This window comes from Papio anubis, chromosome 10, assembly GCF_008728515.1.
Source record: "Papio anubis isolate 15944 chromosome 10, Panubis1.0, whole genome shotgun sequence".
In the NCBI taxonomy this organism is placed as follows: Eukaryota; Metazoa; Chordata; class Mammalia; order Primates; family Cercopithecidae; genus Papio; species Papio anubis.
In genome coordinates, this window is record NC_044985.1 from 77,464,987 (window position 1) to 77,537,075 (window position 72,089).

The following is a 72,089-nucleotide window of genomic DNA, read 5'->3' on the forward strand; positions in this document are numbered from 1 at the left end:
ACTTCAGCTTCTAAATATATATCTGCAAAATACACATGTGTGCATGTGCACTTGCTTGTATGCACGCGTGCGCGTGCACACACACACACAAATAAATCAAGTCTGGGACCCACCAAACTCACTAATATGTGAACTTTGAGATAAAATTATAAAAGAAAAGTACATTTTATAAATTCAAGTGAGAAACAGTTTCGTCTTTTTGTTTCTACTCATAAACTACTTCTTGGCAACACCATAAATTAACACAGATCTCAAAGGTCTTCCCTAATGTCTATATTAGTTTCGATACAATGGAAACATTTTACAGAAGATTAAGAAATGCATTTTCAAATAATTTCTTCAATTATTCTATATTATTCCTCCCTGCTTGTCAAGAAACAAACTTAGTGAAGACTGTATTTTCTAGTATGTTAGTAGGTGGTCAGGGAGCATAAAATTCCCATGAAGCCATTCTTATAACCATGGCATTGGCAAACTAGCTTCCAGAAGCCATTAAACTCATATCATAAATTTGGTCATTGCAAATCTATATGGGAATTGATGGGACATAGAGAATGAATTATGTATCACAGAACTGCTGAATGGCAAAGAAAGAATGCTCACTCGGATTCACATTTTTATAGACGAGAAATATATATTTTATAGTACCTATGTATTTTCAACGTTAAGTAACTGAAATTGTCACAGAATATGAATTATTGTATAATATTACCATTCAATCAATGCAAGAGAAGCATTAGAATTCATAATTATAAATTTATCCACAATTTTTGCTTGAAGAAAAAGGATATGGCAGTTTTATAAGTATATATTATTGAAAATACACAAAGTATGATATGATACAATATTTGCATTGACTAGAACTATTTAAGTGTTTATCATTGAAGTATCAGAAATAAAGCTTGGCTTACAATTATAATCAGCTCCGATCTCATCTAGTGAGTTTTAGTTAGAAAAAAATGTATATTTAATTGCAGATGTAAATACATACATTTAGATTAATATTAAAATTTTAATTAATAGTCTCATAATGCAAATGATGCTAATGATTCTGTTTTAAAGGTTTGGAAACCACATATTTCAGAAGAAATCTGTATCTACTTATTATAACAAATATCCTGAATTACAGTGCATATTTTATATTAAATGCTTATAAAGAATTTGAGATCCTGATAAATGAATTAGCCTGGTGAACAAGTTTATAACTTCTAGAATACCTTGAGACTTGTAAAATTAATCCCAATCATTCAATATATTTTAATTGCTTATCATTTATGAACACGCCAGGAGGCCATTTAAAGAGGATTCATTCTGACAAATAGGAATGTTTGCCCCCAATATACTGTTTGAGCACAGTAAGGAATTCCCAAGCCTTCACAAAGAGAACATTTTTATTAATAAATTGATATATCTTTAAAGTGAGAAAGGGGAAAGTCATTATGAGTGAAGTAATTCAGATTCTCAAGGTGCTGATGGGAAAGAAAACAGAGTTATTTGACCATTAGAGCCTGAAAAATGAGAAAATTGTTATTTAAAAGAAAAGTATGATTTAGGGCACATCCACATATCATATAGGAGGTGAATTTTAATTAAATTGAGCCGGTCTCTATTGCTGGGGAGACTAAAGGAGACAACTGGAAAAGTTCTTGTTCTGGAAGTAGAGGTAATTTAGTAATATAATAAAAACCTACACTCATCAGATGCTTAAATTAGAGTTATGGCCAAATAACCAATATGTATAAATTGAGTTTCAAGTATGATATGATTCTGTAACACACATTACTGTGTGTAAAAAATTACTCATTTCTTATATAATCTTTAACCATTTTTTAAAGTAAAACGTTTACATAAAAACATAATCTATGATCTCTTTATTATGCTATAGATTTTCTTCTCTCCAAGAACTCTTTTTACAAATTCAAATAAAAGTAAATGATGAAAGTGCTTATGTAATTCTTTGTCTATACAACGAGCTTTAAAGCATAGACCTTCATGTGCCCCATGGACTTTCTTTGTAAATTTGATCTGGTGGCATGTATTTTTAGCCATTGTGTTATAAAGAGGGAGAAAATTATTTTCTTCTTCTTTTTCTTTTACTGGAAATAGGTAATGTACAAGGTATAAAACAAGAAGCAAATAAAAGGGTAAGAGGTATCTTAAAGGAAATACATTTTAAAAGTATGATCTGATAGAAGTAAATCAGACTGAAAGGAAAAGAGTCTATACGCATTACTCCTGAGGTAGAGGGAAGCTTTGATGTGGAATTTCAGAGACCATGTGGACAGAGTGGTCACAGGATCTCACAGCAAACATTTTAGCACCTTTGCTCTGTAGTATCCTTCACCTAGAGTCCTTTCTCTCTTGCCTAGAAAACATTATCTTCCCCTCAAGCAAATGTCAGTTGCTGTAAACTTACCAGTAACTGAAACACATTTTTCTCAGAAACATTTTCCAGAAAAATTCATGCTGTGAATGGTACACAAATTTTCTAAAAGTAAAACTTTCATCATAGGTGATTAAATAACAACCTAATGGCTCTCCATGAATAATATTTTACAAAGCATTTATTTAATCTCCTAACACTACATGAAGGTCTTGGAATAGTGTTGGTTGATGGCATCAAGCTTATAAAATTATCTTCAACAAATATTTAAAATATTATTTTAATTTTGGATTTTAAAGAGTGCTGAAAATAATCTACATATTGGAGTAGGCTGTAGCTTTATAAAAGTTAGCATAAACAGCGAATCAATTATTAGTTTTCACAACTTGGTTCCTGTTAATAAAAAAATGCATGATATCATTCAAGAGTGCAGTGTCTCTCACCGAAGGCTGTGGTGTGTTCTTGTTATTTCCAGAAATGTTTTAAAAATATTTACACACATACATGTATGCACATCACCCCATATATACATGTGTCTATATATTAACATTTATATATGTATTTACACATACACATATGATACACCAATATACACATGTATTACTTAATTTTATGGATTAGGTCATTCATTTTTATTCACACAAAATGAAATATATATTGTTATAATATAAAATCAAGATATGTTATTTTCAGAAAAAACGATTTTCATATTAGCTTTTCTGAAACTTGTAATTAAAATATAATATTGAGAATCTAGCATTTCCTTTTCCATGTAATCCAAAAATTACTCTGGGTTGCTAAATGCTTGTGAAAAGGAAAAGCAGACCAGTGTTTGCAAATTACAGGGATTTTGGCGACGAGGAACTACATTAAAATCATGGTTTACCACTTAATGTCAAGGTAGATATTATCCTCAGTTTCTTCAACTATACAATTGTAATATACAATAGAAATCGTAATATGTAATCACTTGTGTAAGGGAGTCGGAATACCATACACTTTTGTTGTCTTTCCTCAATTACTATTCTCTTATCTTCAGAAAAATTGTAACATTTATACCCAGAAGAAGCTAAAAAGTCCTGAGAATAGTCGGTAACTCTTCTTTATCTGTTTTAGTTCTGTGTGCCTAATCAACTTTGCCCATTTCTGCTTCTCAGGCTGATTGCAGTGTTTCTATGCTTAATACTCTGTCTTGATCTTCAATTGCCCAGGCTTCATGCTCTAGAAAGATATCCAGCACTAACATTCTTTTTCTTTACAATTGTTATGCTCAAATGTCTTCAGATATCCATGAATTCTTTCTATTCTGCACTACTCCCTTGAAGAAAAGTATAATTTTATGTGTCTCTAGAAGAGAAAAAAAATATGTTCAGTTTAAGACTCTATCTTCTCTAATGTTTTTCCTCTACGATTGTTATCTCTCTCACTATTAATACTCCCTCTTCAAAAGAATTATGTGCTAGTAGAGATAGGATTGAGCAAATCTATAATTTTCTGCATGATTCACAAAGGTAATGAAAAGTAGTGACACAAAATTTCCAAATAAATGCTTGCTTTATGCCACTATAAAGGGAGAAAGTATATACACACATATATGCATACATACATATAAATACACATACAATACATACAGTTTGTAACAAATATCTTGTGAAAGCCTAAGTGACAAGATTGATGTAATAAATTTAAATACATAGATGTATGGCAAGGTTCAAGCATCTTTATTTTACATTTTCATTACAATTACTGGAAAAAAGTTATTGGCAAAATGTTGCTAAATGCATCTTTAAATAGAGTATAAGTACATTTTTACTGAAACATTTGTGCTTCCATTAATTTTCATAAGCCTCAAGTGTGAGAGGGACAGGCTGCAAAGCTCTGGTGGCAGGTTCTTTGCCACCTGTCTGACTGTAGTATGTGGCTAGCAATAAAGCTAATGATTTCCTCACTCACTGATCACTATTTTCAGAATGACTGAAGCTTTGGATGTGGTACAACATTTAAAGGATGGTATTTCAGATTCATAAATGCTTATTCTGAGAATCTAACAGTTTTTGAAGTTACCACTTCTCAGTGCTCGTATAACAGAAGGGAGACACATTTCTCTGTGGGCTACAGCAATCATTTAAATATATGTGTTAAAATAATACATCATCTGCATTCATGACACACACACATGTGCATGAACATATACACTATAGTCAGACACTATTCCAGGTGCCTGTAATATATGTGTGATTAATATGGTTAAATCATATATAGTGACTTAATTAGTTTTTATTTTTTAATAGTTGTTATTTTCATACTGTCGCAGGATCCCTGGGGGCTTGCTTCATCAGCCAGACTCCTCAGTGGCCAATGGCACCTTCTGCCTGAGTATTGCTCACACCCACTAGGCTTGATCTGCCCACTAGGCCTGGCAGGCTGCTCTCAGCTCATACTACCAGCCCAGATCCCACACTTGCCAAGGGTGAGCTTGGCACGGAGGGGTGAGGGGTGTGTGGGCAAGTGCTTGTGGGGTCTGGCTACTGTGCATAGCCAGGCACAGAAGCTGCTGTGGCAGGGTGGGCAGCTCCAGGTGCCAGCACAGGTGCTGGCTTCATGTGAGACTGCATCTGAACTAGATGTACCACACATGGCTTCTGCTACAGGCACTCATGTCTGAACAAGGAGAACATGGTGGTGCCTGAAAGCTTGGAGACACCAGGAACCCCAGGGTTCCCAGGAGGGTGCCACAGCCCTGGCTTGGGGAGCCCTTAGGTCTGGGTTCCCAGAGGGGGTGCAGCTCTTCTCTCCTTCTCATTGCCCAGAGAGTGGCAAGCAGGGTTGGGGTCATGTTTCAACCCTGCTCATGTTATAGCTCTTTTAGTCCTGCCATTTGGCAGGTCCCAAGATCTTGTACCATGTCCAGGAAGAATAAGGTATGTGGACAACTGCAGGTGAACAAAGCAGAGAGGAGCTTCATTGGGCAGCAGAGTAGTTCTCAGGAGACCCACAGTAGGTAGCTCCTTTCTGCAGGTGTCTCATCCCAAAGAGTGTCCAACTATAGAGGAGAGGACACTAGAAGTGAGTACCTCCATCCTGCTGCTGGTAGTCCTGACATCTGTGTGAGTCTGGCTGGGTTTGGGGTTTTTATGGGCTCATAAGGGAGGAAGTGCATGCTGATTGGTCCATAGGCAGACATGAGCAGGTCCAGAAAAAGCACCGTAAGTTCTCATTCCAGGCTGCTGCCTTCCCCCGGAACAAACAGTACAGACCCCAGGCTTCAAGTCTTCCCTGGCTTAAATGCGTGGCTTCACTGGTGACCCACCCCTTTCTGCTCAGGAGCCTACCTCCTGTCACCATCAGTCATGTCGTACATGACACCTGGGCTATTCTTGCCAAGAGGTACCTGCAGGCCCACAGTGAGTCACTTTCAGCCCCATCTCAGGCTCTCTCCCATACTTGGTACCCAAAGTCCAGAGGGGCCAAGGTGGAAAGATCCTGGCATGTCAGCACTGCCCAAGCCTGCTCACACCTGGTTGGGTTGAAACAGTGCCTGGCCTCAGCTCCAACTTTGCTCTGAAATTGGAGCAGAAGCCAAATGCAGGGAGAGGCCAGGCAGTGGGAGCAGGCACTTCTGAGCCTTCAGGGGCAGGGGTCTTCACAGACCCCTGAAAATGCAGAGATACCCAGGTTCACAGCAGTATTTGGGTGGCTGTAGTGGCACCAGTAGCGCAGGGCTCCTGCCCCGTTGACTAGGAAAAGGGTGAGGCTCGAGCCTATTCCAAGCTCCTGCAGACTCCATAGAGTGCACAGCCCTGGCCATGCCTCCCCCACTGCAGCTGTCATCTCTGCAGTGGCTGCTCCAGACTGGCTGCCGCTGCCATCAATACTCAATTCAAAAATACTTACTTTATAGTTGAGGACACTAATGCACAAGGACAATAAGGAACTTGAGTCAGTTCAAATGTAAATGACATCTAAGATTCAGACACAGTTACATTTGACTCTAGAACCTAACAATTAACTGCTATATTATATCACGAACTATGTATTTTGATGAATAAAACTAATCATTAATTATTGAACCTTTCCTAAGTTTCCTTATGCATGCATTGAGTAACAAAGTGTATATTGCATAATTGTTTTGAAAAATTGAAATTATATACAAGTAATCTGGCACAATAGACTGTCCAATGCATATAAACTATTAATTTTTCTCTTTGAATTCTAAGCTGCCATCACAGATGGAAAATAGATTTCATCCTGAATGTTAACCCTTGTCATTAACTGGAATAACCAATTGAGTAGTTGCTGGAATAACCAATTGAGCTTTCTTTATTGGAAAGAGTGTCTTGATAAAGAACTGATGCTTTCTATGATTAGAAATAGATAAAGTTGTTTTCTGTTCCTTTGATAAATACTAAATTCCACAAATGTAAGAGTAATTTCTTATTATGTCTTGAATTAACCACTCCCAGCTTTGTGACCTTCAGAAAATTAATGACTTCTCTGTGTCTCCTTTTCATTTCCCTTGTTGAAGGAGAATGAAAAAATTATTTCATCTGATGATTATGAAGTCTAATAAAATCACAGGTTGAACACATATATTTTATTTCAGTATCTCCTAAACCTCAGTAAACTACAGCAAATTAGAAGAAAAAGTAGAAGGCAAAAGAGAATATCAGAAAAGACCACAGCAAGTTTTAGAAATTGAAAGTCCAAAGGGTAAATGTCATTCCTTCAAAATCTATGACCAATGTAGTTGAAAGAGAAAGGAAAAAAAACACATGTACCCAATGAATTCCCTCCCACAAAAGCTTACATATGAGAAGACTTCAAAAAGTTCATGGATAAATGAAATTAAAAGATAAAAGTTTAAAAGAGAAATAAACTTTATTTCTCAAATAAGCATAATCAAGTTCAAGACAATTCTGTGAGCAATGACACAAGACATTTAGGGCATCCATATGGACCTAAGGGTTCTAGGAATTTAATAATGTCAAGGCAGTCTTTTTTACATTATCAATTGAAGAAAAAAATGAAACATTTACAGATTTTTTAGAACTAGAAAACAAACAGAAATCAGAAGGTGATAATTGCACTGTAAGGTGGATAGCTAATGATTTCCCATCAAAACTCTCACAAAATTGCCCTTGGGGAGCCAAGGCATTTGGTGAGCCAAATGAGAAGGAGCATTGTCCATTGTCATGGTGGAGGACTCGCTAATGAAGCTTTCCTCGCCATTTTTCTGCTAATGCTTTAGCTAACGTTCTCTAAACACTATCACAATAAGCAATTGTTTTTTTCCTTTGGCATCCCAGAAACTAAACAAGCAAAATGTATTGAGCATTTCAAAAAACTGTTGCCATTACCTTTGCTCTTGATCAGTCCCCTTTTGTTTTTGACTGGGCCACTTCTATCTCTTGGTAGCCACTGCTTTGATTGTGCCTTGTCTTCAGGATCATACTGGTAAAGCCATGTTTCCTCTCCTGTTACAATTCTTTAAAGAAATGCTTCAAGTTATTGATCCTACTTGTTTAAAATTGTTATTGAAAGCTCTGCTTTTGTCTGCAGCTGATCTGGGTACAATGATTTTGGCACCCACTGAGTGGAAACTTTGCTCAACTTTTTTCAGTCCCAGTTGTGTAAACTGAACAAATTGAGATGTCTATGGTATCGGCTATTGCTTTTTCTGTTAATTGTAGGCCCTCTTCAATTATGGCATGGATAAGACAATGTTTTTCTCACAAATTGATGTGAATTGTCTGCCATTGAGGAATTCATCTTCACCTTTTTCTTATCCCATCTTAAAATGAGGTAATCATTTGTAAACTGTTGATTTATTTGGGGAATTGTACCCATAAACTCGTCATAAAGAAATAATTTTACCCTCCTCTCACCCAGGCTTCACCATAAATTTCACGTTTGTCCATGCTTCAGTTTTAGCAGAATTCGTGTTTCTCTGATAGGAGCTCTTTTTCAAACTGATGTCTTATCCTTCTTAGTGGCTCAAGCTATATTCTCTTCAGATATGTTATAATAGATAAGTATACATTATTTTTGCACAAAATGTAAAAATGCATATATGGTTTTTAAAAAATAATACACACTTTCCATGACCCTTTTGAGGATCCCTCGTGTTTTCAGATAGTGAAGCAAAAAAAATAAAACTAGGGCAAATATATAAAATATTTTATTTACTAGCAAGTTTCAGATCTCTCCTTAATTCAATGCAACTTTAGAAGAGGAGATCACCATGGGAATTAAAACAGGGGATTGCTGAACTGTGGAACATTGAGTTTAGTGGATAGCAGGAAAAATGTATGAAACATAGGGAGACTATGTGAACTGGCATATATTAAATGTTAAGACCTTCAACATTCTTTCCCTACTTGGCTCCCACATCCTGGCAGACAGAAATTTAGTCATCTGACAGGAGACGCCTCTAATGCATCTGATAATGGAATTTTCCCAGCAAAACAATGGAGCCAGTCCATCCTCACTGAAGTGTATGAGAAGTAATCTTACTCATAGTTTCCAATGAGATAATTAATGATGAACTCTGACAAATAAGCAGAAAGCAAAGAATCATATGACATTTGAAGAAAGTGTCTGTCAGGAAAGATACAGAGATACTGTCATGTAGAGGAAAGACACATTTTTGTGGGGAGAAGAAAAAATTAAGAACTATCATTAATGTTATTTAGAAGAAAAGAAAAATGCTACAGATGGAACAAAACTGAGTGTTATAAAAGTGAATTATTCAAATAACAAAATTGCTTCCGAATATTAAAATATTTTTAAAACCATGATGAAGCATATGAAAAGATAGATGTTCCACTTCCTCATATGTAACCAAGGAAATGCAAATTTTTAAAAAATGAGATACCACCACACACCTACTACAATGGCCAAAATACAGAACACTGACAGTAACAAATAATGGAAAGGATTTGGAGCAATAAGAACTCTCATTTATTGCTAGTTTTTTTATTATTTATTAAATAATAAATTATACAGGAATTTTGGAAGACTATTTTGTGGTTTCTTAGAACACAGAACATATTCCTACCATGTTATCCAGTAATTGTGTTCCTTGGTATTTACCCAAAGCAGTTAAAAGCATATCCACACAAGATCCTGCACACTGCTATTCATAGTGGCTTTGTTCATAATTACCAGACTTGGAAGCCTCTAAAATGTCTTTCAGTAGATGAGTGAATAAATAAACTGTGGTACATGCAGACTATGAAATATTATTCAGTGCTAAAAAGAAATGAGCAGCCAAGTCATGAAAAGACCTGAAGATACCTCAAGTGCATATTACTAAGTATAGAAAGTCAATCTCAAAAGGTTAAATATTGTATGAGTCCAACAATGTGACACTCTGAACAATGCAAAACTATAGAGACAGTAAAAAGATTAGGATTAGTGGTTGCCAGGGGGAGGGTGTGAGTGGGACAAATAGAATATGCAGAATTTTTAGGGCAGTGGAAATTCTCTGCATGATACCATAATTTTCTATACATATCATTTTGTATTGTCCAAACCCATAGAATATGCAAGAAGAGTGAACACTAATGTAAATTATAGAGTTTGGGTGGTAAGGATGTGCCAATTATAGGTTCATCAATTGTAACAAGTACAGCATTGGTGGGGGATGTTCATAATGGCAGGGGGTGCTGTGCAAGTGTAGAAGGAAGAAGTATATGGGAAATCTCTGTAGCATCCTCCAATTTTACTTTGAACCTAAAACTGCTCTAAAAAAGTTTTTTTAAAAAACAATCATAGGAAAAAGAAAATAAGACAACAACAAAAACTATAAAGCTTAATAGTTGAGGAAATGTCCTATGAAATAGCACAAACAAAACCCACAAGTTAAAGGAAATAAAATTAGAAGTCTAAGCCAGAAGATATACCTGAATAATATTCCTTGCAAAATCAAAACCAGAAACTGAGTGCTATAAACTATAAAATAATTCAAGAAAATTTCCCAGAATTAAAACTCAGAATATACAGATTTAAATGAGTCACTGAATACAAAATGTAGAATTCCTTGAATATCTTAATGACCGGAGCATATGGGGAAATTTAGACAATTCATGCCAAGTTTTCAATCAGAGTAGTAATGATTTTACAGAAAGGTGAGAAAAAATAAGTAGTTTTATTTCCAGTGAAAATAATCTACATAAATCACCTATAAATAGCATTTAGAAAGTCCTAAAAATATAACTATCTGACATTAATCTTTTAAATGACAATTCAATAGAGTCAGGAATTTGATAGGATGGAAAATATGATTGTTTTGAAAGGATGATAGAATACAGTGGTACTGACTGGGAGCGTTGGCTCACACCTGTAATTCCAGCATTTAGGGAGGCCAAGGTGGGTGGATCACATAAGGTCAGGAGATTGGACAACATGGTAAAACCCCATCTCTACTAAAGCCTGGACAACATGGTGAAACCCCATCTCTACTAAAAATATAAAATTAGCCGGGTGTGGTGGCACATGCCTCTGATCTCAGCTACTTGGGAGGCTCAGATAGGAGAATCACTTGAACCTGGGAGATGGAGGTTGTGGTGAGCCAAGATTGAGTCATTGTACTCCAGCCTGGGCAACAAGAGCAAAACTCCATCTCAGATAGTAATAATAATAATAATAATAATAATAATAATAATACAGTGGTACATTTTCATATCCTAGTGTTAATTTCATAGCTAAAGCTAAATACTGAAAATCAAGAGGTAGTGATATAAATACAAGCATATGACTGTTTAAAACAAAGGTAAGTACTTAGGAGAAGCTAGGGAGTTCAAAGTTGCTGCCCCGGGAATGAGGAAACATGTGAAAAATCAGAAGACCTGCTGGAATTATGTGAAACTTTAAATTTTCTCCACATATATTTTTAATGAAGATAAAATTGAACATGCAACAGCATGAATAAATGAGTACACTGTACTAATTTGAATAAGCCAGTCACAGAAGGACAATACTGCATAATTCTCCTAATATCAGGTACCTGAAATAATCAGTCTTATTTGGTTGGTGCAAAAGTCATTGCGGTTTTTGTAGTTAAAAGTAATGGCAAAAACTGCAATTACATTAGCACCAACTTAATGAAAACAAAACAACAACAAAGAAGGGTGGCTGTCTGGGGCTGCTGCAGGGAAAGGAGAAGTTGCTAATCAATGGGTATAAAATTCTATTTTGCATAATGAAAAATTTCAGAGATTTGCTGTACAACATTGCACTTACAGAGAACAGTACCATATCACACATTTACATTTCTATTAAAAGGGTCGATCTCATGTTAAGCATTCTCGCCACAATAAAATAACATACAATAACCACTCCATAGTTATAACATATATTTGAGACTTACCAACATATAGCTTATGATCAAAGTCTGCGGTTGATTTCCAGTGAAATAACGGATTTGAATGTCTCACAGAAAAAATTATCAGATGATTATACTATCAGCATTAATATTATCACTATCATCAGCCTCTATCCAAAGCATGGGTCAATATTCTTAAATCAATATAGTATAAGATAAAACTAGGGCTGGGTGCAGTGGATCACATCTAGCCTGGGCAACATAGCTAAAATTTTGGTCTAAAATTTTCTCTCTTCAAAAAATTTAAATAATTAGCTGTGTGTTGTGGCATACGCCAGTACTCCCAACTGCTCTATAGGCTAAGGCGGGAGGATTGCCTGAGCCCAGAAGTCTCAGGCTGCAGTAACTATTACATATCACTGAACTCTAGCCTGGATTACAGAGTGAGAACCTGTTTCTAAAATAAAGAAAAGGATAAAACCGTATGGGAAAAATACTGGACACAATTGCGGAGCATATAACTAAAGGTAGGGGGTTAGAATAAAGAAATGAAGGTTGAGAATATAAAGGAGGTATTGCAAGTAGAGGCCGAATTACTTATATAGAAGCTAGGGAGAATATGCTCTACTTATGAAATTTTAAAAAATACAGTATGGCTACATTGCTAGACTCTACCTTCCTCTCTTCTGTTACTTTTTTCATTTCCTCATTTTAGATTTTATAGTCTAGCCATAAAATGCAGAAATGAAAGAAGTAACAGAGGAGAGAAAGACAGCCAAATCTTGCAGAACTCTAAGCCACCTTTAAAAATGTGGACATTACCATCAGACTTTGGGAAACCATTGAACCAAGGTATAAAAGAACAGTGACTTTCTTACATAGCCGTTATGAACATCTGGATGTGGTGTGAATAATAGATTAGAAGAAAGTAGTTGAGACAAATTAGAAGATTTTCTCAAAATTCCTAGTGAGAAATGACTAGTCTTAGCTAGCATAGTGGTAGACAGTGGAGACAGTAATCACTTAATGGAAGAGGTACATAGTATTTTATAGTACATAGTATTTAATAGTACATAGTATTTTATTTGACATGACTGGGCTTCAGAGGTGGAGGAAAGAGGGAGGAGGATGGTTTCAGGGTTGCTGACATAGACACTCAGGTGGATTGTGATGTTATTCACAGAAGGGGAAACACTAAAGAAAAGGAGCATATTGGGGCTGTGGGAGAGAGGAGGTGAAAATTAGGAATGTGATTTAATTGTATTAAGTTTGCAATGCTTCCAGGTAATAAAAGCAGAAATTGAAGCTGTTGAAGTTAACCACTCCATAATTTTAACATATATTTGAAACTTACCAACATATAGCTTATGATCAAAGCCTGTGGTTGATTTCCAGGGAGGATTTTATGGAAGAAGAAAAGAAGAGAAACTTGGACTGAATGCTGTGAAGTAAAGTGTCATAGATATTCTGAAAAGGAGTCTAAAAGAGTTCAGTGGAAACAAGGCGTGAATAATTTCACAGAGGCCAAAGGAAGTGAGTGATCCAAAAAGCGAGATGTTTTTACTTGGTATTTTGAAAGCAATCTTTTTCACTTTCTACTGTTCATCCAATTGATTATACGTTTTCTGATTTTCTGTTCTACTCTTCCTGTGTGATATGACTGAAAGGAAAATAATTTATGTTCTAGTCACCTCTCTGCCCTTAGTGCCTAAAGCAATGCACAGTGACAGAAAGATGGAATTAATAAACTAACTGAAGGTTGCCGGGAGCAATGACTCATGCCTGTAATCCCAGCACTTTGGGAGGCCGAGGCGGGTGGATCACGATGTCAGGAGTTCAAGCCTGGCTGAGATGGTGAAACCCTGTCTCTACTGAAAAGACAAAAATTAGCCTGGCGCAGGGGCAGGTGCCTATAATCCCAGCTACTCAGGAGGCTGAGGCAGGAGAATAGCTTGAACCCAGGAGAAGGAGGTTGCCGTGAACCGAGATCTCACCACTGCACTCCAGCCTGGGTGACAGAGCGAAACTCTGTCTCAAAATAAATAAATAAAATAAAATAAAATAAAATAAAATAAAATAAGTGAAGGTTAATCCTATTTTTAACATACTGGGTCTCCACAAATTTGTTAGAAAAACCTATAATATGCACAATTGGTTTAATTGTTCAATACTATTAATATTATTCATTAAATGTATTTAATATAATTAACTAAGGCTAATGTGGACTCAAGTACTAAGTGCCTTTTGGTTAAAGCATTCTTCAAAATCTCATTCTTAAAAATGTCCTATAGTTCTGCATCAATTCACCAGAGTAATCAGCACTTTTACCTGTTTTCAAAGTACGTTTCTATGATAAAATGGAAAAAGATACATAAAGTATATTTATAAAATATTTAACTTTCAGTTTCGATAAAGGAATCACTACATAAAACTCAAAAGTCCTCAGCTTCCCTGTCCTTTGCAACCATTAATCTATTTTCTATTCCTATAATTTTGTCATGTTAAGAATGTTATAAAAGTGGAATAATATTATCTGTGATTTTTTTAGATTGACTTTTTTACTCAACATAATAGCCTTGAGATCCATCCAAATTTTTATGTGTCAGTATCTCATTACTTTTTATTGCTGAGTAGCATTCCATGGTATAAATGCACCACAGTTTAACCATTAATTAACAAAATTAATTTAACCATTAATTTTGGAAACCAAAATTAAGAGAAATTTTGGTTTCCAGTTTTAGTCTATAATATGTAAAGTTTCTATGAGCAATAAAACAATTGTGTAAAGGTCTCTGTGTGGACAAGGGTCATACTTCTCTGGCCTAAAGGCCTAAGAGTGCGATTACTGGGCCATTATGCAAGTGCATGCTTAATTTACTACGGATTTCCTGGATCCATTCATTTTGATACATTTTCTTTGAGCATTTGAAACACATGCTACTTTATTTACTTTATTCTGTCCCCAAATGTCTCCCATAAAAATTTCACTGTTACTTAAATTGTTTTTTCCCCTACATGAAAGCTATAATTTCTCTCACTAATTTCAGGATTTTTTTTTGTCATTAGTTTCCAGAAGTTTGTCTCTGATGTCTTTTGATTTGGGTTTATAGTCCTACTTTGCTTACCAATGGAGGCGTATTCTGAGAAATGTGTCATTTGGTGATTTCATCATTGTATCAATTCATGGAGTGCACTAACACAAGCCTGGATGGTACAGCCTACCACATATCTGGACTACATGGTATAGTCCATTGCTCCTCAGCTACAAACTTGTACAACATGTTATTGTACTAAATGCTGTAGGCAACTGTAACACAATGGTTTAAGTATTTGTGTATGTAAACATAGAAAAGGTAGAGTAAAAATTGATTTTTTAATTTTATGAGGTCATGGTTGCATACGTGGTTCACTGTTGACCAAAGCATCTTTACGCATGACTGTATTTGAGATTATTCGGCTTGGAATTCATTCAGCTTCTTGAGTCTGTGCTTTTATGTTTCTCTGTCAAATCTCCAAAAAGAGTCGTAAGTAATTACCTTTTACTTGATAGTAAACTCCATGAACTATGTTGACACATAGATAGAGTGTTTTTTTTTCTAGTAACACAGTGATTGAGTTTCTTCTCATTTTTCTAATTTTTCTCTGTTGTGTATATAATCTTATTATATCTTCACATTTGTTAATTTTTGCCTTTGCTCTTTACATTTGTGTTGAGCCCATCCACTGAAGATTTTCTTCTTTTTCTTCTTTCAGTAATTATATTTTTCACTTCTAAAATTTCTATTTGGCTCCTTTTAACATATTTTTTCTCTGCTGATACTCTCTGCTTCTTTGATGTGATTTATCTTCTTTCCCTTTGTTGCAAGCACATTTGTAATTGCTCACTGAAGCATTTTTATAATGGCTGCTTTAAAATCATTGTCAGATAATTCTAATATATGTGTCACCTTAGTGTTGGGAGTTATTGATTGTCTTCCCCATTCAAGGTGAGGTCTTTTTCTTGATATAGCTAGTGATTTTAGAGTGTAACCTGAATTTTTGTGTGAATTATTTTATGATGCTCTAGATATTATTTCTATCTTGTGTTTTAAAATATCTTTCATAACACTACTCTACTTTTAGAAGGAGGTTGTTCTTTCCTTTTTCTCAGGTGAGAGTACAAGTCCAGGTTTTCCATTTGGCCTCCATTGATCCAGGTTCTGCACTTGGCCTCTAATTGACCTCCATTAACCTAGAGGGGCTTCTTCTTAATGCTGGGTGGCATTGGTAATTCACATTTGCCCTGTTAGGCTTCCACTGATATTATTCTTGCTGTGAGTGAGAAGTGCTCCTTTTTCCTGCTTCCATGTGGCCTCCAGTGACACCATATAGGGGTGAGTGAATAGTGTTGAAGATACTGAATCTCCACTAGCCAATCTGACACCATCCCACTAACGAGTAGAAGGTGCATTTTGTTATCATTGGTGAAGATGGGAATGCCATGTACCCACCTGGTCTCCAATGACATAAAGTGAAGGAGGTCTTTGTACAGAGTAACAAAATAGGATGAAAATTCTACTACAAATTTGGCATTCATTGACATTACAGAAATGGCCTCTTAGAAGCCTTGAGAGTAGAAGGCTCCAGGATTTTCACTCATCATTTGCCAGGAAGGGTGGAAGTGTGAAGAGCCACAGCTTTATCTGTGGTATTTGGATGGAAAGAAATAATAATTATTGGAAAGTTTTCTGACTTGCTAGGCAGGCCCATTCCTGGTCCTTGGGCTGAAGAGAGTAAAGTTTTCTTAGAGCCTTGTTTTTGTGTGCTCATTGGTATTTTCAGATGGCCGGCTTCTCCAATCTTTACTTCAGTTGGGATATATAGGGCAAAAAGAAAACTCAGAAACTTTACCACTGAGTTGTTCTTTAGGTCCCAAGGTCTCCAAATATTTGCATTCTTTTCTACAGCTTTCAAAGTCTTATTAAATTTGTTTTACATATAACGCACATAGTTTTAGCTGTATTTAGTAAAAGGAACAGAGAAATATACATCAGTTCTATCTTTCCAGAAGTAGAAGTCTCATAAAGCTTTTGAATATAGCATTTTTTAGATTTTTTTATTATACTTTAAGTTCTATGGTACATGCGCAGCTTGTGCAGGTTTGTTACATATTTATACATGTGTCATGTTGGTTTGCTGCACTCATTAACTCATCATTTACAGTAGCTATATCTCCGAATGCTATCCCTCCCCAATTCCCCCACCCCATGTGTGTGATGTTCCCCTTCTTGTGTCCAAGTGTTCTCATTGTTCAGTTCCCACCTATGAGTGAGAACATGCAGTGTTTGATTACCTGTCCTTGCGATAGTTTGCTCAGAATGATGGTTTCTAGCTTCATCCATGTCCCTACAAAGGACATGTACTCAACCTTTTGTATGGCTGCATTGTATTCCATGGTGTATATGTGCCACATTTTCTTAATCCAGTCTATCATTGATGGACATTTGGGTTGGTTCCAAGTCTTTGCTATTGTGAATAGTGCCACAATAAGCATACATGTGCATGTGTCTTTATAGTAGCATGATTTATAATCCTTTGGGTATATATCCAGTAATGGGACAGCTGGGTCAAATGGTATTTCTAGTTCTAGATCCTTGAGGAATTGCCACATTGTCTTCCACAATGGTTGAACTAGTTTACAGTCCCACCAACAGGGTAAAAGGTGTTGAGGATGGTGACGTTTTGGTATGGATGTCCTTTCTGTTTGTTAGTTTTCTTTCTAACAGTCAGGACTCTCAGCTGCAGGTCTGTTGAAGTTTGCTGGAGGTGCACACAAGATCCTGTTTGCCTGGGTATCACCAGCGGAGGCTGCAGAACAGCAAATATTACAGAAAGGCAAGTGTTTCTGTCAGATTGTTCCTCTGGAAGCTTTGTCTCAGAGTGGCACCCGGCTGCATGAGATGTCATTCGGCCCCTACAGGGAGGTGCCTCCCAGTTAGGCTACTCGGGGGTCAGGGACCCACTTGAGGAGGCACTCTGTCCATTTTCAGATCTCAAACTTCGTGCTGGGAGGACCACTACTCTCTTCAAAGCTGTCAGACAAGGACATTTAAGTCTGCAGAAGTTTCTGCTGCCTTTTGTTCAGCTATGCCCTGCGAGCCAGGTACAGAATATAATCTCCTGGTGTGTCATTTGCTAAGACCTTTGGAAAAGCGCAGTGTTAGGGTGGGAGTGACCCAATTTTCCAGATGCAGTCTGTCATGGCTTCCCTTGACTAGGAAAGGGAATTCCCCGACCCCTTGTACTTCCCGGGTGAGGCAATGCCTCACCCTGCTTCAGCTCATACTCCATGGGTTGTACCCACTGTCCTGCACCCACTATCCAACAAGCCCCAGTGAAATGAACCCAGCAGCTCAGTTGGAAATGCAGAAATCACCCATCTTCTGCATCACTCACACTGGGAGCTATAGACTTGAGCTGTTCCTATTCAGCCATGTTGGCAGCAACTTTGCATTTTTTTTTTTTATTTAAAGAACAAATGCCCAGTAATACATAATCTTAAAAATTGAACCTTTAAATCAGAGGGAGGACCTCAGTAAGTATCAGCATTATACACTTATAAACCTTAAAATGCTATCATGGAAAGCATGGATATATCTGTCTTCATTTTAACAGAAAATTGCACTTAATTCAAGATCATTCATCTAATATAAGTGAAAAAGATTACTTTTTAAAAATATTCACAGTATTTCCCACTTGTCGAAAAGGTTAGTTTAATCCAAAAGGCATTTTTTAAATTAATAAGTAGTGTTCTGTTCACATTTGTTTTTAATCAATAGTAAAGGCTTTGAGTCTAAGAAACTATTCAAATGTATGTTGAATTTAAGCATTTTTAATTGGATCATTCACAACACATTTTCTAAAAATATAACCCAAAAATATACTAATTTATCATAAACATGGAAGCCTTAATCTTCTTGGCATATTGTAAAAGGCAGTCATCTCATGAGACACTGTTGTTTTTTCATCTCAATGTTTTTTCTAGTGATGAAGCAAAACTGTGAATTTTTATCTGGCACTGAACTAACAGTGTGAGTCACAGGAGAGGAAAAATTTTAGGTGTTTATGACAAGAAGAGACATGGAATGAATTTGGTGACAGAAAATGTTGCAAGAACCACTCATTAATAATGATTTTTAAAATTTATTTTTCAATCTTTTTTATCTGATACTTATTCTCACATTTGAGGTCCTTACCAAAGGATACAAACATACAAGCATCAATATAGCTGTGTAATATTAAAAATCTTTATTTTCTAATCAACTACATGATCAGGTGAAGAAAATTCATTTATCTAGCTAAGTCATCCCTAATTGCTTGAGATTATTCATACTAGATAATCAGGGGTAACTTAGTGAGTGCATAAACTATGTGTTTACAATTTCATTTCATGGTTGATGATAAAAATATAAATGAATCAATACTACATATTGAGGACTTATTTTCTGTCTGTAATATTCAAAGAAATTTACAAATATTTTACTTTTCTGAACAATTGTATGGTCTATAACAATCCCATATTACGGATAGAGAAACTGAGATAACAGTAATTGCCTCACCTCTTATCTGGCAAAGAATAATCATTTTAATAGGTGATATAGCCAGAAACTGAACCAAAATAGTCTGACTCAATATCCCAAGTCTTAACCTCTCTTCTCTAAAGCCTCTTTAAGAACAATGTATGGACAACTTTAGTATAGGCTCTAATAATTAAACTTTAAAAATATAAATAAAATAAACTTTTATGCAATATCTAGAGAGTGGGTGACATAGGAAAATGAATGACTTGACTATTTCTTCATCTTGACAAATTATTACAGTATGGGTGATGGCACTCTGTCCTATAATTATTAAAAATTTATTTCACCTCATATTCCTACTGGCTTTCTTTGTTTTGAAGTGTTTGTATTGTAAAGTATGAAAGCTGAAGCAGCTTTAATGATTCAGACCACAGAGAGTAATGTTTTTATTTTAGTCTTTAAAAGGTCACTAAAGCTGAACAGCACTAAATTACATTACTAAAATCACAGTGTCTGTCAACACAACATACTTTCACAGCTGGTTTTCTCAATTGGAGTTAGATTTGCATTTTGGAAATCATATTAAGGTAACGTTAGGGGGTAAATTCGGCTTCTTATTTTGATTGAAAATTTTGGAACACAGGAGTAGTGTTTTTTTTAAGTATACTGTTAAAAAATTCCTGTTATAATTATTATAATCTTCAAAATATTTATTGATTAAAAGCAATATGACAAGTTTCAGGTAGTAAAATCATATTTATATTTTTTATGATTTATAATAAAAATAGTAAATAACAAATAACTTTAAACTTTGATAACAAGTAAACCACAAAAAAAAAATAAAACTATTTGATTCTTTCATGTTCTTTTCTGTAGAGGGAGAAAATATCTTCTGTGTTTCCTTCATTTGCTGATAATCTTTTGCTTAATTCTATACAGAGAGAGTGGCATCCCCATCGTATAACAAATTACAGACAGCCTTATAATTACACAGTGAAAGCTACTGGCATTGGAGAAAACTAATTTGTTGCCAATAGAATGTCATGAAGACTTTACAGTTTTCTTTATTGGAACAACATATTGGCTTTTTTTTTTGCTATTTCAAGTTTAAATACTTTCAATCCAATTCCACACTTTCAAAAAATTCTGTTTGATTAGAGTTAAATGAGGAGTCCAGGAAATCTAAGAACTTATCTAGAACAACACGATGTTGCTCTGCTCCAGGTCACAAACAGAAATCTAACGGAAGGATCCCATAAACAAGTGAATGGAATTTGAAGTGATGTTACTTACATGATATAACATAAAGAGTGTCAGATACTCTAAATGTTTTATTAAGTGCCCGATCTTAGAGTCAACATTTCCACCATTAGACTTGCTACTTGTGGTTAAAACATCTTTAAAAAAAAGGAAAGATCACTATAAGAATGTTAATATCACTAATATCACTGAGGTCAGGTGCGTCTTAATGGTATGATGGAAAGAACATCCTGAAGTGATGCTAATGAACAGAAACTCAGCCTGGGTGGCATTAGGCTCTGAGTGATGCACAGGAACACAATATACGGTAGGGTTAAAGGTGAATTAGCTGGACATTTATTCACTTTTTTGTAGTTGGCCTGAGATTGTTTTATAGAACAAGACATCTTTCTTACACACTGACTTATTGTTTTGATAATCATAACCAATTGCCATATTTCTCAAGAGATAAGTATTAATTTTTAATTGGCCAACAAAGTCATGTATTTATATGTCATTTTTAAAAATGCAGCTCTTTGACTGGCTAGGCCATTGAGGAATGTAGAATGATTCTTTGATGAGTAACCTATTTCAGTTTCAAAAATTTATACATTGGGTTTTAAAATTGGTAAGTTACATCTCCCCACAGATGTTTACCTGCCAATATTATGATGGTAGATAATTTAGAAATAATGTCTAATCCTGTTGTTTTAGGGATTGGGGTGGGGGTACTCAAACCTCTTTATTTTATGATAAATTTAAGTTGACCTATCATGACTATATCGTTCTTGAAACTCTTCTATTAGTATAACTGGCTAATAATGACATTGACATTAAGATTTGAAATGATTAAGTGCATCAATGCATTAATAATTACTATGTCAGGGACACAGTAAATGCTTAATAAATGTCAGTTGTTGTTTTTAGACTCTTCAACATGTAAAGAATTAAAGTTAAAAGTTTATCAAATCATGATAAAAAGTATGAAAATAAAAACATTAGAACTATATTCAAAATCAAAGCTTAATATGAAGCATGAGGTATGAAAACCCTCATAAAGATTATATACTCATTTAAATATTACATTCATTTATTACTAAACAAATATTTGTGGAAAATTTACTTTGGGAAAGGAACAATTTTTTAAAAATCTTCATGCCTGTGGAAAAATAAGTTTTTTTCCCCTAACACAAATAACAAATTAATTAAACTGCTTTTATACAAGCATATTTCTTGCTTATTTATAGCTAATTAATATAACTAAATTCTTTGAGTTGTAAACTACTAGAGAAAACCAGTGATGGAAATACTTATTTTGAAGATGAGAATAAGTACTGAAAATTTATATTCCAGCAACAGTTAATAAAATAAATAAATAAATAAAATAAGATAAATCTTAAAAATTTATATTTTACTGGAAAGTAACATCAGATAGAGAGTAAAACTCCTTTAAAAATGTTTGCACTTACATAAAGTTCTGGCATTGATATTTAACTAAGACTCTGCGTAATAGCTTCTTCACCATCAATGAAAGATAAGAACTTATAGTAATGCATTCATCATGTTTAATTTGATTTCTCTCTCATGGTTATGCAACAAGGGCTATATTAAATATGTAAATATGTAACTTTAAGTCTTTATTTGCTATGAATATTGCATAATGAATGAAATTGACAAAGAGATTAAGTCCATCCGTGCTCAAAATTCTTGAAATAATTATTTTGGTGAGAGAATAATGTCTATACAACAACTTTATATAATTAAACAGCAAATAATTTTGTTTTAAGTGTATTCTTCAACCTCCCAAAATTACAGCCAATAATTAAAAGGAGTTGAAAATTTGAAGTTTATTGGACCTTTCTGTTGTCCCATGAGAATACTACTAGCTATGTTTGAAAGTAAGAAAAGTCAAACCATAACACACACACATAAACACACACACACGAATAGCATTTAGGAAAGTGTTGTGAGAATTAAGATACATAATAAAATAAATGTTTTGTGAGACAGAACAGTAAGTAAAGAGGTAGCAAAAAGCTTCATATTCTAAATATCTGCCTCTACATGCTAACTATTTGAGCACATACACTTAGTTGTATCCTAAGTAACAAAAACAGACAAGAGAAAGAATCAACAAAGAAGCAAGTTATTAAAAGCTATAGAATTTTCTAACTGTGAACATATAGGCTGATTTGATAAAGAAAAAAATGCACCTCTGTTTTTCACTGTAGCTTCCCTTATCTCTTGCCAGAACATTCACTAATGCCTAGCATTTTCTCTACATGTTTGTGAATGCATACTTGTGTGTCCACGTTAGTACGCAGCCCACAATACAATGTTGGCCTGATACATGACTCCAAATCTCAGCAAATCCTGGGACATTCTGAGCTCTTAGTTAAGCTAAAAAGATAACTAACATCACTTTTTGACACACACAGTTGTTAGCATTTAACACATCTTTTTTCTAAGTACGTGGAAGCAAGAAGGATCATGGCTTGTCTTTTTTAATGTTTAGAGCTGCAAATCGTAAGTATAAGGAACATTTGAGGAAAGAAAATGCTCCTGAGGCTTTTTTACATTGTCAAAAAAATGTGTTTATATCTCTGTTTCTAGTCAAGAAAGCTATCAGATATTTCTTTCTGTACTCTAACAAATAGCTCAGCAGCAGTTTAAAAATGCAATGCATTTGCAAGTGGTGAAGCGGTGATTAACGTGTACCCCTTTCCAGGAGGATTAAACAAAATCTCAGAAATGTAGTAGATTCTGTAATATTTGGATATTTCAACATTCCTCAGAATAAAAGGAGATTTTAAACTAAAGTAATGGAAGTTAACCAGAGTTAAAAAAAAAGAAAAGAAAAGAAAAAGAAAGCAAATCCTTAAACATTTACTTGAATTAAGGTCAGACAAAAATAAATAGAATTTTCTTCAAAAACGTTTTATGAAAGCATTTTTTTAAATTTGACATTAAAATACATGTGATTCCATTGTGCAATGTGTTCCAAAGGCTAATTATAATAACACATGAGATTTTGCCAAATATAAATATTTAAAATAATTGTTTAAAATAATAATTGTTCAGTTTACATTTTAATTAATTAATTTTATGCTTTTGAGCCTATAACATTTTAGTTAATTTATTGAAAATACTGATCTATGACTACTGCCATATGTTAGTACATACATAACAGATCCTTACATTGTAAATAACAACTATATTTACATTATATGTGATTTCTCAGAATTACTCCAGTCAAAGTGTATACATTTCATGAGAAGTGACATAACTGTAACTATATGCATAGTACTTTATGTGAAAATATAGGTTTGCGATGGGTAAAATATAAAACTGCAGAGCTGATCCAGAGCCAGACAAAAATAGTTAATATTTTTGCAGAGACTTATTTTTAATGTCCCAATTGTGGATTTGTTCCTTCAGAAAAATCTGGTACAGAATGAAGCCCTCTTCATATCAGAAAGGTGTGTGCCTGTGTCTGTGTTTCCAGCAGTATCCAGTAGAAGAACTAAAGATTCAGGGAAGGAATCAGAGGCAGAGAAACTTCATGGACACAAAGTAGAAACTGCCGAATTATGCGAGTAAGGGAGAAAGCCATTTCTGGTTAATCAGTAAGGAGAAGCAATAACAGTAATTTTCAGAATGTATTTGAGGAAGCAATTTTCATTAGCAATGCATTAGATAAATACATTTCAATAAAGTAGGCTTCAATCAATGGAGGATTTTCTGTGGTCACTAATAAGAACACTGACAAAAGAAATAAATAACCTGGTGCACATAGGCGGTGAACCGGAGTCTGGCCCTCATAGAAGAGGCTCATCAGAAACTAACATTAGAAACAAATACAATGAGTACATATATATATATACACACACACACACACACACACACACATAAAATGAGTATATATATACACACACAAATAAAATGAGTATATATATATGTACTCTCATATAATAAATAAAATGAAAAATATATATATATATATTCATGTAATAATTTATTCAAAAAAATTCAATACAGAGAGGTTTTGGAAATTGTTGCCCAATACTTGTGTGTGGGTTTTTTTTTTTTTAAAGGTTTATAATACTCCATTATGTTACATACTCCAGTACATACCCAAGCTCCAGAATCTGGCTGGCAGATGGCCTAATTCCAACGTGTACCACCAGTAACCAAGTGTCCCTCTCACAGGAAACTCATTTATACTGGAAGATATCTCTGTGGCTCTTGTCTGACAGAGATCCAATATATTCCTACCAAGACAGCCATTCTCTAGGAGAGCTCTGACCAGGAGTAAAGATACATTTGGGTGTTATCCAGGTGACTGGCAGAGGAGACAGAAAGAAAAAAAAATGAAATAACAGAAGCAATTTTTAACTTACAGATCCCAGAGAGAAGGCAGCATTCCCCACAAGGCCAACAGGAAGAGGGCAGCCATCCTGGATATGCATGCTCAACCACCAGGTGGGGAGTGAGAGAGAGAACTTGTGTGGTAAAACCTTTACAGGGGTCCAAGGTGATATACAAGGAGGCTTCCCATGGTGAGTTCTAATTGGTGAGTCTAGAACAAGCAGGTAGGAGTTCTATGAAAGTGCTCTGGGGCTGAGGCATCTGCGCAGTCCTTGATGGGTACAGGGATCAGTAGAGTGAGTGACGCCATTTGCATCTAGCTGACCCAAAGCGAGATGTCACCAGGAGGTGACTATATAAGGTAGGTATCAGAATCAACCACACTGAGGAAGTGGAAGGAGGCAGAGAACTGAGAACTGTGTCAAGACCAACTAAGCTCTGCTTCTGGCATGAGCTTAAAATAGAGCTTATTTCCTTAAAATGGAAAATAGGCTTCCATTTTAAGCCTATATTCAAAATGGAAGCCAAGGCAACATGAAACTACAGATGCTTCTTGATTTACAATGGAATTATGTCCTGGTAAGCCCATCATAACTTGAAAACATTCTAAGTCAAAGATGCACTCATTACACCTAAGCTTCAACATTCACTGTACAGTTTCTACTCAAGGTGTATCACTTTTGCACCACCATACATTTGCAAAAATTGTTAATCACACCATTGTATGCCAGGGACCATATGCATAAGAATTTACTACAGGCTTTTATCAGGCTTTGTTATAATATCCACACATCATCTTTTTTCACCAGTAATATTTCAGTATCAAATTATCTGAGAGCTGATTGATCCCTTAGAGCTGTTTACACCGAAGTCTAGAACTGTTTCTTATTAACTCTTATTACTATGATGCCATCGACTGAGTAGACTAGTGTGATGCTGTGTGTGATGAGCAGCTGATTCAGGTCTCCTTAAATTATGTCATGACAGAAGAGAGAAGAAGTTATGTTATGGGATGAAAGTGTACAAGTATGTTGCTGTCCATTGCAAGTTATTGTGAAGTATTTCTTCTCTGTATTCTGATAAGCATATAAAATAATACATTTGTCAACATCACTGACTGTGTATTATCTACTCGAGGCCCTGTTAATCTGTTATACAAAAGATATCAAATCTCAGATGTCAGATGTAATTGGACCTACAATATAGTTGATTTTGCAGTAGTTATCTATTATCTCCCATGATCCAGCTGAGTTTTACAGACCAAACTGTTGAATTACATAAAAACATGATGAGGACCACCACCCTTTAAGAATTTTTTAAATTAACATTTTAATTGAAATATAACAAACATGTATTGTAGAAAAGTGTGCAGTTATAAGCATATATTTGAATAAATTATCATCAAACATAGCCGTGCACTTCTCTCCTCCCCAAAGGTACCACTATTCTGAATTCCTTTTTTATATATTTATTTTTTTAAATTATACTTTATGTTCTAGGGTACACGTGCACAATGTGAAAGTTTGTTACATACGGATATATAATGGTGGCACTACTTTTTACCATTTTATCAAGGAGGCAATATTGTATTTGATTTGCTATTTTAACTTCAGAGAGGCTGTTTCAGAGGCTTCTATTTCCTGTTTCCACTACTTTAGTTCTAACCCTGGTGACCTGAGTCAGTATCTAAGGAATTGGCCACAGATTCATTTTGATGAAGGACTAGGGAAATTCTCAAATGGACCAAGAATCTCCTTTGGTCAATTTTTTTTCTGAGACCAAAAACTGGTTCAGTCTGGAAACAGAGTAAGTAATCCAAATGTTTTTCCTGGAGGAAATTTCCCTAAGTTTCCTGATCAGCCATCCCTGACTTCATTTTATCGACTGAGTGGTACTACTCTTTTTTTTAGCTGATCATATATTTTGTTCCTATGGGCCATGGGTTCTTATTCATCTTCACAACTCTGTCTCAAGCTTCACTCTTTGTCACTCTGATCTTGCCTCTCATTACAACGATTGTATCTACTTTGACTGTAATGTGTAAATGCCACTATCTGCCTTCTATTATTTCACAATTTTCTCATTCACACTGCTATGAGTGATTCCACTAATAGAACAGCATCTCACACATTCAGCCCTGGAATACTAGAGCAAAGCCTCCACTGAACTTGTGAGTGTTCCTTTCTCACCAGTACATTCTTTGGGATCACTTGTAAAACATAAAACGGGTAGGATTCTGCTTTATGTAGTATATTTACTCTAGAATGTCCAATTCTTTGAGCTTTTTAATCTTCCCTTCCCCTGTCTTTTATTACATTTCTATTCTATCATATGTGCTTTATTTAGTATGTCTTCACTTTTTCCACGCTTCTTCCTAGAATCATGTTCAGACAATTTATTGGGGTCTTTGACAGGACAGTCAATTATTTATTGATGCCAAAATAATTCTCCCAAATTGAGATTGTTTCCCTTAACCAATTCTTACTTCTATATCTCCCTGATCCATCTTCCTCACAATCTACTCCTGCGTATATTTTGCTGACCCATGCTAGCATACATTGTCTAGCTCTGCAGGTGCTTTAGGCTGTGGTGCCTTTTCTCTTCTCAGGCTCTGTATGTCTTTCCAGTTTATTTGCTGAATAAATGAATAAATACTTTTCACTAGTCTGGTTTTGGGCAAAACTTATTCTTTCTAGCTAGAATAAAATACATATCAAAAATTCTCAGTGCAACCTTTGCAATGTGTATGTGTCTGTGTATGTGGTGTATGTGTGTATATGTGTGTGTGTGTGTATCTCCTTTCCTTAATGTTCTGGAATTTTGTATACAAGCTTACATTTGAAATGTCCATACTCCTCAACAAAAGTTCTAGGTACTTATCTTGATCTGACAATCAGACATGTTTGCTCATTCCACTTCCGTTTATAAATGAATGTATTACTTGCTAAAATTAAAGATATTGGAGATATCACAAACACACCTACATGTTTTCTCCTTGCAAAGTAGACAATGTGGTAACACAATGGCCATACTTCTCCATGGCAACAATTGCTAAAGCAAAGTTTTAACCTTTTCCTTTGCAACATTACCAGTCAATCTACTGCATTCATTTATTTCACTTGCCTTGCCTCTATTTTGTTTGTGGCTGTGGTTTCATCATGAAATTCATTTTTATAATATTTCTTTCTTTATATTTGCTATGTCATGAATCCCAGTCACTTTTATTTATCTAAAAGCATTTCTCTCCTTATGTTTTTTTTTTTGCAGTTTGTTTAGAAACTTTCTAAATCAATTTTGTCTTATAATTAAAATGTTCAAAAAATGAATATATATGCTCTTGTATTATCTGTTAACTGCTTTCCAGTATTTAATTCTTCATGTGAAAAATTTATTATTTTTTCCATTACTAGTGTATTTAAAATACAAACTTTTTCAGGGGTGACAGGGAAGTGGGAACATGGGCAGCAAAGTCTTAGAATCACCTTCTGTTTAAATTTGATTTAAAACTGTTAATAATATACATAATTCTGCAAGAAAAATTAATTCATCTAAGATCAGGTAATAGTGGCAATTCTCAACAGTAGGAGAATAATTTTTATTATAGAATAAGTATGATTTTAAACTATTTTTAAAATAATGTTTAAATATACATCATTGCACATATTTCAAAGAACTGATCCTATTTATTGGGCTTTGATCCATACTGGCCCCCAAAATAATATTTACAACTTTTCCAAATTTGAAAGCAACAGTTAAAAATATATTTTATAAATAAATAAAATATCAAAAAGGATAATAACCTCATAATTGGTAACATAGCTATCACGCCCAGCTTAGTTAAAGAATTTAATATAATTGAAGATATATGGAAATGAATGCTAGTTGGTTTGTTCAAATAAGGAAAACAACTGTTTTGGGAATTTCCAAGAAACCCTAGGTTCAGTAATTTGCTAGAATGATCCACAGGACTCAGTATATTGTTGTACTCATGATGATGATTTATTACAGAGAAAGGATATGGAGCCAAATAAACAAAGGAAACGTGGGCAAAGTCAGAAGAAAACCAGGAGCAAGCCTCCAAGTGTCCTCTCCCCATGGAGTCACACAAAATGTGCTTAATTTCATCAAGAATGGAATTGAGGCAGTTCAAGGAGGCTTATTACTCAGTGCCCAAGGATTTTACTGGGGCTGGTCATGTAAATGCAGTCTGCATAGCACTTACCCAAATTCGAGACTCCCAAGAAGGAAAACAAGTGTTCAGCATAAACCAAATTGTTTGCACAAACAGTTTAGGCACAGTGAGACCTTCTTATCAGTTAGGAAATGGTGGGAAACCTACCAAAATCCAACTTCCCAGGCACCAAAGGCAACCTTGCAAGCATGACATTTTAAGAACAGCAGTCTCAAGCCTGCCACATAAATTATTTTATGCACAATAATCTTTTAGAACTGGCTTCTATAATCATTTAAATTGCTGCTTAAAATGTGGAGCTATCTGTGACAACAATTTGAGATTCATTTTCTTAAAAACCTTTACTATACATAAAACATTGATTGTAAGTCACCCATCGGAGAAGCAAGAATGTAAAGAGCATGTTTGTACAGCATTTAAATAATTGTTTAATGTTGATTGCTTGGTATTTAACCTAAGGTTTCAAGAAATTAAATATTTCTTCTTTCTTGCAGCTTTCTTTTAAATTGCTAAACATGAACATTCTCCCTGTGGCATGAATAACGTATTTCTAATCTCATATGTTACAGAAGTCTTTTTAGAGAAAAAATGAGCACATGAAGGATCTCTTATATCTGATAGCACTTAACAGTGCAGGTGTAGGCAATAGACTAGTACATCTCTCATTGTGAGATAGCCTCTCCATTTTCTTACACAGTTGAAAACCTGTTTTTCATCATTCATGTGCATATCTCTGAAGCAAAGGAGTCATTTCTCCTTTTCTGTGGAGATGAATATACTATTACCACCACACGCAGCAGTAATAGCAACTTAGCTGTTTTAATCATTACACGGAAATCAATACCACTGCTCCTCAGGCTGTGGCTATGCTCCTGACAGATTGTACATAAGAGATTTATTAAAAAGACGGTAACGATCAAGAGAATCAAAGAGAATGAAATTATTGCTTCTATTTGGGGAAGTCAGCATCATTGTGGAGCTATCATTAGGATTACTATTATTATTATTTTATTAGGTCACCTATTTTGGCAGATATATTGCATGGCATGTGGATGTGAGTGTAGGTATAGTAAATCTCATTGGGATTCTTAAATTTTTATTGCTCCTTCTGAAGAGCCATTTTAATTGTTCTTTCCTGTATGTTTCCCATATATTTTAATGTAAACATTAAAAATAAATCATTGACAGGTAATATAATTTAAGAGTATTTTATTTATTTTTTATAACTACATATATACTTATAATTTAGTACGTTGGCTTCTACTTGGTGAGTATATTTTTATTTAGTACGTTGGCTTCTACTTGGTGAGTATATTTTTATATCAAATGAGAATGTAGTCCATTCAAATGTGATAATGTAATTATCCAGGAAAGAGCAATTAAAATAGAATCACAGTGTTTGAAATGATCAAGCTTATGCTAAACTAATGCACAGTCTGAAAAGGTTCACATCAGTTGAAGGCTTTTAGGACATAAAGAGAACAATAAATTGTGAAATCTGTTAAAATAATTTGTTTGGAAGAAAAACTAAAATAAAATAATGAAACTTACTCTTTGAAAGTGCTGTCTTTTGTGTGACATGAAAACCATACGTAATAAGAATATTTTACATTACCTTTATTCATATAAGAAAGTGGCAGATGAATTTAAATTTAAGAAAATATTCCATTTAGCAGACATTCAATCAAGTGGAAATCAAACTCTTGCATAATCAAATAGAGATTATGCCTGATGAGTAACTAACAAATATTTACTACATTACCAAAAAATGTTAAATAGGTCTTAATGTGGCCTTTTTTCTTATTTGGTGATTTAATTTGTGAAGGTTTTCATAGTCCAATTTCTTCCCCCCAAAAAATAGTTAAGGTAAAGTAATTAAACTATATTAAAGCCTTTTTTGTCACTGTTATAACATCTCTTACATTTTTATCCGTCTGTCATTTTCTTTTTTTTTTTTTTTTTTTTTAGTCTTGCTCTGGCGTTTTGGCTGGAGTACAGTGGCTGGATCTCAGCTCACTGCAAGCTCCGCCTCCCGGGTTCACGCCATTCTCCTGCCTCAGCCTCCCGAGTAGCTGGGACTACAGGCGCCCGTCACCTCGCCCGGCTAGTTTTTTGTATTTTTTTTAGTAGAGACGGGGTTTCACCGTGTTAGCCAGGATGGTCTTGATCTCCTGACCTCGTGATCCGCCCATCTCGGCCTCCCAAAGTGCTGGGATTACAGGCTTGAGCCACCGCGCCCGGCCTGCGTCTGTCATTTTCAATAGGGCTTTTAAGTCAATTATCTCATTTGATCATCACCACTGGAAGGAACTCCAGGAAGACATTGTTATGCATACTTTCGAGCAAAAAAACCAAAAAACCAAAAAACCAAAAAAACAAAAAACTGAAGAGTTGATAGTCCAGAAGAAGTTTTGATAAGCTAAAAATCACATTTACTATTATAAGGCAAGAGGCAGTAGCAAGAATAGAGGTCAAGTTTTTAGCCCTATAGATAAGAGTTATTTCCTTGAATCATCAGTTTTAAGTGGTGTTGATTTGATCATGTTGTGTGTGTGTGTGTGCGCATGCGTGCATATAAAGCACAGATTCAATCACTGAAATGTTAAAATTAAAAACTGTGTATATTTTAAAAATTCTAATTTTTCTTTGAAAAATTCTACACTGATTCTTTCTTCATGGCTTCTAAATAAAAAAGTCATTTGTGCTCACTGACCTATCAAGTTGGTGATAAAATATTGCTCATGTTTTCTGTACATATAAGTCATATATATGCTAATACATATTTAACTAAATAATTTTTGTGACTTGATATATATTTTTTTTCCTTTGTAAAGCGCTGTATTAGTCTGCAAGGCCTGTCATAACAAAATACTGCAGACTGGGTTGCTTAAAAAATAGGCAATTTTTTCTCACATTTCCGGAGGTTAGAAGTCCAAGACCAAAGTGTTAGGAGATTTGATTTCTCCTAAAGGCAGCTCCCATTGGGTTACAAAAGTCTGCCCTCTTACAGTGTCTTCACATGGTTTTTCTTCTCTATGTGTGCACCCCATGTGTCTCTTCTTTGTCTTATAAGGACAGCAGTCTTATTCGGTTAGGGATTCACCCTTATACCTCTATAAGCTCCATGTCCTAATGCAATCACATTGACAATTAGGACCTCAGCATATGAATTTTTAGGGAGGACACAATTCAGTCCACGAGAGGTGTATAATCTGACAAATGGTTTCATTCCTGGTACTTATTTCATAAAATAAAAGACATTAAAGGTAGGAAATGATTTGACTTTGTTTCCTAGAAATAAATAATTATATTTAGTAAATTAAGGATAATAAACAGAAATTATAGAAATGCATTTTATTAGTCTTCATAAATTTAACTATTTTATAAGGTTATTGATTAACATGCATTTCAAGTCATTATTTCTCACTTCTATAAATACTAGTTCATATAACTGTATGAGGTAAACAAATCTTAGAGTTAGCTTCTGATTATTATTTTTAGTTTTCCTGGGTCATCATTCAAAAATATCTTTTTGCAATATCCTGTCCTTGCTGGACCTATTTCCCATGTATTTCGATGATTCCTAAAGAATGGGCTAACCTGCTTTCTCTGCACATTGATCTCTCTGAGCACTGTATATGAGTAATATCTTATTTTCATGTAGTAATTCTCACAAAATTTGTCTTTGTACTTTGCTACTTCTCATATGACAGAAAAATGAAATTTGTTGCTTCACAAAGTTTCTGTATCCCGTTGTCTCTCAACTTCTTAGAAGATTATACTAATTTATGATCCTCTGGTTTATATCTTCAAAATCTAGTTACAGAATTACTGCTTTCTGTTACCACTGAAACATGCTCAATCTCTCTTGTATTAAAAATCAACAACAAAGTAACCCCTACCACCAACAAAACAAAATAATCACTAAGTATTCTTATGTTAAAAGGAAAAACTGAGGCAGAGAAAGGTAGGTTTCCTGCCCAAGTTACCACAGTTAGTAATAAAAGGGCTGGCATATCAACCAGGTAGACAGACTTCAGAGCTTTTGCTTTTGCTTTAATGACTAGCAATACTAGTTCCCAATCCTTCTGACTTTTCAACTGCATTGTTACTGCTATCCCACCTTCTGCAACCACTCTTGCCTTTTGGTATCTGAAGACACAGTGACACGAGTGACTGTCTTTACTTTCTGTTTAATTCCCCCCATAATTTTCTGGAGGAACCCAACTACGATCCAACATATGTCCACTAGTGTCTTCCTTTTCTATCTGATTCTCAACTGACCATAGCTGCTATCTGGGGTCAGGATTTCTCCCAGCAGTAGGGAGACTTTTTGCATATCAGAGCAAGATATCCTCCTTTGGGCAGTGCCAGGCCTCTGTGCAGACTCCCACACACTGAATTTTGGCCTCCAATACTACACTTGGCTGGTAGTCTCCATATACTGCTCGAAGTATACAACTATATATAGCTTAAAAGTGTAAATAGTAGCATCATCCCAATGTCAATGACTTTTGAGAATTATACTCATGCCAAATTCCTGGTAAAATCATAACATTCCATAATCTCCAGATCCGGATTTGGAGGTATAGAATTGAAAAGGGTTTGATCCAAGAAGGGGAATGGCTTTTATCCTTTATGTTTTATCAGGTGAAATTCAAAGATGGGCACATGCTACAAGTCTAAAATTGCTTGTATTAAGTAATTTTGTTACTTAGGCATGTCTTATATCCAATAATGAGTTTACCCCAGGCCAATGCAATATGGGCAATAAATACAGGTATAAAATTGTTTCTTCTCCACTCTTTCTCAAGCCCTCTCCAGTACCCCAAAATCTTCTTTGCCTCTGTAATATTATCATCAGCTACACCTAGGATGCACTCCTGAAAACAAAAAATTCCGTATTTTATGTTCCTTGTTGTATTTTTGAAATATTAACCCTTGTTGAGAGACATGCTCCAAAAGTATATTCAAGTTTTCTATATGTTTTTGAGTAAAACTCTAGGTTATCTGGTAATATCTGTTCAACAATTCTCTACCAGACCTTATTTTAATTCAAAGACCGTGAATTATTTTTATGATGCCTTTACAACCTGAACATATAAATGTCTACCTATGAGTCATGATAACAAAGGACGTTCTATCCACTCTACTAAGCACAACTAGCTTGGATTAATTCAGATTTACAGGAGAGGACACTGAATTTTTCTTTACTTTCTTTTTAATGTACTGAGCACCAATATTTCTTCAAGCTTCAGTACATGACCATTGAACATTTAGATGCCATTGAGAGAAAAACTTTTAAAAATGAGCTTGATTCAATGGGCATTTTCTTGCAAGTAGTTCTTAAAAGTCTTATCCTGAAGAATAACTTGCCCTCTTAGGTAGAGAGAAAATTCTACATGAGAAACCATCAAATAATTGAGTCAATTATGCTATTCAATTTTATTCTTATGTAACAAGTCTTTCTAGGGGATAAGTAACCTTTATTTGTCCTCACAGATTGAGCTATTAGTTTGAATAATGTACCTCTTCACATTTTCTTTCTTTCTTTCATGGCTCTGTATGGCAGCCTCTTTGTTATTCTCATGAAGCTTTCTTGAAAAGCTTGATTAAAAAAACAACGCAAATATTTGTGATATTAGAGCTACTGGTGGTTTGTCCTTTAGTCTAACATTTCAAAGAATACTTTTTAAAAAGTAAGACATTTTCATAGGTAACTAAATTTTAAAAATCTCTTGATGTTGTGGGATTTTTTTCTGTTTTGCTTTTTGCACAATTTGTTTTGCTCAATGTCATTTTCATATCTAGTACAGGTTCTGAGGGCATAGATCTTAAAACCAGACTATAACTGACCACATAGGAGTTTATACAAGTAAGGTGCCCAGAAGGCTTTGTGGCACATATAAACACTAGTTAAGAATTTTCAGTTACTAGTTGCATAGTAGTATTATTCTACTATGACCAGACCACATTAGTGTTTGAAGTCATAATAATTACACACGCGTGTTTCTGTGAGTGTGTTATATAAGCCATAGGATGTGAGAAATACCAAATAAAGCTCTTCATTAAATACTCAGTCCCTTTATATAAGGCTGATTATTTGCCTATAAGTCACATAATTTTTTATTAAAAATATAATTTTTAGGAATCATTTCAGAAGGAATAGTACCAGCTCCTCTTTTTACCTCTGGTAGAATTCGGCTGTGAATTCATCTGATCCTGGACTTTTTTTGGTTGATAGGCTATTAATAATTGCCTCCTGTTATTGGTCTATTCAGGGATTCAACTTCTTCCTGGTTTAGACTTGGGAGGGTATATGTGTCCAGGAATTTATCCATTTCTTCTAGATTTTCTAGTTTATTTGCATAGAAGTGTTTATAGTATTCTCTGATGGTAGTTTGTATTTCTGGGGGATCGGTGGTGATCTCCCCTTTATCATTTTTTATTGCATCTATTTGATTCTTCTCTCTTTTCTTCTTTATTAGTCGTGCTATCAATTTTGTTGATCTTTTCAAAACATCAGTTCCTGGATTCATTGATTTTTTGAAAGGTTTTTTGTGTGTCTATCTCCTTCAGTTCTGCTCTGATCTTGGTTATTTCTTGCCGCCTTCTAGTTTTGAATGTGTTTGCTCTTGCTTCTCTAGTTCTTTTAATTGTGATGTTAGGGTGTCAATTTTAGATCTTTCCTGCTTTCTCTTGTGGGCATTTAGTGCTATAAATTTTCTTCTACACACTGCTTCAAAAGTGTCCCAGAGATTCTGGTATGTTGTGTCTTTGTACTTATTGGTTTCAAAGAACATCTTTATTTCTGCCTTCATTTCATATTGTACCCAGTAGTAATTCACGAGCAGGTTGGTCAGTTTCCATGTAATTGAGTGGTTTTGGGTGAATTTCTTAATCCTGAATTCTAGTGTGATTGCACTGTGGTCTGAGACAGTTTGTTATAATTTTTGTTCTTTTACATTTGCTGAGGAGTGCTTTACTTCCAACTATGTGGTCAATTTCGGAATAAGTGCAATGTGGTGCTGAGAATAATGTATATCCTGTTGATTTGGGGTGGAGAGCCCTGTAGATGCCTATTAGGTCTGCTTGGTGCAGAGCTGAGCTCAATTCCTGGATATCCTTGTTAACTTTCTGTCTTGTTGATCTGTCTAATATCAACAGTGGGGTGTTAAAGTCTCTCATTATTATTGCATGGGAGTCTAAGTCTCTTTGTAAGTCTCTAAGGACTTGCTTTATGAATGTGAGTGCTCCTGTATCGGGTGCATATATATTTAGGATAATTATCTCTTGTTGTTGAATTGATCCCTTTATCATTATGTAATAGCCTTCTTGTCTCTTTTGAAACTATTCCAATCAATAGAAAAAGAGGGAATCCTCCCTAACTCATTTTATGAGGCCAACATCATCCTGATACCAAAGCCTGGCAGAGACACACAAAAAAAGAGAATTTTAGACAAATGTCCCTGATGAACATCGATACAAAAATCCTCAATAAAATACTGGCAAACCGAATTCAGCAGCACATCAAAAAGCTTATCCACTGTGATCAAGTTGGCTTCATCCCTGGGATGCAAGGCTGGTTCAACATACACAAATCACAAAATGTAATCCATCATATAAACAGTACCAAAGACAAAAACCATACGATTACCTCAATAGATAAAGAAAAGGTCTTTGAAAAAATTCAACAGCCCATCATGCTAAAAACTCTGAATAAACTAGGTACGGATGGGACGTATCTTAAAATAATAAGAGCTATTTATGAAAAACCCACAGCCAAAATCATACTGAATGGGCAAAAACTGGAAGCAATCCCTTTGAAAACTGGCACAAGACATGGATGCCCTCTCTCACCACTCATATTCAACATAGTGTTGGAATTTCTGGCCAGGGCAATCAGGCAGGAGAAAGAAAGAAAGGGTATTCAATTAGGAAAAGTCAAATTGTCTCTGTTTCCAGACGACATGATTGTATATTTAGAAAACCCCATCATCTCAGCCCCAAATCTCCTTAAGCTGGTAAGCAACTTCAGTAAAGTCTCAGGATACAAAATCAATGTGCAAAAATCACAAGCATTCCTATAAACCAATAACAGACAAACAGAGAGTCAAATCATGAATGAACTCCCATTCACAATTGCTTCAAAGAGAATAAAATACCTAGGAATCCAACTTACAAGGGAAGCGAAAGATCTCTTCAAGGAGAACTACAAACCACTGCTCAACGAAATAAAAGAGTACACAAACAAAAGGAAGAACATTCCATGCTCATGGATAGGAAGAATCAATATTGTGAAAATGGCTGTACTGTCCAAGGAAATTTATAGACTCAATGTCATCCCTATCGAGCCACCAATGACTATCTTCACATAATTGGAAAAAAACTACTTTAAACTTCGTATGGAACCAAAAAAGAAACTGCATTGCCAAGACAATCCTAAGCCAAAAGAACAAACCTGGAGGCATCACACTACCTGACTTCAAACTATACTACAAGGCTACAGTAACCAAAACAGCATGGTACTGTTACCAAAACAGATATATAGATCAATGGAACAGAACAGAGCCCTCAGAAATAATACCACACATCTACAACCACCTGATCTTTGACAAACCTGACAAAAATAAGAAATAGGGAAAGGATTCCCTATTTAATAAATGGTGCAGGGACAACTGGCTAGCCATATGTAGAAAGCTGAAACTGGATCCCTTCCTTACACCTGATACAAAAATTAATTCAAGATGGATTAAAGACTTAAATGATAGACCTAAAACAATAAAAACCCTAGAAGAAAACCTAGGCAATACCATTCATGATATAGGCATGGGCAAGGACTTCATGACTAAAACACCAAAAGCAATGGTAACAAAAGCCAAAATAGACAAATGGGATCTAACTAAATTAAAGAACTTCTGCACAGCAAAAGAAACTACCATCAGAGTGAACAGGCAACCTATAGAATGGGAGAAAATTTTTACAATCTATCAATCTGACAAAGGGCTAATAGCCAGAATCTACAAAGAACTTAAAAAAATTTATAAGAAAAAAATCAAACAACTCCATCAACAAGTGGGTGAAGGATACAAACAGACACTTCTCAAAAGAAGACATTTATGCAGCCAACAGAGACATGAAAAAATGCTCATCATCACTGGTCATCAGAGAAATGCAAATCAAAACCACAATGAGATACCATCTCACACCAGTTACAATTGCAATCATTAAAAATTCAGGAAACAACAGGTGCTGGAGAGGATGTGGAGAAATAGGGACACTTTTACACTGTTGGTGGGACTGTAAACTAGTTCAACCATTGTGGAAGACAATGTGGCGATTCCTCAAGGATCTAGAAGTAGAAATACCATTTGACTCAGCCATCCCATTACTGGATATATACCCAAAGGGTTATAAATCATGCTGCTATAAAGACACATGCACATATATGTTTACTGTGGTACTATTAACAATAGCAAAGACTTGGAACCAACCAAAATGTCCATCAGTGATAGACTAGATTAAGATAGACTAGATTAAGATGTGACACATATACATGATGGAATACTATGCAGCCATAAAAAAGGATGAGTTCATGTCCTTTGCTCAGTAGTTGGAAACCATCATTCTGAGCAAACCATCGCAACAACAGATAACCAAACACTGCATGTTCTCACTCATAGGTTAGAATTGAACAATGAGAACACTTGGACACAGGATGGGAAGCAGCACATACCGTGGCCTGTCGTGAGGTGGGGGAACTGGGGAGGGATAGCATTAGGAGATATATCAAATGTAAATGATGAGTTAATGGGTGCAGCACACCAACATGGCACATGTATACATATGTAACAAACCTGCATGTTGTGCACATGTATGCTAGAACTTAAAGTGTAATAAATAAATAAAGTTTTATATATATAAATAAATACATAATTTTTCTGCTTGATAAAGAGTGAAGACTTTTTTAATGTGAGTCAATATATTATTATTTCTGGAAGCTGTGATTTCATCCATTTGCAAATCACTAAAATAAAGGTGAAATTAAAAATTCTCGGCAGCATTTCACTATAAACAGAAATAGTGTTTACTTACCAACTAAGCTCGAGAGGCCAAGAAGGCCCAAGCCAACTCCAATATTAGGTGGCTATGTTTCCCATGATATCTGCCCATCAGTTTCCCATGATATCTTCCCCTGTTTTTCCATATTATTTTAAACACTTCATTTATTAAACTCGCCTCAATTATACTGATTTGTGTCATATTGATACATGTCTTGCCTGCATTCTGAGCAGAAATGGTAATTTATTTTTCTAGGAGTACCCCTCAGAAACACACCTTTGCGGTTATGGGTTTGGGTTGCTCGTAGATTTGAGATTTATTAAAATAATCCCTTTACTAGAGGAAAAGGGGCATGGGAATCTGAGGCTTGTGGTGATATCATTATAAAAATTATCAAATTGTAGCTATGGGAGTAAAGCAGGTGGAGGGAAAGGCAGGATGACAACCACCGGTTTGGGATTTGGTCACTATGGCAAATATAGTGAATATAAGGATTGAAGAGTTCCCTGTTATTCTTTGATATTCTTATGATAGTTTGGAAATTTACAAAAATTTTTCCCTCCCTATATTCTCGTAATTTGACATAGTGTCAGTGTAATTTCACATCAACTGCTATTAAAAGATAGGATTCATTTTTCTTGACTTTGAAGTTGCACTTGCCTAATGAACACATTGAGTGTCCAACTCAAAGTGAGAAAATCAGAGGTTCTCAAAAAATAGTTTGAAGGAGCCAGCCCTTTCTGTAGTTGAGGACAGATATGGCTAAGGATTGACTCAAGGATTTGATCATATGAGCTAAAGAGGTATAGAACCATTGAATTGATACTTCCTACCAGGTGTCTTTTATTAGGATAAGGAAACTGATGCAAAAGCAGTGAGACCCTAACGTTTGGAATGGGAACTCTGGGATGGAACAGACAACAATGATAAACATGCATCCTCTTATCTCTTTCAACTTCGCTTGCCATGCATAGGCAACCTTTCCCATCTACAAAAAAAAATAAGGCTCAGGTTTTGCTGAGTGAAAACAGTTTCAATGATTAAAACAGAAACCATTGCCTCAGAAAACAATATTCCTTGCTTATGAACCCTCATAAGGGTTAGATCCTAACATAAAAACGATAGAGAAATTTAAGGTTAGCAATGGAAGGAGACAGCCTGTGCACTTAAAATAATTGTAGAATTATGTTGAGTTGCATCAGGAGGAGTATGTGAGTAGACTCTACTGGCGTTACACTAAGGAAGAAGTAGAAGATTTGATTGGGCCAAATTCAATGACGACAGTCACTTGTGACTTAATGTGTTGCCTTGTGCGTCTACAGCTGTTTTAGATAGTGTGCTAGATTGGTTAATTGAAGCTTGTACCCAATGGCACCCTAAAGTGAATGAGGATTGGTATGCTGTAAGAAAATTCTTTAACATCCTGAAAAAGAAAGAATCCAAGAAGGATCTTTCAGTAAATTATGAAATAAATATGTTATATGCTCACTACTCATGTGACCCTAACCATAATCAGTAGGGTCACAGAAGGCATTCTCTTCACCAGGAAATTAAAACTTACATTTGTGAGGTGGGTGAGTCTAGCATGTTTGCAAAGCAATGCTTTACTTTACAGTCCAGATGATGATTAAAATGACAAAGTGCAATTTGTTTCTTTGCTCTCTGTTGGAATAATGGATTCCCAGAAAGCTGGAAGACAAGTAAAATTACAACATGCCACAAAAATGGACTAGTAATCGAAGCACTATGACACCTTGGGTAATTGACAGTGATGCTGATTTTGATTTTAAGTCACCAGAATTATACAAATGAGTAGGTTAATCACAATATGCTTCATATATGTAGGTGAAAATTTTCTATCTCTGATGAAAAGAAATGTAAATTCAACGGTTAAAGTGGAAATTCAAAACCTGTTACCAAACTGCTGGGCATTAGCCCTTTCTGATGAGTTGAACCTCTCTATGGAGTAGTAAAGATGCTGCAGTATGTACTTTGAATCTTCCCACAGAGGTATCTGTGGTCACTTACTGGGGAAACAATCAATGGGAAAAGGGAAATACACAGGCTTTCCCGGAATTATTAGATACCTTCAAAAGTGCTGCTATTCTCTGTAGGATGAAAATACCTCATGGACCACAAATCACAGTGAAGCATGTGGTGATCAGATGACAGAAGGAACCTTGGCTTGAATTCATTTTTGCAGTGGGCATTATCTGTGACCAGTGGGCCACAGATAAATTGTATACTTATTTTGAGAATATTAAGTAAATATGGAAAAAATTTAGATGCTGACATAACCCCCACATTGTTTCCATAACACATAGAATTAGAAAAATTATGGTAGGGAAGGCCATATGAAAGTACTTGTAATTGTTTGTATGCCTACCTTCTCATCAGCATTAAAGCCAAAATATTAATGGAAAATGATTAGTTGGAGAACATGTAAAGATCAGAAACTTACAAATATTAGGTACAACAGTCAGGGAATACTGTTAGAATAATTGCAGATATTCAACAATTTAATCATGTAGTATGTCCACGTAAAGTTGAGGTTTTGAAGAAGGAAAGAAGGTGGAGGTTGCAGTGAGCCGAGGTTGTGCCACTGTACTCCAGCCTGGGTGACAGCGTGAGACTCCGTCTCGAAAGAAAAAAAAAATCCTGTAAACACATAAAAGCAGAACTTTTTAAAATATAAATCTCAATGAGTGGATAAAGAAACTATGATATATATATGTATATATCTCACATATATATGATATATATGTGAGAGATATATATGATGGAATACTACTCAGTCATAAAAAGGAATGAATGAATAGCATTTGCAGTGATCTGAATGAGATTGGAGACTATTATTCTAAGTGCAGTAACTCAGGAATGGAAAACCAAACATCATATGTTCTCACTCATAAGTGCAAGCTAAGCTAGGAGGATGCAAAGGCATAAGAATGACACAATGGACTTTGGAGACTCAGGAGGAAAGGGTGGGAAGGGGGTGAGGGATAAAAGACTGCAAATTGGGCGCAGTGTATACTGCTCCAAAATCTCACAAATCACCGCTAAAGAACTAACTCATGTAACCAAACACCACCTGTTCCCCAATAACCTATGGGGGAAAAAGAAAGTTTATGACAAGCCCTGAAAATCGCATGCATACTCTTTCAGTTTTGGATATGTCCAAAACTTTTTTCTTTTTAACAATATTTATGCAATTGAAAACAGCCTTTTTTCATCCTATAGTTTCTGCTTGACTTATGACATATGACCATGAGACACCAAGTAACAGTGTATCCCAAAATATAAGTCATAAACTGAATGTTACCTGATGCTAAATTATAAAGTACGATGTGTTCATCAGTATTTTATTGTAAACGAGAAATGCCAAATGCAAGACTTACCCTGATCGGTTCTGAAAATCATTCATATGTTGAGACTCCTGTGGTAATTGATCTTACTCCTTCACCATCTTTTGTTCTATCCACAATTATATCCTCAAGATAAATTCCCTATAACAATTAATAGAGGAAGAAAATGCATAGTTTTGGTTTACATCTGACAAGTGTTCAACATTTATCTTACCACTTGGTTGTAAGTTTCTTGAAGACAGGAAAATTTTCAAAACTAAAATCTACACAATACCAAAATCATGAATACCTTATTGTTTATATTTATTAAACAAGAGTAGATGAAAAAAAATTTACTCAGATATTACGTGACACTTTTATCTAGTAAATTTAAATTTTCAGTTATTTTTCTTTTTAGCTTTATAATTTCTATTTGGTTCCATTTTATAATCAATATATATTTATTGATATTTGCTAATCGTTTATACATAGTTGTGATTTTCTTTAGTCTTTTGTTCATGGTTTACATCAGCTTATTGAGCAAATAGACAGTTTTAAACTCTGTCTAGAAAATTCAATGTTTGGGCTTCCTCGGGGATGATTTATGTCAATCTCTTGCTTTTTTTTTTTCTTTCTTTTTTTTCCTCTGTGAATAGGCCATAGTTACACACTTCATTTTAGGTGTTTTGTAATTTTTTGTTGAGAACTCGACGTTTTGAATATTTCAATGTGGTAACTCTAGAAATCAGTGCCCCCAAACCAGAGATTGTTGTTGGTAAGGATTGTAGCCATCTATTATTATTGTTATTATCATTATTATTATTCGTTTTGTTTTGAGACAGAGTCTTGCTCTGTTACCTAGGCTGGAGTGCAGTGGCGCTATCTTGGCTCATTGAAGCCTCTGCATCCAGGGTGCAAGCCATTCCCCTGCCTCAGCCTCCCGAGTAGCTGGCATTACAGGTGCCCACCACCACACCCGGCTAATTTGTGTGTTCTTATTTTTTAAATTTATTTTTATTTTTAGTAGAGATGGGGTGTCATCATATTGGACAGGCTGGTTTCAAACCCCTGACCTCAACTGATCCGTCTGTCTCAGCCTCCCAATGTACTAGGATTACAGGCGTGAGCCATCATACCTGGCCTGTAGCCAACTATTATTTTGTGACTTTTCCAAACCATTTTGGCAAAAGCAATATTCCCTGTTTTGTGATTTCATTATCTCCATGGTTAGCAGGTGACCTGACAGAAATGTCCTTAAATACCTGGATCCAATAAGAAAAGAGGTGGGGGGAAAAGTGTTCTGTCTCTTTAAATCATCTTGATGGAGACCACAGGGGAAGCCACTTAAGTCCTTGGGGTTGAAATGAATGATCAGTATCTCTGTTTATGCTTAGTCCTCAGTGAACCACTAGGCAGATCAAAACGCACAATCTCAGTGTTTAGAGGACAAGTCTAAATTGCCTATCCTGGCTCTAGTAAACCAGACCAGAAACACAGGCCAGAATCCCTACAGTTGTCTGCTATGGGGCTGGGGGTGGGTGCAGAATACTCAAATTCACTGAAATTTACCAGCCTCCCTCTCTTTATAGCGCTCTCCCAGAAAGGATGAGTGTTCAACTAGACTACACAGTTCTGAAATACTTGACTCTTAAAGTGCTTGCCAGCTAAATAGTGTTTCCAAGAGGGGACCAATTCCTGGATCTTCCTACTCTACCATGTTCTAAGACATCATTAAAGTATTTTTTATCTTAGATTGTGTTCATAGTACTAAATGCTGAAATTAAAGTTTCTTTTGAACCAATAATCACTAAATTATTCTTTCAATACAAACATGCCACCACTCTTGGCTAATTTTTGTGTTTTTAGTAGATATGGGGTTTCACCATGTTGGACAGGCTGGTCTCAAACTTCTGACCTCAAGTGATCCACCTGCCTCAGCCTCCCAAGGTGCTGGGATTACAGGCACTTACAGGACACCCCATCTGGCCTGTATATTTCAGTTTCTTTACTTGAAAAATAGAGACAAAAATAATACTTGTTTCATAATTTTTTTAACTTTAATTTTTGTGGGTACATAGCAAGTGCATATATTTATGGGATACATTAAATATTTTAATACAGTCATACAATATATAATAACCACTCGAGGGTGAATGGGTCTCCTGCACCTCAAGGTTTTATGCATTTTTCTGTATGTTACAAACAACCTAATTATATTCTTTCAGCTATTTTAAAATTACTGTTGACTGTACTCACACTGTTGTGCTATTACTACTAGATTTTTTTTTTTTTTTTTTTTTTTGAGACGTGATCTTGCTCTGTCGCCCAGGCTGGAGTGCAGTGGCGCAAGCTCAGCTCACTGCAAGCTCCGCCTCCCGGGTTCCCGCCATTCTCACGCCATTCTCAGCCTCCCGAGTAGCTGGGACTACAGGCGCCCACCACCACGCCCAGCTAATTTTTTGTAATTTTAGCAGAGAGGGTTTCACCGTGTTAGCCAGGATGGTCTTGATCTCCTGACCTCGTGATCTGCCCGCCTCGGCCTCCCAAAGTGCTGGGATTACAGGCGTGAGTCACCGAGCCTGACCCTCTACTATATTTTTTAACCATGAACCGTCTGCACTTCCTTCTTCCCACCCCAACTAGCTTCCCAGCCTCTGGTAACCATCATCTACTCGAGGTGACATATTAAAGAAAACAGAAAAAATAGCTGATATAAAGAACATATAATAAGTTTATGTTGAAATATCAGATATGCATCTTTATTTTTAATGTTTTATTCAATAAAAATTTGAAGCACAAAAATACACACAAAAAAAGCATTGTGTAATAACCACTGCTACATTCCTATCTACTGTGAACAGATGTTATCATTTTTTCATACTGTATTTGATATCTGGTTTTGCAAAATAACAAAAGTGTTAAACACAAAGCAAACTCTTGAAGTTTGTGTGTAATGACAATGAGCCTTGTATGCTTTTGAATTTATTTATGTATGTCTAAAATTAATAAAGACTATTGTTTATGATTGTTAAACATTTAAACAAAATATAGAATAAAAATATGTATTCTCACTCTTAATTTAGCTTCTAAAAAAAAAGTTTACTTAAGAAAATAAAAACAGCAGCACTTGCCTGAATTATCATATATTATGAAATAGAAGAAAACAGATTAATGAAGTTTTGTTTTAACTACATATTCTTTTATGTAATTTGTACTTCATAAACCTTATAAATGCACATAAATCACAAGGGAACATTATGAGAGCTTTTATTTTGACTAGTAATGAGAATTACTAAGTAAAGACTACATACTTATATTTAATATTCATTGAATTATGAAGTAAGGCTGTCTCTAAAATCTTAGAGGCACATAAAAACATGTTCAACATCATTAGACATCAGGGAAATGCAAATTAGAATCACAATGAGTTATTACTGTATGCATATTAGAGTTACTAAAATTTAAAAAATAATGATAATGCCAAATGCTGGCAAAAATGCAGAGACACTATTGCTTACATTGCAGGTAGGAATGTAAAATGGCACAGCTGCTGTGGGAAATAGTTTGGCAATTTTTTACAAAATGAAATAAATATTTACCATATGAACAAAGATAACATTTTGGGGCATTTATTTCAGAAAAAATAAAATTTATATTTACATAAAAACTTGACCATAAGGGTTCCTAACGGCTTTGTTTTTAATAGTTCAAAATAAGAAATATCCCAAATGTCCTTCAATGGATGAAAAAGCAAACTCTGATACATCCATATAATGAAATGCTACTCAGCAATAAAAAGCAATCAACTAATGATATACCTGACAACTTGAGTATTTTTCATGAGTATTACACTTAGTTTAAAAAAAAATCCAATCTCAAAGAGTTAATATTATACAATTCCATTTACATGATGTTCTTAAAATTATAAAACTATAGAAATGGAGAACAGATTAGCAATTTCCAAAGGACAAGGAAGGTGGTGGGTCAGGTGGGTACAACTATAAAATTGCAGTACATATAGTTCCTTTGTGGTGATAAAACATTTCTGTATTTTGAGTCTGGTTGTCTCATAAATATATACATGGAATCAAATTAGAACAATGTGCACGCACACATACACACACTCATACACAAATGAAGACGTGTAAAAACTGAGGTAAATAATGCCTGCAGTCTAATAAATGACATTGTATCACTGTCAATTTTCTGGTTTTGATATTGAACTAGAGCTGATACAATGTTACCATTAGGGGGAGCTGGATAAAGTATTCACCAGACTCCACTCTTTTTCAACTTCCAGAGGGTCTATTGCTATTTTTTAAAAGTTTAACAATGTAATAAAAAAATAAAATATTAATTAGATATATCTCTGGAAAACTTAACAATACCTTCCACCAAAGATAATAACACCCTAATCCCCTGAAGCTGTGATATGTAATACGTCACCTTACATCGAAAAAGTGAGATAACAGACTTTGTGACAGGGAGATTATCCTGGAATGTCTGGCTGGGCAAAGTCTAATCATGAGTCATTAAAAGTGGGGAATTTTCTTATGTTATAGTCAGAGAGAGAGAAGGCGGCAAGAGAAGCAGAGAAAGATCAGAAAGATACATGACTGCTGGCTTTGAAGATAAATAAAGGAGGCCATAAGTCAAGGAATAAGGGCAGCCTTTAGAAGCTGAAAAATTAAGGAAATGGATTTTTTTGAGAGCCCCTCCAAAAGGAAAAAAGCCCTGCCAACATCTTGGTTTTAGCCTGGTAAGACCCATATCAAACTTCTCACCCACAGAACCATAATAGTATACTCGTGTTGTTTTAAGCCATATTTCTGGGATTTTATTATAGCTGTCACATTGGAAAATTAAAACATTATATTAGAAAACCATCACATTGTGACCGGGCGCGGTGGCTCACACCTGTAATCCCAGCACTTTGGGATGCCGAGGCGGGTGGATCAGGAGGTCAGGAGATCAAGACCATCCTGGCTAAAACGGTGAAACCCCGTCTCTACTAAAAATACAAAAAATTAGCCGGGCGTGATGGCGGGCGCCTGTGGTCCTAGCTGCTTGGGATCCTGAGGCAGGAGAATGGCGTGAACCCGGGAGGCCGAGCTTGTAGTGAGCTGAGATGGCACCACTGCACTCCAGTCTGGGTGACAGAGCGAGACTCCCTCTCAAAAAAAAAAAAAAAAAAAAAAAAAAGAAAAGAAAACAAAGAAAACCACCACATTGTATAATTGTATTAGAAAATGCATAGTAATGAATATTTTTTTGTTTGGATGCTGATGCAAAGAGGTCAGTGGTAGAAAGGTATTTGGAGTTAATGGAGAAATAGTGGATATGACATGGATATCATGTTATTAAAATTATTATTAATTTTGCAGGTTGAGATAATGGTATTTTAAAAAGAGGATCTATCTATTAGAGAATACTTATATGTGAAAATACATAATATTTGGATTTTATTTCAAACATTCCAGAAAAAGAAAATACAGATGGGGATGAGAAGAGATGGAAAAAGACTGGAACATATTGATAACTGTTAAATCTGAGAATGGATATACGAGGTATTAATTACATTATTATTGTATTTGTATGTTCGAAAATGTCCTGAATATAATTTAAATGCCCACTAATTTATATGGATAAATTTTTGAGAATCTTTAGCTTAATATAATTCTATACTAACAAACATATTGCTTTTTATTAACAATATTTAAAATGTATGAGAATTTCTTATAAAAGTTCTAAGCTTTGGCATATATTGAAGATTTATCCTTAATGATTAACTCTCAAAGTTCTTGTACAAATGTCAGAAGCTGATTGAGATCTTAGCTGTTTTGTCTTGTCAGTATTAAAATAAGAAAAGTTATTTTAAGGTGCTGGAGCTGTATTTTTAAATTGGTCATAAGTGTTCTGACAGTAAGGTTGCAGGGAAATCAAAAGATAATTTTGGAGAGGGGATGTGATGTCATTAAAATATTTATATTTGTGATAATCTACCACTGTAATTTGATTTTTTCCTAATGTGCTAGTCCCCTTTGGACACCTTTCTCCTCAATTCTTCTAACTACATCTCAGTATTAGTCAGAATTGCAACCAACAGAAATCACTTTAGCTATTTAAAGCAGAAAGAAATGTAATGAAGGAAAATAAATATTTACCACGTTGATGGGAGAGATGAAAGAGTAACCTCTAATTTGGATCTGTAAGAAATAAAACTAAGATGACACTACAGAATTTGTCTATATGGGGACCTCCTACTTCTGCCAATATTAGGAAGCTAACAAATCAAGACAAAATGCAGGGACTGTTGACCAAAGGAACATACTTATCTACCTTTTATCTAAAGATTTTGAGTGTGTCACTGCTGCACCTGTTGGCTCTAGAAACATGCTTCATCTGATTGATTTTTATTTCCCAAACCTAAATGACTTGCACCTGCCCCTCAAAACTCAAGTAGGAAATGAAGATTAGACATTGTTATAGAAAAAATCAAGTTCTCTCCATGACTTTCTCCATGACTATAATTTCTATTAGAAACACAGCAGTAGTAAAATTATCATCTTTATTTCCCATTATACAATCCATTACAGTATGGATTGATATTACAGTTATTTCTGAGACTTGTCACAAGAATCACAAAAATATATCTGGGATTTATAAATTTACTGTGTTAATTTATTTTTGCCTCTAACCAGTACCTCAGCTGGTTATGGTTTTTCACCTGCTGTACTGACCTGACACATCATTCTTGAGAAGTCCTTTGTAACTGTGCCTTTTTGGGGTTTCCATAATATTACATTAATTTTTATCACTGCACATGGCACTTTGGTAGGCCATCTTTATTAAAATGCATCCTGAAAGTTTCCCTTCCAGTATTTAGACCCAGTGTAATTTCCTCCTCTGATTGTTGGCTGGATTTAGTGAATCATTTCTAATAAATATAATATAGTAAAAGCTATAGCGTAGTATATCAGAGATCAGGTTACCAAAAAACTGTGATGTCCAACTTGCTGACTCTCTCATTCATTCCTGCACTTGCTCTGTAGGAATTGGGTTGCCATATTGGTGGAGCCCTATGGAGAGGACAACAAGGTAAGGAAATTATGTCTCCAGTCAACATCCAGTGAGGATGTGAGATCAGCTAACAAACACATGAGGGACCTTGGAAGTAGATCTAACCGTAGTGAAGATCGATATAACTGTAGCCCCATATGGAAGCTTGATACAGTTCTGTGAGTGACCCTGAGTCAGATGACTCCTCTAAGCCATGTCTGGATGCCTGACTTATAAAAACTGTGAAATAATAAATGTTTTTCTTTCAAGTCACCAAGTTTGGGGGCAAATTGTTACACAGTAATAAGCATTTAATATGGCACCATTACAGGACCTTTTGGGTTTCATTAGAGTCACATTAACTTCTACAATACTATTTCCTCTTGATAAATAGATCAATCATTGTAGCTATGGTAGTAACTTACTTTTTGATCTGTCATTGAATGGAATAAGCCATAATGCAGTCTTAAATTCCCATTCAATGGAATCATCACTGATCTTTGAAGGAAGCTTTCTCATATTAGACATTAGGATTTAAATCAAAAACTTGAAAAGCTGCCTTAATTTCTAATTCTTTCTTCTTTTTTTCATCAGTTGTTATATTTTTAGTGTTATCAATATAAATCATTCTTCACAATCTCAGGTATATAAGAAACGTAATTTTATTTTCCCATTTTCAAGTGTAATTCTAATAGAATGATGGAAAATTGACACAGTAGTTTGGTACTTCAAATCATTCCCAGAATTTGTCTCCAAGTTTTCTGCATTAATTTGGTGTCAAAGCATTGGACAGTGGGGGCATATGATTCTCTACTAATCTGTTTTGCCTAGGTATTAGTTGAAATATTCTTGGCCATTGGGTCCTAGACATTCGTTTTAACAAGTTGCTGTATCTCTCATTTTTAATCTCCTGACTACATTAGCTATTGAGACTTGGTGCAGTACTACATTTTGTTGCTGGCAGAAACTATCTTGTGTCATTCTGATTTGCTATGACTCCAGATGCTGATCAGATATAGAGCTTGTGTCCCTATTACTCTTTGATGTAAGCCCTCACTTTCTCCATACCTCTCTACTCTACTCCATTTGACTGCACACCTGTTTTCCCAACGTGTTATAGACCAAGAAGTAGCTAGCAAGAGGTAGAAGATCATTCTCTATATAACTGATATCCGTTTTCTTAAAAAAAAAAACAAAAAACCTTCATTGACATATAATCCACTTGCCATATTGTGTGCCCACTTAACATGCATGAATCAATAATTTTAATATACTCAGGTATAACCTGCCATCACAGCAGTCAACTGTACAACATTTTCACAACCTCCAGAAGAAACCCATACCCTTTAGCCATCACTCCCTTTTCCCTATATCCATTCCATCTTATGCAACCATTACTTTTCTCTCTCTAAATAATTGAAAATATTTTCTTAATTCTGTAAGTTACGGTTTCACTTTCTGAGTACTTTCCGTTGAAGCACAAATATGTTTAATTTTGATGAAGTTCAATGTATTTATATTTTGTTACTTATGCCATTTGGTGTCATATCTAAGAATACATTGACAAAACCAAATTCTTGGAGATTTACCCCTACCCCTATATTTTGGTATACAAGTTTTATAATCTTTATTTTACATTTAAGTTTTGTACCATTTTAAGTTAAATTTTTAATACAGTGTGAGGTAATAGTCTCACTTCATTCTTTTGCATGTGACTTTCCTATTATCCCAATGTTACTTCTTAAAAAGACATTTTTTCCTTGTTGAATGCTCTTGGCACCTTTGTCAAAAGTCGGTTGACACATAGTTTTATTTCCAGACTCTCAATTCTGTTTTCTTAATCAATGTGTCTACCTAGCTTTTGTTCTTAATGTTGTTCCTCAGACCTATTCTCTAGCTTATGTTGTTATTCTCTGAAGAATTTAGCATAATTTTCAGAAATTGACATACTTCTGGAAGAAAAGTAAGGGCTCCCTTTTTGCTCTATGATTATTTGAAATAATTAAGAATGCACTACCTGCTCTAGTCAGTCTGTGAACATGTGTGTGTGTGCATCTTTGTGTATCTGTGTCTGTGTGTGTTACATTGAGCAATGAGGAGCTAGACAAAGGAAAGATACCAACTGAAACTATTTCAAAAACAATACCTTGCCACATTATCTGTATATTTTTGTTTCATTTATTTCTTTATTTAGCTTAAGTGTTCTTTTCTTAAATGGCAAGAGAAGCAAAGCAAAGTTTAATACATCCTGATATGTTTTCAGCTCTTTTAGAAAATGTAAAAAAAATACGTTGGCTGTTTGACTGGAAATACACAAAGCTCAAGAGTGACATGCAGAAATATATGATTTTCATCAATTACTTTTAAAGAAATGACTTTCAAATTGAGGTGATGATCCTGGATCTAAGTCATAAATTAAACGCTTAAAAATACTGCCACTTTATATGGTTAAGGTCACATTTTGTGTAGGACATTTGAGGACTCAGAACCTTAAGGAATTAAGATTTGGGTCAAGTCACCTAAAAAAAAAAAAAAAAAAGAAAGAAAGAAAAGAAAAGGTGAGGTTCTGTCTGAAGGACCTTCTTTCTGGGCTGAGGAAGAAAGACGTAACAGATAACAATTATAATCTTAAGACCAATTACAGAAAACAAGGCTCTAGAAACTATATATTTTCTCTTTCTCTTTTCTTCTTACGTGTATATATATATTTGTGCATATCATATTTTCTTCTCTCTGTTTTCTGTATTAGTTCGTTTTCCTGTAAAGAACTATGTGAGACTGAGTAGTTTATAAATCAAAGAGGTTTAATTGACTCAGAGTTGTGCATGGCTGGGAAGCCCTCAGGAAACTTACAATTATGGTAGAAGGCAAAGAGGAAGCAGTAAGGCACATCTTATATGGCAGCAGGAGGCAGGGAGTGCTACACCTTGAAAGCATCAGATCTCGTGAGAACTCACTATTACAAGAACAGCGTGGGGAAAACTGCCGCCATGATTCAATCACCTCCCACCGATGGCAGTGGCAGCCATCTGGAGTGACCTCTGAAGACAACAGTTGCAGGGGACAAGGCACTGCCGTGGCTGCTTGCTCTCTGCATCTGGCGAGAGTCCGGAAGAGATGAGAGCCCGACCCTCTACCAAGTTGACAGGCAGGAGCCCCACGTTTCTTCATGCAGCAGCAGGGACTCAGCTGTGGTCCCGGACCCTGGGCATCCCTGTGCTCTCAGGAACCTGGTAAGTGACCCCTACTCCTACAGGCTTGGAATTGCCTGCTCACACTCCCTAGTCTCTCCCTGTTCCCGGTACCGGCTCTGGTGCAGAACAAAGTTGTGGCCAAGCCCAGGTGTTGACACGACCCAGCCAGGTGTGTGCATGCTCAGGGTGGTGCTGACATGCCAGCCCCCCCTCCATCTCAGCCTTCTCCAAACTTGGGAACCCACGAGCACATGAGGAAGGCTGGTGGGGACCAAGGGTAGATCAACACGGGCCTGTAGGTGCTTCTCTGTATGAACAGCCTGGGTATCATGGATGGCATGTTAATGGCAGGAGGCGGACAGATTCCTGGGCAGAAAGGGGAGGGTCCCTGGTGAAACCCCACCTTCAAGCCAAGGACAGCCTAAAGCCTGAGAGGTGGGCTGCCAGTTCTGGGTGGAGTCTGCGGCCTGAAGTGAGAACGTATGGTGCCTTTTCTAGGCCCACCCATGGCTGCCCATAGACCAATCAGCATGCATTTTCTCCCTTCTGAGCCCATTAACATCCCTGGACTCAGCCAGATTCACCATTTGCAGGAAGGAGCTACCCACTTTGGTCTCCTCAGTTCTTCCAGTTGAGTGTCCTGCAAAAAGGAGCTACCCACTGTGGGTCTCCTCACCGCAGAGACCTGAACACCTAACATGACGACCTGCCTGTGGAAAGGAGTTACCCGCTTTGGGTATCCTGAGAGCTGCTCTGACCCTCACTGAAGCTCCTCTGTGCCTTGTTTACACTCCAGTTGTCTGCGTACCTCATTCCTCCTTGATGTGGAACAATAACTTGGGACAGGATGAATGGTGGGACTGAAAGAGTGGTAAACAAGCAGGGCTGAAACACACCACCCTGCTTGCCATGTTGTGGATGACGAGAAGGAGAGAATAGCTGCAGTCCTTCGGGAAGGCCAGACACAGGGACTCCCCAGGCCAGGGCTGTGACAACCTCTTTGGGCTGTGTGGTTACTTGCGTCTCCAAGCCTTTAGGTGCCACTACATTCCCCTAGTCCTGATGTGAGTGCCCACAGTGAAAGCCACATGCAGTTATCTGGTCCAGCGGCAGCCTTGCACGGAGCTGGCACCTGTTCTGGGCCCTGTAGCTGCCGGCCCCACCACAGCAACCAGTGTGCCTGGCTGTGCAGAGTGGCTGGACGCATGCTTGCTCACGCACACTTCCCTCACTGCTCCGTGCCTGACTCGCTGTTGACATGTGTGGGGTCTGGGCCAATAGTGTGAGCCAAGTGCAGCCTGCTGAGTCGAGGAGGCAGAAAAAGCCCAGTGAGCATGAGCAATATTCAGGCAGAAGGCACTGCCAGCCGCAGAGGTTTCTGGCTGGTGAAATAACACAAGGAGCCCATGGCACCACCAGATCCCTCTCTCAATATGTGGAGATTACAATTTGAGATGAGATTTGGGTGGGGGCACGGAGCCACACCATGTCATTCCTATTATTATTTTATGTTAAACTTTTGAAGCTTATATACTATTTAGGTAGCAATGAATTTAGTGAGACTGTTCAAATCATTTGATGATAATTGATAAAATATCTTTGGAATTGTGTGCCTTCTCATTTTCAGAAAGTACTGGAAGTTTTTACTTGTACCATGGATAGCTGCATCTTGTTACATGGAAACGGAGTGATTTCATTTTTGTTTGGAAGCTTTAATATATAAAAATCTTTATATGAAAGTGGAGTAAGCAAACAGTATATTGGGCTATCAATTTTTTACTCGCAATACCAAATCTACTTTCCTTTGTGCTACTTTGTGAGGCCAGAGCTAAACTCTTAATATTTTTCCTTTGTCACTAGCTACAAGTAGACTTTGTCAGTAGAGGAGGCAGGCAGGACACTGATGCTCAAAGCAATGTGTGCTCCTGGTTGCTTTATTTCCTCCTATGGTATGGGTGCCAGTAAATATGCAAGATGGAAGACCAGTGGTGCTCAGGTTTCAGTGGGTCTACAGAATACCACATCCTGTAAATCAGCTCCAACACACTAGTACGTTCAAGTGATCTTCTTGGTCACACAGTGTACAGTTTCTATATTCAAATATGGCACACCTGAATCTTTTAGCAAGTTTATCAGTCATACAGTGACCACTCTTGCAAACTAGCTCCAATCTGCACCCTGTGAGAAGTTTCTTTACTATACATAAGCCTTTGGCTCAGGTGGCACCCCCCACTGTCTCCAGTAATATCTGTTTCTCAGCCTGGGCAGAGTGTGCTGTTATATATTCTCAGTTTCTTCAATGTTTTGTCTTACTCACCCCTAGAAATAAAAGCAACTAACTACATTTCTATTTCTTTGTTCCTTGGATGTCTCATTTCCCCCTTTTTTAGTAGCTAATTAGCTAATCATCTTTTACTAGTTAGTAATGATTTATAATAAAAACTTTTTTTGATCACTGATATGACTTCTGTCTCTTGACTAGACCCTAACTGATATACCTACACTGAAATAAGTTGTAGATTGCATAAAATTTGTTGAACATTTCTGCTTCAACACAAATTAAGATGAGCACAGTTGAACACTTAATAATTATTATATAAAAGTATTATATCATCATCACAACAATTATAGAGGGACATTAAATATCCTGCAGAATCAAGTACTGACATAACATTTTATTTGTAGCTTTAAAAAGGTAATATGCATGACACTTAGATACTGAATGTGTACTCATGGTTAACTTCTTTCTTGGTTAAAATTAAGGCACTGATTATTATTCTCTACCAAATAATTGTTTCATATAACTGTGATACAGAAAATGAAACATGTTGACTTTTATTTCACATTCTTTGTTTATTATTATTTGCTTTTTTCCCATTTTTGAGTAATAAATACTAAGTAAAGTGAATAAAGAAAAAAATTGACTCCAGATTCAATACATAATATCAATACAAATAGCAAAGATATTTGTCTGTAGGGTCACCCATCACCAAAATGACTCAATCAAAGTTATATATTTACTATGCAGTCTGGTTAAAATTGAAATTAGAAAAGGAGTTATTATTTCTACACAAATACTTATTTTGTGATTTGACAAAAATTACCATATTCTTTGGATAACAGAACAGTAAACAGTGCAAAGGAGTTGTTGTTATTGTTTGGTTGTCATAGCATTGAGATTTTTGATATGAGCATAAAGCTTCTCACACCAACATTATCCTCTTGAGTTATATACATTAGTATACATTTTGCTTGTGAGCAGTGATCATGTTTCTTTAGCCTTATTTATATACTGCTTTGCCATGTATATGTATATGGATAGGCACCATTTGTTATTGGCCCCTTTCAAATAGATTCTGTTTCAAAAGCTTTAACATTGACTACATTAAGTCTGATCAAGGTAGGCTGAGACAAATCTGTAGATTTGTTTCTGTGTTGTATTGACGTTTGTTTTCTATGGCTCTTTATTTTCCAGTCAGTGTTGAAAAATTCCTAAGAGAATATATTCCAGATTGACTGTTTTCCTGGGTCTTTAGTAGAATCTAGAATGCTATTTCAGGAGATCTTGGGATTCATCTGCAGAAACGTATCATCTAATTGAAAAGCCCCACTCCTTCTCCAATCATGGACAACTGCAAGTTTAAGATGATGACCAGAGTTGTGCACAAAATCTTAAGTATGGTCCTAGAAACTCAGAACCTCTAAGCTTGCTAGGCTGTGAACCTAGAAATCTCTATGATCAAGTTAATAGAAGGTGGCACATTCCAGACAAAAATTTTGTGGAATTTTTTTTTTTTTTTTGAGACGGAGTCTTGCTCTGTTGCCGAGGCTGGAGTGCAGTGGTGGGATCTCAGCTCACTGCAAGCTCCGCCTCCCAGGTTCACGCCATTCTCCTGCCTCAGCCTCCCGAGTAGCTGGGACTACAGGCGCCCGTCACCTCGCCCGGCTAGTTTTTTGTATTTTTTTTAGTAGAGACGGCGTTTCACCGTGTTAGCCAGGATGGTCTCGATCTCCTGACCTTGTGATCCACCCATCTCGGCCTCCCAAAGTGCTGGGATTACAGGCGTGAGCCACCGCGCCCGGCGGAATTTTTAATAATATGATCATGCCTGCTAGTAACAAAAGTTAAAAAAAATCAACAATAAAACTCATTGTGTGATTTAAAACTGAAGTTAGAGTAAAGCATACATTAAAATTCAAGCTATATTTCCTTCTCACCTTTATACTGTGGTGAGAATTGTGCAAATATATTTCTACCTGTCCTTTGATATTGCAGAAAATTAAATAATGCCACCCTCCCCCCAAATAAAGCTTTATTTATTTATTTAAATATTTATTTATTTATTTATTTTGACAGAGTCTCACTCTATCGCCTAGGCTGGAGTGCAGTGGCGTGATCTTGGCTCACTGCAACCTCCATCTCCTGGGTTCGTTCAAGCGATTCTCCTACCTTAGCCTCCCAAGTAACTGAGCCTACAGGCACATACCACCACACTGGCTAATTTTTTTGTATTTTTAGTAGAGACGGGGTTTCACCGTGTTAGCCAAGACGGTCTCGATCTCCTGACCTCATGATCCACCTACCCCAGCCTGCCAAAGTGCTGGGATTACAGCTGTGAGCCACCACGCTTGGCCCAAATAAAGCTTTTGAAAGAAAGAAAAGTTATAACATTCACATAAGAGGGTTTTTTTTTAAAATTGTATGCCAAATGTAAGTTTTATTCCATGGTGTAATTTGTAGATAATCTATACAGTACTAACAATATAATTGTACTATTTTTTAACCATATTTCCTCTTTTGTTTTGTAAATTTATTATAAAATGTTTATCAATTATATTGTCATAATTAAAGAATGAGAAAGAAAACTCTCAAGAGCATTTTTAATTATAATGATTTGATTAAACAAGAAGTGCTGTAAAGAAGGTAATGAATCAAGCCTAAACAGTAAAATGGAGTTAACTCCTTCGGGATTTATATAAAAGTACTTATAGATGGCCGGGCGCGGTGGCTCAAGCCTGTAATCCCAGCACTTTGGGAGGCCGAGACGGGCGGATCATGAGGTCAGGAGATCGAGACCATCTTGGCTAACATAGTGAAACCCCGTCTCTACTAAAAAATACAAAAAACTAGCCGGGCGAGGTGGCGGGCGCCTGTAGTCCCAGCTACTCGGGAGGCTGAGGCAGGAGAATGGCGCAAACCTGGGAGGCGGAGCTTGCAGTGAGCTGAGATCCGGCCACTGCACTCCAGCCCGGGCGACAGCGCCTGACTCCATCTCAAAAAAAAAAAAAAAGTACTTATAGATATGTTATTTTATAGGTATGTTATGGTATGCTTTGTAATTTATGGAATTAAATTACAATAACAATTCAATCAATTAATTCATAAAAACATAAAAAACAAAAGTAAAATATGTTTTTTTTTTTTTTTTTTTTTTTTTAAGACTCAGTCTCGCGCTGTCCCCAGGCTGGAGGGCAGGAGCACTATCTTGGCTCACTGCAACCTCCACCTCCCTGGTTCAAGCAATTCCCCTGTCTCAGCCTCTCGAGTAGCTGGGATTACAGGCATGTGCCACCACACCTGGCCAATTTTTTCTTGTATGTTAGTAGAGACGGGGTTTCACCATGTTGACCAGAATAGTTTTGATCTCCTGACCTCGTGATCTGCCCACCTCACCCTCCCAAAGTGCTGGAATTACAGGCGAGAACCACTGTGCCCGGTCATATATTTTTTCTTAATATAGATTCACATTTAATTGTTTTTAAACCTTAATTGCACATTTGTTAGTGAATACATTTCACTTCACAATAGAATGTCACCCAAACGTGTTTCCTTTACTTAATAAGGTTTATGGAGATGTTGAACAGAATGTATGATTTCCACGTACTCCCTAACTCTCCTCACCATTTTCCTAATAATAACATCTTATATTCATTTGGTGAATTTGTTATGATTGATGAGCCAGTATCAATGCATTATTGACTAAAGTCCATAGTTTACAGTAGAGTTCATTCTTTGTGCAGACAAATGAAGAATGACAAGTATCCTCCATTGGAATTTTATTCAGAATAGTTTGATCTAAACAGGCATTGTGCTCCAACTACGTGTCCCTACCCTGGAACTCCTGACAACCAATGAATATTTTACTATCTTCATACTTTTCCTTTTCCAGAATGTCATTCAGTTGGAAACATGCAATATATAGTCTTTTCAGACTGGCTTCTTTCACTAAGAAGTATGCATTTAATATTTCTCAATTTTTTTTGTGGAGTAATAGCTTATTATTTTTATTGAAGAATAATATTCTATTATATGGACATATCACAGTTTGCTTATCCATACATCTATCTTGGTTGTTTCTAAGTTTTGGCAATTATGAATAAAATTGCTATAAATACTTTTGTGCTGGTTAGGCCTATGTTTTCAACCCCCTTGGGTAGATACCAAAGAAAAAAATTGTAATCTCATATGGTGAATGTATGTTTAGTTTTGAAAAAATTGCCAGAATGTCTTCCAATGTGGTTACGTAATTTTGCATTCTGACCAGTAATGAATGATAATTCCTGTTGCTCCACCTCTCTCCAGTATTTGGTTTTGTCGATGTTTTGGATTTTAGGCACTCTCATAGGTGTATAGGTATCTAATTGTCTTAATTTACAATTCCCTGCTGACATTTGATATGGAGTATCTCATATGATTATTTGTTATTTCATGTTTTCTTTGGATAGATGTCTGCTTACATCTACTGCCTATTTTTAAATTGGGTTGTTTTCTTTATGTTGAATTTTAAGACTTATTTGTATATTTCGAATATCATTTATTTGAGAGATACGTGTTTTACAAATATTTTCTCACAGTCTCTGGCTTGTCCTTTTAGTCTCCTAGCAGTGCTTTTTGTAGAGCAGGTTTTTAATTTTAGTAAAGTTCAATTTATTAAATTATTCTATAATAGATTATGCTTTTGAGGTTGTATCTAAAATGTCATCATCAAACCCAAAGTTACCTAGATTTTTTCCTCTGTTATTTTCTAGGATTTTATATTTTTTCCTTTTACATTTAGTTATATGATTGTGATTTAATTTTTGTGGATGGTGTAAAGTCATGTCATGATTCATTTTTTTTTGCCTCTGAATTTCCAGTTGTTTCAGTACACTATTTTTGGAAAGACCATACTTAATTGAATTCCATTTGCTTCTTTTTAAAAAAACCAATTAATTGTATTTGTGGAGGTGTATTTCAGGGAATATACCTGTTTCTTGATATATTTGTCTATTGTCTTGCCAATATTACAGTCTTCATTACTGTAATTCAAAAGTCTTGAAGTTAGGTAGTATCAGTTCTCCATCTTTGTTCTTCCCTGCAATATTACTGTGGTCATTCTAGGTCTTTTGCTTTTCCACATAAATGTTGGAAATATTTTGTCAGTATACAAAAAAATAACTTATTGTCATTTTCATTAAGATTTCAGTAAATCTAAAGATCAAGTTGAGAAGAACTGACATTTGATAATATTGAGTCTTCCTTTCCATGTACTAAAATATTTCCCTATTTATTTAGATCTCTAATTTCTTGTGTCAGACTTTCACAATTTTCCTCATAACAATCTCGTACAAATTTGTTAGATGTATACATAAGTAGTTCACTTTTGGGGGTGAAAATAGTTGTTAAGTGTTAAATAGCTTTCAGTTCTACCGTTTTCTCCATTGTAATAACTCATCTCATTTTCTGTACACAACTAGAGTTACATATTATCTAATGTAAATGGGATTGTGTTTCTAATTTCAAATGCTAAGTGCTCACTGAAGATACATAAAAATATAACTGACTTATGTATATTTATCTTGTATCCTACAACCTATGATACAAGATTTAATTACTTACTAGTTTTGGCAGGGGCTTTCCTTTTATTTAATCTTTTAAAAATTTTTACATATTCAAGCATGTCATCTGCAAATAAAGACAGTATCTTCCTTTCCTATTTGTAGCTTTTATTTTATTTTATCATTGCATTAACTAGAATTTCCAGTACAATGTTGAGTAAGGATGATGAGAACAGACATTCTTGTTTTGTTATTTGTCTTAGCAGGGAAGTATCTAGTTTCTCATTATTAAGTATTACATTAGCTGTGGGTTTTTATAGATTTTCATTATCTAGTTGACTAAAGTTCTGCTCTATTTTTAGTTTTTTGAGAGTTTTTCTTGTGAATTTGTTGGATATTTTTTCAAATGTTTTTTCTTATATTTATTGATATAATATTTTTGTAGAATTTGACCAGTTGATAGGATGTATTCTATTAATTGATTTTGTAATATTAAACAAGCTTTACACACCTGAAATAAATCTTATTTTACTGCAGTGTATAATGCTTTTTATACATTATTATATTTGGTTTGCTAATTTTTTTTGAGGATTTTTACATCTGTGTTCATTAGATGTATTGGTTTTTTGTTTGCTTGTCTAGTAGTGTCTTTATCTGGTTTTGGTATTTGAGTAATGGTTGTCTCATAGTATGAGTTAGAATGTATTGTTCTACTTTTTTTTTTTTTTTTTTCTGGAAAAGACTACAGACAATTGTAATTTTGTCCATAAATGTTTGCTGGAATTCACCAGTGAACTCATCTGAATCTTGTACTTTCTGTTTTAGAAGGCCTTTAATTAGTGTTTCTTTTTTTTAATGGAAAAGGCTTATTTATATCATGTATATTTATAATATCTAGGTTGGTGCAAATCTAATGGGGGTTTTGTACTATGAATTTTAAATCATAACTGGGCTCAAACACATCTTTATTAATTAAAATAGGAACCATTAAAATCAACATTTTTTTTCCAAGGAGAAATAAGTTTGTTTATTTCTGTAGCTTAAAATTCCATTCTTTGGAATTCAACAAACTTTTGGAAAGCATTTTCTGCATCCTGCTGGTTGTGGAAACATTTTCCCTACAAAAAGTTGCTGAGGGCTGAGCATGGTGGCTCCCAGCACTTTGGGAGTCCAAGGCAGGTGGATCACCTGACGTCAGGAGTTCGAGACTAGCCTAGCCAACATGGTGAAACTGCATCTCTACTAATAATACAAAAATTAGCCGGGCATGGTAGTGCACACTTGTCATCCCAGCTACTCAGGAGGCTGAGGTAGGAGAATCTTTTGAACCCAGGAGGTGGAAGTTGCAGTGAGCAGAGAATTGTCAAGTTGTCGAGATGCTCGAAGAAGTGGTAGTCAGTTGGCAAGATGTCAGGTGAATATGGTGGAGGAGGCAAAGGATCAAACTAGCAGCTGACCAACAAGTAGTGTCCATGAACTTTGGTGCAAGTTTGGCTTTGGGAAGTGTTGTGGAGCTTCTTCTAGATCCAGCCACAGGGCTGGTCATCGCCGGTTGTTGTATAAAATCTGCGTTTCATTGCATGTCACAATCTGATGGAGAAATGGTTCATTGTTGTGTAGAATATGAGAAAACACTTCAAAACGACAGTTATTTTTATTTTCACTCAGCTCATGAGACACCCACCTAATGAGCTTTTTCACCTTTCCAATTTGCTTCAAATGCTGAATGACAATAGAATGGTCCACGTTGAATACTTTGGCAACTTCTCTTGTAGTTAGTTGTAAGAGGTTAAGCGTTGATGATTGCTCTCAATTGGTCACTGCTAACTTTCGATGGCCAGCCACTAAACTCCTAATCTTCAAGGTTCTCGTCTCCTTTGCAAAACTTCTTGAACTACCACTGAACTGTACATTCGTTAGCAACTCCTGGGTCAAATGCGTTGTTGACATTGCGAGTTGTCTCTGCTGCCTTACCACCCATTTTGAACTCAAATAACAAAATTGCTCGAATTTGCTTTTTGTCTAACATCATTTCTATAGTCTAAAATAAATATAAAATAAACAGCAAGTAATAAGTCGTTAAGAAAAAATGAGAAATGCACGTTAAAATTATGTATAACATAACCACATTTATTTAAGTATGTATTCCAATATCAAAAGACAAATTTCAACAATGCAAAAGCCACAATTAATTTTTGCACCAACCTGTTTCTCCTTCTGTGGGTTTTCATAAATTGAGTCTCAGGAATTGGTCCATTTTATCTACCTTAGAAAATGTGTGGAGATCCAAATGATTTTTGTCCTTTAGTGTTCATACCTTTTAGTGCTTATTTTTTAAAAATACACAAAAATAGCTGGGCATGGTGGCTCACACCTGTAATGAGGATCAGGAGGATATTTTGAGCTCAAGAGTTTGAGACCAGCCTGGGCAACATAGTGAAACCTCATCTCTACAAAAAAATTTTACAAAAAAATGTAGCTAAGCATGATAACACACACTTGCAGTCTCAGCTACTCAAAAGGCTGAGGCAATAGAACAGCCTGAGCCCAAGTTTGAGCCCATAGTGAGATATGATTGCACCACTGCACTCCAATGTGGGTAACAGAGAAAGATTCCAATTCTAAAAATAAAAATACACAAGATTTGATTTTCTAATTATTAACATATTGATGTCTCATTTGTTCTGAAATCAAGTGGAAAACGATATTGTGGATAATTGACTATGCTCAATATCCGAAGTCTAACTCTTTAAACTATGAAATTGTATCATTCCAGTTATTTTTTTTTTTAATTTTTTTTTGAGACGGAGTCTAGCTCTGTCACCCAGGCTGGAGTGCAGTGGCGAAATCTCGGCTCAGTGCAATCTCCGCCTCCCGGGTTCAAGCACTTCTCCTGCCTCAGCCTCCTCCCAAGTAGCTGGAACTACAGGCGCCCGTCACCGCACCTGGCTAGTTTTTTGTATTTTTAGTAGAGACGGGGTTTCACCATGTTAGCCAGGATGGTCGCGATCTCCTGACCTCGTGATCCACCCGCCTCGGCCTCCCTAAGTGCTGGGATTACAGGCTTGAGCCACCGCGCCCGGCCCATTCCAGTTATGTTTAATCGAATTATCATTTTAAAAAAATGTGTACACATCTTTGTTTCTTGAAAAACCATGTGGTAAACATGTGTTGACTTTTGCTTTATTATAGAAGCATTATCATGATGAATTTGGAATGAAGTATTTAATAAGGAATAATCTCAAGTCTTCGCTCAAACTTTTATTCTCTAGTTGTTGATTCTTCTACCTTGTCATGGTGACTTAACCTGTTCCCCAGTGCTCTCTACTGTGATTGATAGCTCATCTCAGATTGTATACACAACTAGAGTTATGTATTACCAGCCCTCACTAATTTTTTTGGTGGTAACAGAAATGTTAGGTTTTGAAGATGTCATTATGTCTTTCCAGGGAAGAAATAACCTCTAGGTTTGAACTATGGTCAGTTTGGAATTTACTAGTAAGAAAATTTCACTGAATTTTAGAGTAGTCCCCAAACCAGTAGAAACACTCATAGCTCTAAATGCCTTATTATTTTCAGCTTGCAAAATATTTAAATATACAGACTGGAGTGTGTTTGAAGAAAACATATATACATACTAATTACTTTTTAGTATCTTTATGAATAAGCACTACATTATAAGGTTGAAATTATTTAGTTTCATTTATTATATTTCTTGTCATAGAAGTAAGATGAATGAAAATCAACACATTATTTTCTTAAATGCTTTGAAATAGTCATCATCAGTAGAACCACCAAATCCAACAGGCATAGCAAAGCATTATATGCTTAGATAGTTCCACGTGATTATTTGAAATGAAAACAAAACATTTTTGTCCCTGAAACTTAATGCAAATTTTAATAGAATTATGGAGGAAGCTATACTAACCTTGATCAACTTATTTTCTTTAATAATGAAAGAAATGGCTCATACATAATAAACCCAAATAACTGACATTATTAATTAGAAATTCCTCTTAAAATATCTGAAACGGATTTTTGGTAAAATAATTGATAATGGCAATAATGTTGTGAAATCACACAAACTTAAAATGACTTGTAACAAGGAATTTAAACAAGAATTTGATTTTTCAGTGTTAGTTTAATACATTACAAATAATATAATTTTGCTGTAATATTACTTAACAGTGCTATGCATCTTGCTTATATGATAATTTTATAATAACCAAAGGACTCTATTATTTGGCCATGTTAGGTAAAATAGTATTTATAGAATATTTTAGCAAATATTTTGGCTTATTCATTTGATTTTAATGTGAAGCATTGTGAAGAAAAGCAACATGTGCAACAGTTATGGGTGATGTTTAGAGTGAAGATAGAGGGTCTAACATAAAATTTCTACCCATGCCACTTCTAGGTGTAGGTTCTTGATAAATTAATGCAACAAAAATCCAAGCTATATTGAGACTCCCTAAAAAATGAAGGGTCATGTGAAGAGAAAGAGAGAACAAGCACCAAGCTGACAGATATGTGAGAAAAGGTGCCATCTTGAAAGTCGTTCTTAATCATTCCATCCCCAACAATTCCATATGGATTAGAGATGAACTACCCAGATAAGTACATCACCAAAAATGAAACTCAAAATTGTGAGTAAATTAAAATTGTTGTTTTAAGCAACTTAGTTTCTAGGTACTTCAAAAGGCAGCAATAGATAATTATAACTACTCTCACCTCCATGAACATCCCTGATATATGAAATGACTTCATTAGAAAGGCCTCTGTACTCAGACTATGAATCAGAAATACTAAAAATTAAGTTTAAATATCATGATTACAAAAATAATGAGATTGTATATATCTATAATCTTAATTATACAATTTACCTGAGTATTACCCAGCATCTTATTGAAGGGAGACTTTTATTTCTTGAATCGACTGACCATTGAGGTTAAGTTTTTGACCCTATGTACTTGGCTTTCTCTGAGATTAATTTCCTTCATTTAAATGTTTGCCTTTTGCAATGACAACTTATAAATCACCATGATTCTAAGTACAAGGAATTATTAGAAATTGAAATAACATTTCTATACTTGAAACTCAATGCAAGTTATTATGTAATTATAGAGGAAGCTATACCAACTTCCATCAAATTAAATTATTTTCTTTAGTGATGAAATGTAATTATAGCTCTTGATACACTCATACATAATAAACTTATTATTGATAAAAATTCTTACTAAGGATTTCTGAGATACATCTTTGGTAAAATAATTGATAGTCACAATAATGTTGGGAAACAACACAAAATTGAAATGACTTAAAATTTTTTTTAAGAGTGTGAATTTATAACATTGTAGACAAACTACTCTTTATGACAGTATATATTAGATATATTGAAACTGTTTATGCCAAAAAGTCACAATAACAGGTTATGTGTTCATGATAAAGGCATTTATCACTTCGAGTAAGTATAAGGAAACTATAATTTGTAAAACTATTTCCAGGATGAAATATAGGTTTAAATTTTATTAATTTTGCTTCAGTCTATGCTGGTGACACTCACCCCTAAAATTTCCTTTACAACTAACAGAAATCATAATTTACTAATCCTGTCAAAATGTATAAATTGAATTTATTTCTGAGGAAACAGGAAGCTAACTCAAATTGAGAAATATACTAAAAAATACTAAAATATAGTATATTTCATAGCATATTTCTCAATTGTTATATGAGCAGGTATGCTTTTAACTCTACTATGGTTAAGAATATGTCTAGTTGTTAGAGAATGCACACAAATATTTAAGGGTAAAGTGATATAATGTCTAAATTTACTCTAAAGGATATTTCAGAAAAATGAAGTAAATGAAGCAATATGTAAGCAATTCCTGAATCTGGATAAAAGGCATATGGGGACATCTATACTATTTGCAACTTTTCTGTAATTTAGATGTTACATCAAAATAAAAAATAAAAAAAACATATTATGACAATCATAATAATTTTTCATTCTGTTGTTGCACCTATGCCAAAAAGCCACGGCCATTAAAGAAAAAAGGTATAAAATCACATCTGTTGAAAATCACATTATACACTCTTTGGTATATGGATTAAATGTAGTTTTTGAACTTGGTAGCTTTATATGAACTATAGAAATGGGCAGTTTGCACAGATGACTAAGTAGAGTTGGTCCTCTGTATCTGTGCGTTCTTCACCGTGGATTCAATCAACTGAAGATCGAAAATTTTAAAAAGAAATGCATCTGTGCTGAACATTTACAGATTTTTCTTGTATTATCTCCCTAGGCAATATACTGTAACAACGATTTACATGACATTTACATTGTGTTAGGTAACAGAAGTAATCTAGAGATGATTTATAGTATACAGGAGAACATGCATAGGTTATGTGAAGATTTTATGTCCTTTTATATTAGGGAGTTTAAAATCCATGGACTTTGATATTTGATATCTGCAGGAGATATTGGAACTAATTTCTTTCCTTTTTTTTTTTTTTTTTGACAGGGTCCCGCTCAGTTGCCCAGGCTGGAGTGCAGTGGCGCAATCTTGGTTCACTGCAAACTCCGCCTCCTGGGATCAAGACATTCTTCTGCCTCAGCCTCCCCAGCAGCTGGGATTACAGGCGCTCACCACCATACCAGGGTAATTTTTGTATTTGTTTTTTAGTAGAGATGGGGTTTTACCATATGTTGCCCAGACTGCTCTTGAGCTTCTGACCTCAGGCAATCTGCCCGCCTCATCCTTCCAAAGTGCTGGGTTTACAAGCATGAGCCACCGTGCCCATCCTGGAACTAATTTCTTATGGGTGAAAAAAAAAATCTATCTATTCCTTAAGCTATCTAGATATAAATATGTTATTTTATTGAGACATAATTTACCTGGAGTAGGATACATTATCTTAAATACACAGCTTGATGAATTATTTCATGCATGTATATTTACCTGCTGAGCAGTCATATTAAAATATAGAATATTTTCAGAATTATCTAAAGTTTCTTTTTTCCTTCTTTTAGCTACTTTAACTCTCATAGCATCCTCTACTACTGTAAAGCAGTGTTGTCTCAAAATAAGACTGCATTACAGAGGGTGTGGCTATGCACAACTAGAGGTCAATTAATACTTGCTGAAGTAAAGCACTTACAGGTTGGCAAAAAATAAACCACTAATTTAGATACTGGGAAAATTTGCCAGTGTTTTAGGACATTTGTTGTCATCAGATTGTCATATTGGCCAAAGCAATCCGCATAGCCAAGCCTAAGGTCAGTGTGTTCTGGGACCACACAGTAACACTGATACATTGAAGAATGCACAATTGGAAGTCATTATTTCTTGCCACACAATCTACTGCATCATTCCATAGTAGATGAGCATTTGGATTGTTTCCAGTTTTTTGTTTATTTGTTTGTTTGTTTTCCATTATGAATACATCTGCTATGAGCATTCCTGTATAAGATTTTGGTAGGCACAAACACTTAACTTCTGTTCCCTGGATACCAAGGAATGGAACTGCTGGGTTTTTAGGCACACATATATTTTGTTTTAATATAGAATACCCAAAATATTTCCAAGTATTTCTAATAAATGTAGTTGCCCTTCATTAGTAATGGGAGTTCCAGTTGCTCCACATTTTCACTAACACTTGTAGTCTCAATTGTTTTAATTCCAGCTGTTTTGGTGTGAGTGTAGTTGCATGTTATTATGGTGTAAATTTGTATTTGATGATAGCAAAATGTGTTGACTACCATTTTATTTTATCACTGCAAAATACACTTGTGATGTGCTTGATAAGTCTTTCGTCCACATTTTAATATTTTGCTGTCTTTTTCTAGCAATTTATTATGTATTTTGGATACAAGTTTATATATATATATATTTGGATACAAGTTCATATATACATGTGCATATATATATTTATATGCCTTGCAGATATAATGTTCCCACCTGACCTGTCTTCTAACTCTTTATATGTATCTTTTGATAAACAGAAGTTTTCATTTTAATAAATCCTTGTTTGCTACATTTTTAAATTTATTCTTAGTGCTTTTGTGTCTTTTTTTTCTTTCTTTCTTTCTTTCTTTCTTTTTTTTTTTTTTTTTTGAGATGGAGTCTCACTCTGTTTCCCAGGCTGGAGTGCAGTGACTTGATCTCGGCTCACTGCAACCTCCACCTGCAGAGCTCAAGCAATTCTCCTGCCTCAGCCTCTTGAGTGACTGGGACTACAGGCATGTGCCAACATGCCTGGTTAATTTTTGTGTTATTAGTAGAGACGTGATTTCACCATGTTAGGATGGTCTTGATCTCCTGACCTCGTGATCCTCCCACCTCAGCCTCCCAAAAGGTGCTGGGATGACAGGTGTGAGTCACCGTGCCTGGCTGCTTTTGTTTCTTTTTAAAGAAATTGTTGATGATTCTAAATTCATAAGTATAATCTCATTTTCTGTTTACTCTAGAAGCTTCCTTGCTTTTATTTTCATAATTAGCTCTATAATTTATCTTTTTGGTATGGTGTATAATGCAAAATATGAGAGAAGACTATTTTCATAGCTGTCCAATTAACAACGCTATTTCCTAAACAGACAATACAGTAGCTTAGCATTCTTTCACATGATCAGATGTGTCATTGATTCCTTTCATGAATACTACTTACAGCTAGAAAAACCCTAGTAAGGATGCAAAATCACTCAGGGATGTTGCAGTGGAACTTTGCTTTTTCTATGTCAGTTTCTCCCTTAAAAAAATTGATGATTGAGAACCAAACTCTCCTCTTTCAGGTCAAATCTCATGTCTTACATTTTTATTTCATTCAACACATCTGCATATTCAAGGATACTGGATTATTAATAACTATTTCAAGGTGAACACTATAAGCTATGGTAGACAGAACTTTCAATATCAGCCCCTAGAACCATTTTGTCAATGATATCTGCCATTACAGAAAATATTTGACTTCCCAAATTATCTTTCAATTTGATTTTATTTATGCAAATCATAAAAATAGCCCACATCATGATCAATCAATCTACTTTGTAATATGTTAAGCTTTTAATCTGAGTCCAGCATTATTTGGAATCACAGTTTTTAAGAAGGGGAAAGAAGGAGAAAATTGTTCTCTTTAGCACTTTTACAATCAAGTTATGAATAAAACATGAATGTGTTTTAAAAATAAAAATGGACATGTTTAAAGAATAATGTAATTGGATATTGTACAATAGTAATTTGTCTTGTGTAGATAAGGAGTTATGTGCTCAAATACAGTGGGCAGCTAGGAATAACTAAGGGAAGTTTTTAAAGAATCAATTTTACATTTATATTAGGGTTCTCTAGAAGGACAGAACTAACAGGTTGGATGGATAGATGGATAGATAGATAGATAGATAGATAGATAGATAGATAGATAGATAGATGGGGAAATTTATTAAGTAGTATTCACTCACACGATTACAAGGTACAGTAGGCCATCTGAAAGCCAAGGAGCAGGGAAGCCAGTCTGAGTCCCACAGGTGAAGAACTTGGAGTCCAATGTTCAAGGGCAGGAAGCATCCAGCACAGGAGAAAGATGTAAGCTGGGAGGCTAAGCCAGTCTAGCCTTTTCACGGTTTTCTGCCTGCTTTATATTTGCTGGCAGCTGATTACCTGGTGCCCACCCAAATTAAAAGTAGGTCTGCCTTTCCTAGCCTACTGACTCAAATGTTAATCTCATGGCAACACCCTCACAGACACACCCAGGATCAATACTTTGCATCCTCAGTCCAATCAAGATGGCACTCAGTATTAACCATCACAACATTTATATTTTGTTTTTTAGAGAATTTTTTTGTTAGTAATCTTTTTTGACATTTTGTAAGTAAAATATTTTTTAAATTGTTTTTATTTTATATTTATTTGTTTATCTGTTTGAGACAAAGTCTCACTCTATCACTCAGGCTGGAGTGCAATGCTGTGATCTCGGCTCACTGCAGACTCTGCCTCCCAGACTCAAGGATTCTCTGCCTCAACCTCCTAAGTATCTGGGACTACAGGTTGGCACCACCATATCTGGCTAATTTTTTGTATTTTTGGTGGAGACATGATTTCACCATGTTGGCTAGGCTAGTCTTGAACTCCTGACCTCAGGTGATCAGTCAGTCTCATTCTCCCAAACTGCTGGGATTACAGGCATGAGCCACTGTGCCCAGTCAAGTAAAATCTTGATTCATCAGAATATGGTTTTGTTTTGCTACCTTAAATTCTTCTCTAAAGATTATATTTGTGGTATCACAGAAGCATTCAGTTGCCAATTGAACTAATATATCTCTTCACAAGTCACACCAAAGTACCAACTAAATGAAGATAAAATCATTTTAAAAATTAATTAATGGTTAATATCTCTGATTCATTTATTTATTACAGTATAAACCCCATTTTATGTGATTCATTAATATCGTGCCTCAACTTAATCATTAAATATTGGCCTGTTCCTCCTTCTATGGCCTTCTATCTGTCTTATTCCACATATTCTTGGTAGCCCTATTGCCACTATTCAATTACATTTTATTTTCAAATAAATTATCAATAAAATTGATGAGTAGCAATAGGTGTTTTATACTCAAAAACTAACTTTAGCTTACGCTATTGCAAGACTATAAGAATCCTAATTTGAGATACTGATTAGGCCAGCAACACTTTTTTGTTTTGTTTTGTTTTTTGTTTTTTGAGACAGAGTCTCACTCTATTACCCAGACTCTAGTGCAATGGCGTGATCTTGGCTCACTGCAAACTCCGCCGCCCGAGTTCAAGCAATTCTCCTGCCTCAGCCTACTGAGTAGCTGGGATTACAGATACGTGCAACCACTTCCGGCTAATTTTTGTATTTTTAGTACAGATGGGGTTTTACCATATTGATCAGGCTGGTCGTGATCCACCCACCTTAGCCCCTAAAACTGCTGGGATTACAGACGTGAGCCAGTGCGCCCGGCCCACATTTTTTTTTTTTTTTTTGCAGAAGTATAGCTGCTCTCATAAGCAGCATATATCTTCAGAGCAGAATTCCTTAAAACATGGTTACAATGATTGAATATATATTAGAAATTGTGAACATCACTTTTATATCAATTATTCAATTTAATTTAATCAATTAACTTTACAGATATTCAAATACATTACTAAAGCCGGCAGGAATAGAGGTTAATATTTGCTATCTAGCAATTCCAGAGAAAAAATTAGGCAAAGAAATTTATATTTTCTTTTAAATTTGAGGAAGAAGGATATTGGAGAAGACTGATCATATTGAATGACATGGTATTATCCATATTGAAACACTTTATATTGACCAGGCGTGGTGGCTCACGCCTGTAATCCTAGCACTTTGGGAGGCCAAGGCAGGTGGATCACGAGGTCAGGAGATCGAGACCATCCTGGCTAACATGGTGAAACCCCGTCTCTAGTAAAAAACAAAATATTAGCTGGGCGTGGTGGTGGGCACCTGTCGTCCTAGCTACTCAGGAGGCTGAGGCAGGAGAATGGCGTGAACCTCGGAGGCGGAGCTTGCAG

The 72,089-nt window shown here is 35.5% G+C and overlaps 1 long non-coding RNA gene across 1 annotated transcript; it reads left to right on the plus strand.

The window, feature by feature from the left end:
- Positions 1 to 11,050: 11,050 nt before the first annotated feature.
- Positions 11,051 to 31,005, plus strand: LOC103876405. Its single transcript, XR_002516212.2, has 3 exons — positions 11,051 to 13,241; positions 23,945 to 24,102; positions 24,909 to 31,005. It is a non-coding gene; the product is annotated as an uncharacterized LOC103876405 (long non-coding RNA).
- Positions 31,006 to 72,089: the final 41,084 nt, after the last annotated feature.